The 70,673-nt window shown below is 46.8% G+C and overlaps 4 protein-coding genes, 1 long non-coding RNA gene and 1 pseudogene across 9 annotated transcripts; 3 read left to right on the top strand and 3 right to left on the bottom strand.

The window, feature by feature from the left end:
• Positions 1-8,660: 8,660 nt before the first annotated feature.
• LOC120653350 (uncharacterized mitochondrial protein AtMg00810-like) lies at positions 8,661-9,137 on the bottom strand. The gene has a single exon (XM_039931109.1). It carries the CDS (start codon positions 9,135-9,137, stop codon positions 8,661-8,663), a length of 477 nt encoding a protein of 158 aa, XP_039787043.1.
• Positions 9,138-13,239: 4,102 nt separating this feature from the next.
• LOC120653980 lies at positions 13,240-14,913 on the top strand. Its single transcript, XM_039931621.1, has 3 exons — positions 13,240-13,865; positions 13,959-14,204; positions 14,341-14,913. The coding sequence occupies exons 1-3, from the start codon at positions 13,482-13,484 to the stop codon at positions 14,629-14,631; spliced, it is 921 nt and encodes a 306-aa protein (XP_039787555.1). The 5' UTR covers positions 13,240-13,481; the 3' UTR covers positions 14,632-14,913.
• A 2,266-nt stretch (positions 14,914-17,179) lies between these two features.
• On the top strand, positions 17,180-18,791 carry LOC120653349. Its single transcript, XM_039931108.1, has 2 exons — positions 17,180-17,299; positions 18,057-18,791. The coding sequence occupies exons 1-2, from the start codon at positions 17,180-17,182 to the stop codon at positions 18,789-18,791; spliced, it is 855 nt and encodes a 284-aa protein (XP_039787042.1).
• Positions 18,792-39,372: 20,581 nt separating this feature from the next.
• On the bottom strand, positions 39,373-42,873 carry LOC120655293. Of its 3 annotated transcripts, XR_005667409.1 has the most exons (8): positions 42,097-42,873; positions 41,617-41,704; positions 41,308-41,477; positions 40,935-40,976; positions 40,556-40,828; positions 40,370-40,443; positions 39,689-39,744; positions 39,395-39,603 (listed from the first exon to the last, which is right to left on the bottom strand). It is a non-coding gene; the product is annotated as an uncharacterized LOC120655293 (long non-coding RNA). The 3 variants fall into 3 exon arrangements; XR_005667408.1 differs by having other exon boundaries at positions 39,373-39,603; positions 40,935-41,477; positions 41,617-41,978; XR_005667407.1 differs by having other exon boundaries at positions 40,935-41,477.
• A 168-nt stretch (positions 42,874-43,041) lies between these two features.
• LOC120655291 lies at positions 43,042-46,029 on the bottom strand. Of its 3 annotated transcripts, none has more exons than XM_039933047.1 (5): positions 45,300-46,029; positions 43,825-43,928; positions 43,588-43,734; positions 43,356-43,427; positions 43,042-43,267 (listed from the first exon to the last, which is right to left on the bottom strand). In XM_039933047.1, the coding sequence occupies exons 2-5, from the start codon at positions 43,880-43,882 to the stop codon at positions 43,197-43,199; spliced, it is 348 nt and encodes a 115-aa protein (XP_039788981.1). In that variant the 5' UTR covers positions 43,883-43,928; positions 45,300-46,029; the 3' UTR covers positions 43,042-43,196. The 3 variants fall into 3 exon arrangements, with proteins under 3 accessions (XP_039788981.1, XP_039788980.1, XP_039788982.1); XM_039933046.1 differs by having other exon boundaries at positions 43,825-43,904; XM_039933048.1 differs by having other exon boundaries at positions 43,825-43,899.
• Positions 46,030-60,898: 14,869 nt separating this feature from the next.
• Positions 60,899-62,665, top strand: LOC120653348 (annotated as a pseudogene).
• Positions 62,666-70,673: the final 8,008 nt, after the last annotated feature.

Genomic DNA, 70,673 nt, shown 5'->3' with positions numbered 1-70,673 from the left:
AGCGTAGTAGGACTGCACTTTGGCCGGACCTAAAGAGTAGGTGGTGCATGAGGCATATGGGGGCAAACTTTCATACCCAGTTCAAGAACAAAATCCTTATGAAGCTATTCAAGCGGTTATGCAGCCAGAATCAGGAAAGGAAATTCAACTTCCTATGGAAAAAATTGGATGAGCTAACAAAAAAGCAAACGGCGGAGCTAGCGAAGAGATCTGTCAATACAGAGGACGACGACCAGGTCTCGCTTGAAGATGTGGGCTTGGACGGTCCGAATGTCAGGCGCAAAAGGAGAAAGGCAATTAAGACATTCTCTGAGTGGATTGAGCACGAACCAAAAGAGAAATGGGCTTTACTGTTTGATGAAGGAGGTGCTAGGTACGGTTTAATGACTACGAACCTAGCCGAGGTATACAATTGGGTGCTGCGTGGTGTAAGATAATTGCCACTTGTTGGGATCATGGAGTTCTTCTTGTATCGCACTTGCGAGTACTTCAGGGACCGTTACGCTGTGGCACAGAAAGATATGCTCGATAATCGCAAAGTTTACGGATACAAGATTACGGAGCATATGGAGGAAGCTTTCAAAAAGGCCCGTTTACATCGGGTGACTCCAGTTGGCTCTATGGAACGTCGGTATGAGGTGATGTGTAGGGACAAAGGCCGAATGGGGGGCCGGCGTGAGAAGCATGTGCAGGAGTGTGTTCTCCGTCCTGATGCTTGTATTTGCTCATGTCATAAGCTAAAGCTGCTGCACCTGCCGTGCACACATGTCATTGCTGCCTGTTTTGAAGCTGGTGGACTACAGGCTCGTATGTATGTCTCAAAATACTTCATGAAGGAAACTATTTGGATGACTTGGAGGCACGAGATATATGGGTTTCACATCCTTGGAGACTTCATAACTGATCCTGGACACAATGCAACTTACATTCCAGATCCAGATCCAGAAATGTTTCAAGGGGTGGGCCGACGCAAGAAGAAACGCATTAGAAATAACATGGATCGCTCGGAGGCTGGTCGAGATGTCCGCCTCTGCTCGAAGTGCCATGAGACGGGTCATACGTACAAGTATTGTACGGCATTCAGTTATGGTGGCCGCACAGATGGAGCGGGCCCATCTGAAGCTGCTCCAAATCCGGCACCGCAGGCAACGGGTCGTCGTGGCCGCCGTCCTAACAACGATGGCCTTATTTGATCGAGTCGCTATTCAATCATGTTCGATGTTAAATTATGTAATATTAAGAACTAATATGTCGTAAACTGATTTCGTCTTGGCGTACGAATATTTGTTGTAATATGTGCCCCAAATATATGTTCAACTTTATTGCTGTAATTGGAATTTGAAGTTATATAATATGTAATTTGTTGTGCATCATTTATAAGTTCAGTGTGAGTACATAAATGTTGATTCTTTCCGTACTTATATTGATACGTATTTGCATTGACGACTCGTACCATTTTGAAGGCGGACTACATGAGGGCAGACGCAGATGACTTTACGGTTGCCAGGCACTTCGAGGCGTACTTACTGTGGCTGTTCGGCTGGGTCATGTTCTGCAGCTCGCAGGGTGACTCGTGCCCCCAAATAGCTCATTCCTTTGGCGAGGTCGATAGCTGACGCTCCACTTCACGAGATGCCACAGTTCAGCTGGGGTTCTGCTGTTTTGGCTGCGAGTTACAGGGGGCAAGCGCGGATGCATCTAGTTTACAGGTTGTAGCTTGTTAATTAATTTGTTCCGACATACTATCTTATGTATGCATGTGCAGACTATGATTCGATGTGTCCATTGCGTACCATTATGATGAGTAGGCCGGTGCAATGATTCGGGCGATGGTATATGTCCGTGGAGTGAAATTATAACGATTAGGCCGGTGCCGTGCAGTGTTTCGGGCGATTGGAAATGTCGGGGCAGTGCAATAATCACGAGTGAGCGCTGTGGAACGTGAAAGTGCTGAAGTCATGAGCAGTGAGACGTCGTGTCATTGTTTAAAGTGGGAGCAGTGAGCGGTGTTGAGCGTGCGAGGGTACAAATCAAGAGCAATGAGATGTCGTGTCCATGTTTAAAGTGGTACGAGTGAGCGCTGTGGAGCGTGCGAATATAGTAGGTTTTTCATGTGCATTTACACTCCACACTCCGGGTATCAGACCTTTTTGCGCCTATAAATACTCACAAGGTTGTGAGCTCCCAGCAGCACTCAAACACCAAAGCTCATTGTATACCCGATGTCTGGAGGTGGGTCTAGCGGGAAGAATTACTACGGTTTTGGTAAAGGAAAAGGGAGAAGAAAGGGAGACCCCATAATATGGGAGGGGCCTCTTGGACCCGATTCCTTTCCAGAACCAGTGTTTGAGTTTCCGCCACAACAGAAGAGTGAATTTACCAATGAAACTCCTCTTCGACAATACGATAACCGTAGATAAACGTGGCCAAAATGCAGACATGGTGAGGACTGCTTAGTGCAGATGTGCACCGACGGGATGGATGGCGGTCGGCGTTTCTTCAAATGCCCTCACGCATGGGTAATGCTCGGTTGTTTTATTTCTTTATTCATTGAGACATCTTACATGAAATTTGTTTTGCAGTCTTCAGATGCTCCAAAAAACTGTGGGTTTACCAGGTGGGTCGATCCTACACCAATTGATTCTGTTCAGGAGTTCATCGAGTACCTCCAGATTAAGATATTTGATCTGGAGTGCAAGGTGAACCATTACGAGGAAGTAAGCGAGGGTAACAAAGACGGCAAAGATGATGATAACAGCAATGCTGCCGCTTCACAAGATGAACCATGCACTAATCCTTACTGCAACTGCCCTTGTCACAAGAACAAGGGCCCTGGCCCTCTGGCACCACCGCCTGCGCAACCTGCAATGGGTGGATACTGCGGAGAAGGCTCAACGCAGTTTGCTACGTGGGGGTACGGCTATTAGGACTACCTAGTCCAAGTGACATGTTGCATCGTTGTATTTGTTGTGTTTTTTTAAATTACCTAAGGCATGTTAGCTTAGATCAAAATCTGTTTACCGTAGTTACAACGGGTTCTGCCATGCCACTGCATTTCTGCTGTGTGTTTCATTAACGTTGTATTATGATGTAATTCCTATGGTTAACATTGTGATGATTACGCCGGTACCGTGTAGTGTTCCGGGCGATGGGATGTGTCAGGGCAGTGCAATAATCACGAGTAAGTCGATGCAGTGACAGTACGACGAGTTTAAAGTGGGCGATGCGATGAGTAGGTCGATGCAATAATCCGTGTTTAAAGTGGTAGCAGTGAACGCTGTGGAGCGTGCGAGTGCTGATGGTACGAGCAGTGAGAGGTCATGTTGTTGTTTTTAGTGGAATGAGTGCGCACTGTGGAGCGTGTGAGTGCAGAATCGTGGACGACTATGGAGCAGTGAGAGATAATATCTGTGTTCAAAGTGCTTGGACATGTAAGCAGCCCTGCGTCTATAAAAGAGCACCTTGTGGTTCCTGAGAGCACAGACTTGCAATTCAGTTCCCACTTTTTTAGTTAGCCCAACCAAACAGCTATGAGCTCCTCATTCTCCCGGGCAGCTTTCCGTCGGGAAATGGAGGCTAATTTAGGACCCTCTCCTAACGATCCCAATAGATGTATTACAGATTGCAAGGTATGGCCGAAAGGTGTAGAGCCACCAGATTGCTATTGCCAAATGCGTTGTGTTCCGAACATATCTCGTGATTACGAGACTTTTGGCCAGAGATATTGGTGTTGCAAGAATATCGAGGAAGTCCAAAAAAGAGGTGCAACATCACAGGTATAGATTAATTTGTAAATATGCTTTTATTATTTTTATTAATTTTGAATCGTTTCTTGTTTGCAAAAGTACGCTGGTGAAGACACGCATACTCATTGGTGTCATTTCCATGAGTGGATTGACACGTGGATCACCCATCGTGATCAGCGATATATGGAGTGGTTAAAGAAGGTGAATGAAGATTTACGCAAAGGCGAGCGTGCAAAACCAGACATCGCGGGACGTGATAAGGGTACTGCCCGTGAATGATTGATGTTGTACTGCTATGTCTGAATAAATAATGTAACATTTGTTCGAATTACCTAAGGCATGTTAGGTTTAGTATTGGACCTCGTTACCGTAGTTTGCAACAGGTCCGGACATGCCATGTCATGTGTTCTGTGCGTTGAATTGTGTGGACCACTATTTAATTTGTGTTCAATGTTTGAACGGTGATTGTTTTTATTGTTTTTATTGTCTGTACTGGCCGATATATGCCAACGGAGTTGTTATCGCGTCGGTCTGAAAAGTTTATTTGTAGGGCAATGCTTCTGAATAATTTAGTTGCAGCTAGTACAAATTACACAATGCCGATTAATTCAAGATTGAAATTACAATAACAATTGCACTGGCATGTACATGGAACACGGTAACGTCGTGTTCCATCTAGACCTAACATGCCTTAGGGAATATGAAATTCGAACATTACATGATAGTCATCTACTGAGTGCACCGAAGATACTTCCCCTTCCTAATAGCCTCGGGTCCCGCCTCCTTCGCACGGCGGGCCCTCTCTCGCTTCCTCTCCCTATCAGCTTCACGCTCCTCCGCCTGCCAATGTTCAACTTCTGCGAACCTCTTTTCGATCTCTTCTTTATCTTTCTTGCGCTTCTCCTCCATTTTTTCCTCTTGCAGCATTCGCTGCCACCTTTCCGCAGCCCACCTTGCTTGGCGCTCAACGTGTTCCTTAGCTTCGGTCGATTGCTCCGTGTCCAGCCACTCTATGAAATCACAAAGAGGTGGTGGACTCTATTTCGAAGCCGAGTTAGAATTAACATACTGAACTCCGAAGGCGCAAACTAGATAGTGCGAGGTGATACCTTCGCTTTGTCCTTGCCGTAGCGCTTTGGCGGATCGAACTCGTAGTTCTCACACATGAAGAACCTCCTGCCGAAGTCATCGCCCAAAACTTTGGACTCCATCAGCTTGCACAACGAACCGCAGAAGCACATTGGAACCTGCACTCCTTCAGGCACAGGTTCTCTAATTTTGTTCCACGGAATGTAGGTAGAACCAGAGGAAGACATGGTGGCCGTGCGTGGATGGCTAAAGACTCCGTATGAGATGGCTACTGACTTCATATGAGATGGGGTGATGTTTTATTTATAGATGGAGCTATTTGGTCTATAGGCATGGTTCACGCATGTCTATCGCCGTTTGAAACGGCGGTAAGTACTCCCATATTTTTAATTATAGTGGGGGTGCAGAAGAATCTGATGCAAGATGACAAGACATCGAAATAGTAATTGAAACTCATGAATATCTCATGAAAATATATTTTCACAGATTATTAGAGTTAAATCTAATTTGTATAAATTTTTAAAAAATATTTCCCTAACCTCCGCTATCTCTATTATTTTCTGAAATATCTATAAATGTAAAGATAATAATTACAGTTCAGATAGTCTTTAAAATAATTATACAAATATTTAAAAATAAAAAAAATATGGGACACCTACCGCCGTTTCAAACGGCGGTAGGGCGCTGCCAGCTACAGCTGGCTGTAGCAGCCGGCTATAGCCGGGCTACAGCGCGGCGGTAGTACTTACCGCCGGATCAATTGACGGTAAGGAGCTACCGCCGTTTGATCCGGCGGTATCTTCCCTGGGCCGTGGGCCCAGGGAAGATACCGCCGGATCAAACGGCGGTAGCTCCTTACCGCCAATTGATCCGGCGGCAGGGTGACATTTTTGAAAAAAAATTATACCCACATATATTTTTGATAAATCGATGAAAAAAATAAAAATAAAAAAACTCCAGCCTCAACAGATCTCACATTGTCCTCATTCCCAAAAAACAGGGTGCGTGCTGCGCCAACGACTACCGACCAATCTCGCTGCAAAACACAACCATTGAAATCTCCTCCAAGATTCTTACTACTAGGATAAAGCCTTTTATCCCCTCGCTCATTCACCCTGACCAATCTGGTTTCATCAAAGGCCGCAATATCTCGGAAAATTTTGTCTATGCAGCAGACATTATTCAAACCTGCCACAAAAGAAAAGCCCCAACTGTTGTCCTCAAGCTAGACTTCCGCAAGGCTTATGATTCGGTTAGTTGGCTGGCTTTGGACCGTGTCCTCGAGGCCAAGGGTTTCCCCACCCTATGGCGACACTGGATTAGTGATCTCTCTTCCACCAGTAACTCGGTGGTCCTTCTTAATGGCAAGCCGGGGAGATGGATCCAGTGCCGTAGAGGCCTCCGCCAAGGGGATCCACTCTCCCCCTACCTCTTCATCTTGCTAGCTGACACTCTTCAAAGGTTGATCCTTAGGGCCTCTCTTACAGGTGACATTCGCCACCCCCTCGACCCCTCCCTCCCCTGCCCCATTCTCCAATATGCTGATGACACCCTCATTATCCTTCAGGGATGCCCCCAACAACTTTCACGCCAGAAATCAATCCTCTCTGAGTTCTCTTCCTTCTCCGGCCTCCACATCAACTTCGACAAAAGCACCTTCCTCCCCATGAACCTTCCCCACACTACTGCGGCTGAGATGGCGGACATCCTCGGCTGCTCCATCTCCAGCTTCCCTCAGCCGTACCTGGGTCTCCCCCTCACTCAAACCAAGGTCAAGCTATCGGATCTCCAGCCTCTCCTTGATCGCTTCGACAGATACTTTGCTGGCTGGAGAGGCCACCTTCTCAACCTTAGCGGCTGAGCGGTCCTTGTGCAGGCTGTCCTCTCAAACTTCCCTATTTACGCCATGTGCTCCATCCTTCTTCCTCAAGGGGTCATTGATCTGATAGATAAGAAGTGTCACTCCTTCCTTTGGGCATGCGAACAGACTTGGTCCGGCTACCAATGCAAGGACCCTTGGGAGCTGGTTTGCCTTCCCAAAGATAAGGGCGGTTTAGGCTTAAAAGACCTCTCACTCCAGAATAGCTGCCTTTTAGCAAATTCCTCTTTCGACTTCACGAGCCGCCTACCCTGCCCTGGCAGGTTTGGTTCTCCTCTAAGTACGGCTGGAATTCCATCTCCAACCTCGGCGACTCTCAGCGCTCCGACACTGCCGTGTGGCGTGGTATCCTGGCCGTCCTTCCGGGCATTTGTCTATCCACTTCTGTAACCGTGGGCAACGGCCGGCGCACCGCCTTCTGGCTTGATACCTGGCTTGGTGACCAACCTTTGGCCGAACTCTGCCCGGACCTCTTTTCACACTCTCTCAACCAGAACATCCCGGTCTCTTCTGCTCTAATTGGTGGCAATTTCCGCAACCACCTCCGCACACGTCTCACCATAGCCGCTGAAGCTGAACTTCTCAACCTGCTTGACCGATTAACAACTGTAACCCTTGATCCCTCGCTGGAGGATGCGTGCTACATCCGAAGCTTCCCCTCCACCCATCCCTCCTCGTCTGTCTACTACCGCAGATCTATCTCACACCTACCAGATGACCTTTTCGCCCCTTGCATCTGGCGGAATGATGCCCCCCCAAAGTGCTGCCTCTTCCTCTGGGAAACTCATCAAAAAAAGCTTAACACCAACTTCCGCCTAAGCCTGCGTGGCGCAGACAACGATGGGCTGTGTCCCTTTTGTGACGCCCCTGAAGACGTCGTACACCTCTTTCTTCTTTGCCCCGCTCACAAAATTTTTGGCGCTGCATTGGCGTCGACTCGGTAAACTTCCAATCGGTAGAGAACCTTTGGAGCTCGCTGCTCCCTGGCCCCCCAATGCAAACCCAAAGGATCCGCTTGACCATCTTGACCGCACTACTTTGGAACATTTGGAAATGCAAGAACACCAAAACCTTCAGGGATGAAACAGAGTCCAATGCCACTATTCTTCGTCGGTGCTCAGATGACCTGTAGAGTGGAACTGGATCAACCGTGGTTTCCATTGATCACCGGCATAGCCTATATATACATCCAACACAATGAAGGGATCAAAACTACCCTAGATTACAGGACGCGCTGGCGTTCCAGGAAGAACGGAGCCGTGGGTGTGTGCGTCCGAGTCTTGGGTGATCCGTAGAGCGCGCCGAGGCGAGGACGTGGCGACCGCGTCGGGAACGTGATCCGCAGAGCGCGCCGTGGCGAGGACATCGTGACCGCGTCGGGAACGTGCGCCGAGTCTGCATGCGGCACGGGATAGTCGCGTAGATAGTTAGGCTTCAACACCCCCCCCCCCCGCAGTTGTCGATCCGACACAGAGACTGGAACGGAAGTCCTCGAAGAGTGTCGTCGGCAGACCCTTTGTAAAGATGTCCGCAAACTGTCTGGCGCTAGGAATCTGGAGAACGCGAAGCTCACCGATCGCCACCTTCTCCCGAATGAAGTGGATGTCAATTTCGATGTGTTTCGTGTCCCGGTGATGTACTGGATTGCGCGACATGTACATGCTGGAGACGTTGTCGCAGTAGGCTATGGTAGCCTGTGTCACGTCGCAGTAGAGCTCCCGTAGTAGTTGCCGAAGCCATGTGCACTCGGACACAGCGTTCACCACCTCGCGATACTCCGCCTCCACGCTCGAACGGGACATAGACGTCTGGCGTTTTGAGGACCACGAGACCAATGAGTCGCCGAGGAAGACAGCGAAGCCCGACGTGGAACATCGCGTGTCTGGGCAGCCGGCCCAGTCCGCGTCGGTGTACGCAATGATTGTTGGCGAAGATGATGCCAGGAGCTAGAGGCCGAGCGACGAAGTCCCCTTGATGTAGCGGGGGATGCGCTTGAGAAGTGCGGAGTGCGCCACGGTGGGAGCATGCATATGCAAGCAAGCTTGCTGCACAGCATAGGCAATGTCCGACCGCGTCAGAGTGAGGTACTGGAGCGCCCCTGCCATGCTGCGGTACCAGGACACGTCGGTCTTGCTTAGCGGCACACCATCAGAGCTTGAGGCCTTGGAGGAAGTCTTGGCCGGCATCGCGACGGGCTTGCAGTTGGACATCCCGGCCCGATCGAGGACGTCGAGGGCGTAGGAGGACTGTGAGAGCAAGAAGCCCTCGCAATTGCGCTGAACGTCGATGCCGAGGAAGTAGCTCACAGGCCTCATGTCCTTGACAGCAAATGCAGACTGCAAGGTACGCACGATGTGCTGAAGGAGTTCTTGTGATGACGCCGATAGGATCATGTCGTCGACGTTGAGGAGAAGATACGCCATGGTGTTCCCGCGTTTGTAGACGAACAAGGAGCTGTCAGTGCGTGTTTGCCTGAAGCCGATGGACAGCGCGTGCTTGACGAAGCATTGGAACCATGCTCGAGGTGCTTGGCGAAGGCCGTAGAGCGAGCGGGAGAGCAGGCAGACATCGTTAGGGCGCGCTGGATCGGCGAAGCCAGGCGGCTGCTAGCAGTAGACGCGCTCTTGAATGTTGCCGTGGAGGAACGCATTTGATACGTCGAGTTGGTACGCTGGCCAGTTCTTGGAGGCGATGATGGTGAGGACGGTGCGAATGATGGCTGGTTTCACAATTGGGGAGAAAGTTTCGCCGAAGTCGATCCCCGGTTGCTGACGATCACCATGCACGACCCAACGAGCTTTACAACGCTCGAACGTGCCGTCGGACCCCGTCTTGATCTTCCACACCCACTTACCAAAGAGGACGCGGAACAAGTGTCCACGTCTTGTTGCGTAGAAGAGCGTCAAACTCCTGTTGCATGGCATTGCGCCAGTGCGGGTCACGAAGAGCCGCACGAACCGACTGAGGGACAGCAGATACTGGCGACGTGCCGGTGAGCGCGTACTTGGGGTTGGGCTTGAAGATGCCGTCGCGCACGCATGTCACCATGGTGTGCTGGCGAGGAGGTTGAGGAGCGGACGTGACAGGCGTGAGCGTTGCAGAAGAGCTTGGTGCAGTAGCAGGCGACGGCGGCAGCAGTGGCGTGGACGGCTGGTGGCGTGACGCGACGCGGGCAGGCGCGGCATGCACTGGTAGTAGTGTGTCGTCGTCGGCAGAGGTCGGAGAGGGCGAGGGCGATCGTGGCCGCGCAGGCGAGTCACGGAACGGGAAGGCGTGTTCCACGAACATGACGTGCCGAGACGTGTAGACGTGACCGGTGACAACATCGTAGCAGCGATAGCCGCGGTGATCGCTGGGGTAGCCGAGGAAGACGCAAGCCACCGAGTGGGGACTGAGCTTGTGAGTCGACGTGGCCGTGGTGTTGGGGTAGTAGAGACAGCCGAAAACGCAGAGTTCATCATAGCGCGGGGGAACACCAAGAAGCAGATGGTGCGGCGTGATCTACCCGGTGGCGCGACAGGGACGCCGATTGATGAGGTACGTCACCGTGTTCAGAGATTCAGCCCAAAAGGAGAGGGGAGCTGCACTGTGAAGAAGCAAAGTACGTATACAGTTGTTAATGGTGCACAAAATCCTCTCTGCCTTGCCATTTTGCTGGGAAGTGTATGGACAGGAGAGGCGGAACGCCGTGCCCTGAGCTGAGAAGGAGCGCAAGGCAACGTTGTCATATTCAGTGCCATTGTCGGACTGAAAAGCGATGATGGGAAGCCAGAATTGTGTGGTTACATACGCAAAGAAGGCACAGATGACATGAGGAACATCAGACTTTTGTCGAACCGGGTAAGTCCAAATATAATGAGTGTAAGCATCAATGAACACAACATAGTATTTGTAACCGGAATGACTGTAAACAGGCGATGTCCACACATCAGAATGCACAAGTTGAAAAGGGAAATATGCAGGTGTGTCTGAATGCTGGAAAGGAAGGCGAGCATGCTTGCCAACACTGCAATAGTGATAAGAATGTACTGCCGATTTATTACAGTGGAAATCCAAACTATGAAGGACCTGATGCAAAGTGGTTGAGACAGGGTGCCCAAGACGGTTGTGTCAAAGCTCGATCGACGCCGAAGAAGACGCAGAGAGAGCTTGGTGGAGAGGCAGCCGTAGAGGGTAGAGATAGCCTGGGCTGTCACATCGGAGCGTCACCATTTGGGTTGGCAGATCCTTGATTGAAAAACCGGTAGGGTCAAATTCAATAGAAATGTTGTTGTCACGAGTTAGTTGACGAACGGAAACAAGATTCTTAACTAGAGAGGGAGTGACAAGAACATTATGCAGATGAAGAGGGGTAGAGGAGGTAGGGATAGTGCCGGCAGCCGTATGGGTAACGGGAAGCTGACCACCGTTCCCAACAGTAACGAAGGATTGAAAGGGAGTTAGAGACGAAGGAGAGATACTGGAACCACTGGACATGTGGGAGGAGGAGCTGGTGTCAAAGTACCAATCGGCAGAGCTGGGTGGCTGAGTGGCGACGGCGGCAGTGTTCAGGGCAGCGTAGAGGGCGCTGTTGTCCCAAGAAGACGTCCCATAGTGTGCAGCATTGGGCATTGGAGGAGCCGGATGCTGTGCCACCATGGCCTGTTGAGCCGGAGGACGAGGACCCAGAAGACCGGATCCAGGCGCACAGAATGGCATGGGCCAGGCTTGAACAAGCCCGGTCCACGGGTTGTAGTTGGCCGTCCACGGCACCTGTGGCCGCTGGGGTGCGCCGCTCGTGTTGCCGGAGGAGGACGAGCCGGCGCTCGATGCACGACCGCGGCGCTTGTTCTTGGGCTTGGAGTCGCGGTTGCCACCGGCGTCGGGGTTGGAGGAGCCGGACGCACCAGAAGAAGAGCCGCTAGAGCCGAAGGACCCGCCGTGAGCGGCGGGGGCGGCAGATCCTGCGGAGCCACCGTGGTTGGCGAGGAGGCGGCCGTGTTGTCGTCGTGCTGAAGTTGGATCTCCTCGAGGAGCAGGTAGGAGCGGGCACCCATGAAGATGTGAGGCTTGGAGGTGAGCACCGGCTTGACGTAGCGGTACTTGGGGTTCAGTCCGCGGAGGAGGTTCAACACCTGGCTGGGCTCGGAGATGGGATGACCAATGTCGCGCAGTTTGTCGGAGAGCTTCTTCAGCTTGGTGCAGTAGGTGTCGATGCTGAGATCGCCTTGGACAACGCTGCGGAAGTCAGCCTCATGGATGACAGCACGGTGCATCTCGTTGTCGCGGAAGAGACCTTCGATGTCCGACCAGATGGTGAATGCAGAGGCATCGGGCTTGTAGATGAGGTCGAAGACGCCCTGGTTGACGGTTGTGTAGAGCCAGTTGACAATGGAGTAGTCGACCTGACGCCATTTGGCGTCGCGATCGGCAAGGGGCGGCAGAGAACGAACGTGGCTGAGGGACTGAACTTGCCAAGAACAGACTCCAGGAGGCAACGCCATTGACTATAGTTGGAGTCAAGGAGATCGAGGAGAACAGGGACGTGGTTGCAGATGTCACCGTCTGAACCACGGCGAGGGAGGTTGGTTGGGGAACGTTGAGGAGGTCGGAAGCATCAGAGGAGGAGGAGGAGGAGCGCGCCGGCGAGTGTGCCATGGCGGCGCTGGAGGAAGGCGGAAGCGGGTAAATAGGATCAAGCGCTAACTGATACCATGTAGAGTGGAACTGGATCAACCGTGATTTCCATTGATCACCGGCATAGCCTATATATACATCCAACTCAATGAAGGGATCAAAACTACCCTAGATTACAGGACGCGCTGGCGTTCTAGGAAGAACGGAGCCGTGGGCGTGTGCGTCCGAGTCTTGGGTGATCCGCAGAGCGCGCCGAGGCGAGGACGTGGCGACCGCGTCGGGAACGCGATCCGCAGAGCGTGCCGTGGCGAGGACATCGTGACCGCGTCGGGAACGTGCGCCGAGTCCGCATGCGGCACAGGATAGTCGCGTAGACAGTTGGGCTTCAACATGACCTAAAGCTGTGGTCGCATCGCTGCAAATCCCCGGATGCTCGCATGTGTCTATTGTAACCTGTTGTAACCTCACCTCTTTCATGGCGGCCCTCGGGCCATAGCTGTCAGACTTAGGGCTGGCTTTTCTGTTTTTCTTTCTTTGTTTCTGTTTCTGGTTCCCTCATTGTAAACTTTTCTTCAATTAATATATGGTTCAGGCTAACCCTCGGGGTTCGCCGTAGTTGCGGTAAAAAAAAGTCACATGGTGGTGGGACCCATCTGTCAGCCCTCCTGTTATTTTCAATTCAAGGTTGTTTTTATAAGAAGTTTCCGTTTAAGGTTGGAGTTCAAAACTAGTTTTAAACTTTATTTTTATTTTAAAGTACAATAGCACACAAGTTAGGCGTTGAAAAAGCAGCAGCAGGCCCAGCCAGCAGCCAAGCGGATGTGGCTTAGCAGACGCTCGTCGTGTCGTCCTGCTGTACCCCTATCTCGAAGACTCCAGTCCAACTCTCATATTTTACTCAGCAGAACAGCCATGCGTGTCCTTCACCTGGCGCTGCATGCATGCTGCCACGTATCCGCCATGGCCGCCTCCTCGAGCCAGCTTAGCACGGCGACTCTGCGACCAAGGCCGCCTTCGTTCTCCTTGTATCCTCGCCGTCCCAGGGACTCCGCCTACCACCATCTCACCCCCCACTCCACTGTCATTTGCTTACTAGCCAGCTAGTGCGCGAACGAACAACCTCCATCAGGGCGGGCGCGGCGGCGGCGGCCATGGTGAAGTTGGCGACGGTGCGCGAGTGCCGCGCGTACAGCCTCGGCGGGGGGTCCGGCGCGGCGTCGCGCAACCGGTGGGAGTACATCAACGCCGGCGTGTACGTGTTCGCGGCGGTCCTCCTGGTGGCCGGGTTCCTGGCGCAGATCCTCCTCGCGCCGTGGGGCGCCCGGGCGGGCCTCGTGGCGGCCGCGATCGGGCTCGCCGCCGTGCTGGCCGTCAACGCGCACGACCTCCTGGCGCACGCCGCCGGCGTCGACTACCGCCTCGGGACGGCGGCCGGGCTCGACGCGCAGCTCGCGCTCGTCGAGGTCGCCGTCCCCGCCGTGCAGATCGCCGGCACCCTGCTCATGCTCCTCGCCGTTGTCTTCTTCGAGATCCAGGTTATTTGTTCGATCGATTTCGGGTCGGATCCTCTCAAGGAAGGTCTTGTTACGAAGATTTGATTTGATTATTCGCTTGCCATCATGATGCAGATGGAGAGAGGGTACCGCCACGGCCTGGCGAGGCACGGCCTGAACCTGCTGATAGCCGGGCCGGCGCTCTGGTGCCTGGGCTCCGTGCACAACATCTGCCAGGTGTACGAACGCGCCAGCGGCCACGTCCAGCTCCTGCAGAAGGGCGTCCAGGTCCCGCTCCTGCTGGGGAGCACCCTCTTCCTCGTCGCCGGCATCGTCAACCGCCACTACCGCCGCAGCCGCACCGCCGCCTTCTCGCTACTGGTAGCAACATACATAATTAATTATTCAGCTTCAGTTTCAGTAGTAGTAGGAAGTGAAATGTCAAGCGCGGAGCTGCTGACGCATGAGACGGCGGCCGGCGGCTCTGATTCTGATCTGGTCTGGACTCTGGATGCAGGGGCGGAGCTGGGCGTGGTTCTGCCTGTCTGGGAGCCTCCTGTTCCTGGCCGGCGGCGTGCTGAACCTGCTCAAGGTGTTCAAGACGCAGCAGATGGGCGGGCGCGGCATGGAGAAGCTGCGCGGCGGCGCGCAGGAGCGGCTGGCCATGGAGAGGGAGGGCAAGGTGCCGCTCATCCTGGAGCACGGCGGCGGACGGCGGGGGGCCCACGACGTCCCGGGCGCCGTGGCCGTGCCGCCGCCACCGCCGCACGGGTCGTACAAGGACGCGCTCGTCAGCAGCGCCAGCTAGGAACGAACGAACGAACGGGAGATGCCAATGGCAACGCGCGCCATGGGTGAGTGACGGGAATAAACAGGAAGAGAAGATGCCGGCCGGATGACGATTTTCTGGATTTCGCCATGTAAATTCTCTGGATTTACGACGTTGAGCTCTGATAGAACTTGCCAATTGTGATGGATCGTCACGGAATATGGTTGAACGAACAAGCTTTACTACTGCTGTGGAATGTGGATACGTACGTGTTTATGCGAATAAAAACCGGCATCTGCATCTGACATGCATGTTCCGACAGATTTACCTGAGTTTTAGTGAAGTACCCGCTGTTTAATTTTTTCTTGTCGCTTCACCAGACGTGAAGAGAACTTCAACAGTTCATTCATGAATGTTTTCCCCCTGTTTTTCGTATGTCTAATTTGGATGGATGGACGGGACAGAATTGGCACTTCACTTGCAACTAAGTCTTGAGAGTGCTTCGATGTCTAGCAACAACATTTCACACTGGAGACGACATTTGATATTCACTCTTTTCTGCTGGCTGCTCCAACTGTTTTTCTCTCATAAAATATTATTCAATCAACCGAAATCATCAACCGAAATCAGCCGGCTTTTCAACCAGCAGAATAGAGTGATTTTTGACAGCAGGGTCACAAACATATGATAAACTCTGCATCGGCTTGGCTACATCAGCCAGCTGCGCTGATTCCTGCTGCTAACTGCCTGCAGCCACCAGCATTCTGGCAGCGCAGCCACCATAAAAGTAGCCATTCCTCAACGAAAAGATTACTACCTTTAAATTACTGATGCGGAGTGGTACAACTGCTCATAAATCCCAAAGAAAAGTTTTAATTCATGCAAGAACATTAATAATTTGATTGGTATTAAGATAACCATATAGGGAACGTATCTGGTGCAAACCAAGGATTTTGTGCAAACCCGTGCAAACCTACTAAAAAAAGTTTCAAAAAATTCTGAAAAAAATCATGAATGTGCTTTTCAGCTTACCTCATCTATATACAAAATTTTATGGTCAAATTCATCTTACTCTAAAAGTTACAAAAAAGACAAATTTTCTGACAACAATAATGGTTCAAATGTATCTCAAATTTGTCTTTTTTGTAACTTCTAGAGTAAGACGAATTTGACTATGAAATTATATATATAGATGATGTAATCTGAGAAGCACATTCATGATTTTTTTCAGAATTTTTTGAAACTTTGTTTAGTAGGTTTGCACAGATTTGCACAAAGTCCTTGGTTTGCACTAGATACGTTGCCAACCATATAGGACTAGTCAAAATCTTAAGGAAAAATTTATAGTCCATGGAAAAACATTGATAAGGTGCGAACTGAAGTGGTAAGGTTACTTGCAGTGAAATCTGCCCACCACACCAGGGTTCGAGTTCTCAACTCGGTGCTGGTGCTCGTATTTTTCTAGATTTATTCTAAGATTTAACCGGCACTATTCTTTCAGTGGTAGACGACATGCCCGTCGATAGCAAGGGTCGAGTGGTGACTTCATCATGCTTGTGCTGCTTCTCAGCGTCGTGTGCACGGCGCCGGCGGTCGTCCGCGGCGGCGGCCAGGAGTGGGTCGTCGGCGACAACATGGGCTGGAGCTCTGGCGTCGCCAGCTGGGTGGAGAGCAGGGCATCCACGCCGGCGATGTACTGGGTGAGCTGCTGATATATATGATTATTACGAGCAAGCTGTGAACGATGAACTAATTCCAACTATCTAAAAAAACTCCCCTGTGAAGGGAAAGACCGCCCCCACGGCATTTTCATAAAAGAAAGAAGATTTTTCTCACAAATGTCGAGAAAATTTCTGAACCTCTGCCTCAATTCCTGTAACTTGGGAGAATGGCCGGACAGTCCTGGCACACCTCTTGTGCCAGAGATGACACCGCCCCCCCCCCCCCCCCCCCCCCCCCCCCCCCCCCCCGGCGCGCGAGGGGAGCTCGTTCAGCGGGGAACGTGGGGATGGTGCACCGGCGGTGGCCATGGAGATCGACGACTTTCCTCCTACCCACCCGGCACCCGACCACTAGGCGACCGGCTGCCCCCTGCTTCATCCAGCGCAGCCAGGCCATCAACGAGGAGGAGGTCCGGCTCTGTCTGGCCATCGTGGCGCAGGCTGGTAACGCCGCCTCCGACATCGAGCTGGATGACGCCCATCGGGGAATTCTTGCGGCGGCGGCCGGAGTACAGGCGTCCGATTTCACTATTCATCCGCTCTATCCGGAGAACTTCATTATCATCTGCCGTTTGCAGGCAGCCAGGGACGCGGTATTCACCATCGGACAGGTTCCGGTTGGCAACACCTCACCGGTGCTCCGCCCCTGGACGCGCCTCGCGCATGCCGAGCAATCGGCGTTGTTGTACAAGATCACCCTGGAGTTGGAGGGCATTCCACCCCACGTGTGGAACATGGATACTGTGAGCAAGCTGCTGGCTCCAAAGCTGCTGGATTGAGCAGCTGGACCCGGTCACGAAGGACAAGTCTCATTGTCGACGTTCAAGCTCACCGCCTGGACAAGCGACCTGCGACGCTTCCCGACGATGGTGCCGCTCGGCCTCAAGGTTGCGGAGGTTCCGGTGGTGTACTCAGACCCCGTCATTCAGCTCGTCTTCAGCAACCTACCGCCGTACCTCCGGCAGAAGAATATCCTCACCTACATGGTTTGTTAGATTTATTGTGGGCTTGGCCCATATTTTATTTAACAATTGAATCAAATAAATTCTAAGATCCGTTTTAAATATTATGTGCAATATTTGGGGTGCATGCCGCTGGCCCAAGGCAGACGCGGGCGAATTCTTGTGTCTATTGATCTCATGTGTCCTCTCCATTGCCGCTGGCTGCAATAGAAAAGTCTTCTTCAGCCTTGCATTCTGAGTAACTTCGGTTCAAGAGAAATCCACAGATTCCGCTGCTTGCTAAGTTCTCCCCGTTCTAGTTCTTGCGCGCACCAGCACGGGAAGAGTAGGTCTCCGAAACGCTGCTGTCCGTGAGTTCGCCTGCTCTGGTGAAGGCCGGCAACCACAGTTTTGGGGAGTGTCCGCAAGCGGCACGACTACTCGATTCGTCCTCTCCTTCCTGGTGGCGCTGGTGATCATCTTCTTCCCGACATCTCGTTGTTGATCGGCATGGCAACCTTTCTGCACTGCATCGAGCGGGACGACTACATGAACAGGTACTATGTTGATTAGTGCATCCGGCTCTGCCGCTGGCTATATTTTTCTTATGGTATTTAGTATCATCTATATGCTCATCACATTTAGATCACACATGCACATATCTGATGTTACAAACCTGTTGATTATCTTTTTCTGGATTAAATTGCTACTGAAATTGCCTAAAGTTCTAACAATCCAAAAAAGTGATAGGCATTTTTCGATTACCGGCTTTGCACAAATATTGAAACTGAATATTTTTTAGGGTGCTCATTACAAGAGGTGGCGTCAAAGGTGTGTTCTATGGTTGACTGCTATGCACTACTATTTCGTTGTCGAACCTAGACCACTTGGACCGCATACAGCTAAGGATGAGCAGCGGTTCAAAGATGCGGATACTACGTTCAAGGGGGCAATGATCAGCATGCTAGGAGACTCCATGGTGGATACATATGTGATGATGTCCACTGCTAAAGAGATGTGGAATACACTAGAGGCCAAATATAGAGCTTCTGACGCTGGTAGCGAGTTGTACGTTATGGAGCAGTTTTATGACTATAGAATGCTTGAGGACTGTTCTGTAATAGAACAAGCTCATGATATACAAACACTGGTGAAAGAACTCGAGAATTTCTGTTGTGTGCTGCCGAAAAAGTTTGTGGCAGGCTGCATCATTGCAAAGCTGCCACAAACTTGGACTAATTTTGCTAATTCTCTAAAACATGAGAGACAAGAGTTTGGCATTGCTGATCTTATTGGCTCTTTGGATGTTGAAGAGGAGGCAAGAGCTAAAGATGTTCGCGGCAAGAAAGTTGTTGAGGCAAATTCTAGTGCCCATGTGGTACAGAAAGGACATCGAAATTCCCACAAGAAGAAATTCAAGCAAGAGCTCAAACAAAAGAACACTACTCCTTTTATGAAGAAGAAGAAAAATCAACGGAATAAAGGAAAGGGCAAGTGCTATATTTGTGGTGTCGAGGGACACTATGCCACAGAATGAGAGAAGAGCATGTAGGCCCAAGAAATCTACAAACTTGATTGAGGCTCATGGAGGAACATCAGGGTATGGTAAATTATTATCTATAGTTCTTTCATTTGTCATACACCTAATTCGTGGATTGATACTGGTGCAAATATTCATGTGTGTGCTGATATTTCTTTGTGCTGATATCAGGACGGGAGGACTTCCTCCTTGCTGATGGGGAATAGAGCGCATGCGACTGTTCATGGTGTTGGTACGGTCGATCTGAAACTTACTTCGGGAAAGACCGTGTAACTGAAGAACGTGCAGCATGTTCTCTCAATAAGGAAGAATTTAGTTAGTGGTTCATTGCTATATCGAGATGGCTATAAACTTGTGTTTGAGTCCAATAAGTGTATACTTTCTAAGTACGGGACATTTGTTGGGAAAGGCTATGAGAGCGGAGGCTTGTTCGGCTTGTCTTTATCTGATGCTTGTGTTAATTCTGTGAACAGTGTGAGCTTTGATAATGAGACTAATATTTGGCATTCACGTTTATATCTTTGATAATGAGACGAATATTTGGAATTCACATTTATATCATGTAAATTTTGGTAGTATAACACACTTGGCTAGTATGAATTTAATGACAAAATTTAAATTGGTCAAAGATTCTAAGTGTCATGTATGTGTGCAATCGAAGCAACCTTGCAAGCCTCACAAGGCTGCTGCGGCGAGAAATTTGGCACCACTAGAACTAATTCATTCCGATTTGTGCGAAATGAATAGCGGGTTTGTGGTAGAATCACCCGAATTAATCTGGCTCAAGTGCGCTAACCATCACCATAAAGGTAATCCCGTCTAACACGCACTTCAAACGAAGTAATACGACAGCCCTGTCGGGTAACATCCCGATTTAACCACTGATCTCGGATCGAACAAAGCACAAAACTCACGCGAATGCGAGTCCAGAGATTACAACATTTCACAAATTCTTACATCACAGAGTCTTAACTGAATTTATTACAAACCAAGGTTGAAAATCAACAAAGGTACTTGAAATTCAAACATAAAGTAGTTCATCAGAGTTTTAACTGCAGCAAAAAAATAAATGATAGTTCTAAACGACGATACAAGATGTCACGATGAAGTCCGTACATGACATCACTCGTTATCACCATTGGCCAGGGGCGTATCCCATTCCACCGACCAACCAGGAGGAAGAGTGCATGGCCAAGTCAGACCAGCTACTATGTCCTCAAAAGTCTCACCTGAAAACAAAATTGAGCCACAAGCAAGGCTGAGTATACTAATACTCAGCAAGGCTGACCCGATTATGGGTATACTTAGCCCACTAACTAGACATGTAAGGCTTTTAGCTTGAGGGGTTTATTTTGCCGAAAAGCATCTAAGAGTAGATTCTTATTTTCAGACTTTAGCCTCAAGATTCAAGTACAATTAACTATTCTAAGTGAGCATCTATCTAATATCATACATGGTGGAAAACAATTATCTTTCATCATCCAACAATATTGATCATCATCATGTTCCTCTTCTTACTCTATGTGGCAGAAGTATTAAGCAGTCTCAATAACTGCGAGAAACGGACAATTCGAATCGAATTTCTTAACCTTGCAAGGCAAACCTAATACACATGCATGGGGAACGAAGTCACCCACGCGACATTTCCCCTTTTTCCTCGGGCATGGAATAGGCCCACCGCCCTAGGGTGCCCTAGGCCCGTGCATGAACAAAGACCAGATAGTGGGGAGTATGTTCCACGGCCGGTTCCATCATGTACTTAAGCTTACCGATTACCATATTCTCGACATGTGGCTAGTACGTTCAAATGCTTAACCACCACTACCACACACTGCGGCCTTAACATCTTTCACTAAACAGACGGGACATCACAAGTACATAGCCCGCCCGTGAGCCTTATGGTTGCAGCATGTAGTAAACAGTCAACTTCAATAAGCTCGCGAGTGACAAGAAATCACTCGACTTCTACCGAACCATTAGCTTAGCCAACTAGCGACCTGCACATACTAGTGTTCAAGCATAGGTACCTAGGATCATGCAACTAGGGTTTCAATCAATACCTGTAACTTAAATGCACAAGTAAATAAGAACATTAAGTTGCATAAGTTTAAACGTGGTAGGACATGCTCTGGGGCTTGCCTTCCTGAGCGTAGCTAGCCTTGGGCTCTTCCGAACTTTGGTTCGGGTCTTCAGTAGCTTCAGTTAGATTCACTTGAGCTTCACACTGCTCACTCTCGGACTCGGGCACCAGCTCATACATTCCGTCAATGAGCATAGTCGAATCTATATGAAATGCATATGCATGAGTTGAGTGATGATAACAAGTCATTCTTTATTTCACTAGTTAACCTTGCATAAATCAAAATTCATAGTTTTCTATACTATCTGGTCATGAAATTTTTACAAAGAAGGTAATTCATGATAATAAATCTACCATAAAAATTTCAGTCCATTTCATGCAGCATAAAAATCATGAAAAGTCTTTTACTCTGCCTCTGCTGAAATCAAGATGAATTTGTAAAGGGTAAATAATGCAAGTACTGGTAATGAAACTTTAACTGAAGGTTTTACAACCAAAGATGAGATTGTTGTAAATTTTTCACATTTAATTAAGTGTCACACAGGGAATGAAAAATAGAACAATGTACAACTGCAGTAAACAAAAATAATTTCCACAGGTAGTTAGACTAAGTTTCAGAGGTTCACAATTTTCCAGCAAGATGCAGTACTCAAATAACATCTCTGGTAAAAATATCAGGTTTTTCCATGCAGAGGAACTACTTTCCTTGATTTAGTGTATATATCCATGCTATTAATTAGTTGCACAGGTTCCACTTATCTAAAAATTCTCAAAAGTTTTGTACAATAACTAGACATCAATTTAAAGGTGCTTTAAAAGTTTGAGCTCATGAAACTAAGTTAAACAGCATGCACACCCAAAACTAATTAATCAAGACATAAAGCAAGATTTAAAGAAATCTGAAGCTACGAGTGTCAAATGGACTCTAAATTTTTACACGGACTTACTAATATATCATTTAACACACTGTACAAAAATTAGAGACATGCACTGCCTAGAACTTGAGATCTAATTAAAAGCCTATTTATCTTGCATTTAAAATAGAAACAAATGCAGTGAGAAAATTAAAAAGTACATGTAAGGAAAGTTGTAGGTATACTCCTAAGGAACTCAGATAAATTTAGTTTTCATTTTTATGATTTTTATAAAATTTGATATTGAATTTACAAAGTTGCTGTTGGAAACTAGAAAATGAAAATGCAGAATCGCGAATAGGCCCTTGACTCTTGCGAAAAACCCCCTAGAATCTAAAAACAAATCACGAACAGGCCCTTGGCCGGAGGTAGAAGAAAGGCTGTGGAATCCGGCCGTTTTTCGGTGTCTAGGCTCGCCGGCGGCGAGGGGGAAGAGGTGGGGGATCTAGAGGGATTAGAGCTCTACCGATATGTGGGCTCAATCGAGGTCGGGGGTGGCCGGAGGTGTGCTCTCCGCGGAGGATGGCGGCCGGCGGTGTGGCTAAGCGGCGGCGGCGGCGGCGTTCCGGCGATGGGCGAACGTGGTGACCGGGTGCAGGAGGTTCAGGGCGGCGAGGGGGAGCTAGTTGGGGGGGTCGTTCGGGGCGGAGGGAGGCCGGAGGTGGGGGCGCCGCGTGGAGCTCGAGCTCTCGGCTCTAATGGCGGCGGCGGGAGCTCACTGGGCGCCGTGGGGCTCAGGTTCGGCTCTGGGAAGAGGAGTAGAGTGGAGAGGGGAGTGTGAGGGAGGCTCTGCGACGCAATGAGGGGGAGAGAGGCGCTGCAAGGGCTGGGCGCGCGGGTGAAGCTGCGCTCGGCTCGGGGCTCGCCGCCGTCGATGGCGTGCTGCAGGCGACGTCCTCCGCGTGGCGTCCATGCGGCAGAAGGAGGGCCCTGGCGTGCACTATGGTCGGCACCTGGTCGGGGAGGTCGCCCTGGCACGGCGTCGCCGGCAGAAGTCGAGCGCCGCGTGGCGGTGAAGCTCTGCCGCGCGGGCAGAACAGAGGAGGGAGGGAGAGTAGAGAGAGATTAGAGAGAGAGAAAAAGGCCGGTTTGACTTTAAAATTTCTCCAAAAATTTGAACTGTGCTCGAAATTTTTTTAATACAAAAGTTATTCAAAATTTTATTTCCTACAACTTTTGTTTCAGGCAAAACTTCATTTGAGCTTTAGTTTACAAGTTAATTTCAAACTCACATTGAAAGGATAAAAAGTTTTATTTAAAATTCAAATTTAACTCAAACTTTTGTGTGACAACTTGAAAAACCATGAACACGAAAGTTGTTCATCACTTAGAACTCTACCACTTTTGTTTTAGGCAAAATTTTATTTGAGCGAAGATTTACAAGTTATTTTTCAAAATCTATTCTCTTGAAATTTACTTCGTTCATCATTTCATGTGATCTCATTTAATTTGAATTTGATTATTCTTTCAAATTCATAAAACACCACCTATGACGTGGGTTGATGCATTTTAATTTTCATTTCATATTGGGTTGATTATAAAGTTTTACAAATGTACCCTATATGTGCACACATACACACATACGTTTATGCATTTGTTTTAATTTTTCTTAGTTCATTATGCATGATGCTATGTTTAATTTTGGTTGCTTAATTTTAAACATCTGGGATGTCACAGAGTTGATCAAAGGTGGCAAAAAATATTTCATGATGCTTATAGATGATTGCACTAGATTTTGCTATGTGTACCTGTTGAAAACAAAAGATGAGGCATTACATTATTTTAAGATCTACAAAGCCGAGGTTAAAAATCAACTTGAGAGAAAGATAAAATATGTTAGATCAGATTGAGGTAGAGAGTATTTCTCAAACGAGTTCAATTTTTTTTGTGAGGAACATGGCATTGTTCATGAGAGGACACCACCCTATTCTCCTGAGTCAAATGAAGTGGCTGAAAGGAAGAACCGCACTCTAACTGAGATGGTTAACGCCATGTTAGATACAACGGAAATATCCTGGGAATGGTGGGGTGAGGTTGTTTTGACAACTTGCCATACTCTTAACAGAGTTCCTATAAAAAACAAAGAGAAGACCCCATTCGAGGAATGGGAGAATAAAAAGTTGACACTCTCATATTTGCGTACATTGGACTGTTTAGCAAAGGTAAACATACCAATTGCCAAGAAATGCAAACTCGGATCGAAAACAGTGGATTGCATCTTTCTCAGCTACACTTTGTTGGGTATAGATTCTTAATAATAAAATTTGGAGTACCTGATATGCATGTTGGTACAATTATGGAGTCCAGAGATGCTATATTTTTGAGACTGAGTTTCCTATGAAAAATACACCTAGCACTTCTAGTCAGGAATCTATTTTATTCCTTGAGACACATGAACCGGTAACACACGCTGATATTGAAACCCATGTGAAAAATCCGGAGGAGGATGGCAATGAAGCTCCCAGGAGTAGCAAGAGACAAAAGATTTACAATCTTTTGGTGATGATTTCATTGTGTACCTTGTGGATGACACACCAAGAACTATTAAAGAGGCATACTCCTCTCCTGACACTGACTATTGGAAGGAAGCGGTGCGAACTGAGATGGATTCAATTATGTCTAATGGAACTTGGTAAGTTGTTGAGCGTCCTTTCAGGTGCAAATCTGTTGGATGTAAATGGGTGTTTAAGAAAAAGTTTAGGCCTGATGGTACTATTGAGAAGTACAAGGCAAGACTTGTGGCCAAGGGTTACACACAGAAAGAAGGCGAAGATTATCTTGATACTTATTCACCAGTTGCCCGCATGACGACCATACAAGTGTGACTTTCCTTGGCTGCCTCACACGGTCTTCTCGTTCATCATTGAAGCGTCCCCTCATAAGAGAAGACTTAAATGTGATACAAACATCAGTACCAGGAGGTTGATGACACATTTATTACATCAGATGGTTCATCACCATACAACTCTACGCGATAATGGGCAAAGGAGCGCCACTATTGCGAGGATTACAACCCACACCCACACAACGATATTAATTATAAAAAGAGGGTCATCAGAGTCTTGCGCCATGCGGGATCTCCTGCGGGTGACCCTAATCCATATGCAAGGCTAGGTGCAGGACGGTACCCTACTCGACGTCTTCTGGAACAAAGTCTGTATCTTCCTCTGAAAAATTAAGAAATAGAGTGAGTACAGACGTACTCAGCAAGTCCAACCACACCCATGGAGGGGGTATAAACAAAATATAATGCACAGGGTAAATCAAGGATAATGCTAGGGTTTAATTTGCGGAAAGCAAATTTTTATGCAGGGGTTCATTTGAAAGAAAAATGAATTTTCAAAGCAAGTTCTATTTGTACCGAATAACCCATAATGTTGGCCCACACAGGACCCAAATTTTAAGCTGCTACCAGACTCCTCATCCGCCGTAGCACACGGCACAACTGCCGGACTCGATTCCAAAACAACTCACGCCAACCCATCCCAAAGTAAACACTAGTTATGTGACCACACCGTAACTCGCCCAGTACCGTGGGCACGGCTATTCGAATAGATTCTTAACTCTGCAGAGGTGTGCAACTTTACCCACAAGCGGGGTACTGCAACTCGATCACCTTAGTGTCGGTGCAGATCCCAACAAAGCCATTACCCACCTTAGCTAGACCTGACTAGCCATCACGGGATGCACCAAGGGGTCATTGACCTATCACAGAGGTTCTAACTGGGGCATAAGTCACACAAAGCTAATCCCTTCTCCTTGATCACTCGTTGCTCTCAGCTCTCCTGATGGCTATCAGACTAACTAGTGGGGTTTATGCTAAGCCGTTGCCCATTCAACGGTCGAGTGGTTTGCACGATAGTGGAGTTAGGTGAGATGACACACCAACTCGGTCCTTAGTTGTGGCAAGATGGATATCTCCCTTCCTTGCTCTGCCACACAGGCACAAGCACACCAATCGGCAAATCACACAGAAATGCCATCCATCCCGTCTAAACTTATCTTTCGAAAATTCCACTTTTATCCCTTCCCACACACACACACCTTTTCTTTATAAAACAAGTTGTATTGTGTATAAGATCCTAAGCATTCTAGCAGTGATTAACGTCCAAACAAAACACATTCAGACATTAATCTAGGTGGTCAAGGAAGGGTTATAACAAATCAAGGGGTGGCTATCCAACCGTGTTTTCAGCAAGCAAAACATATGCAATTTTGTAAAACAGGCCAATAGGTGGTGTTTATAAAAACTGGGACAAAACATGCATCAAAGGGCGGGATTGAACTTGCCGTCTTCAAAGCCTTCCGGGAAGTCCTGATCGAGGTGCTGTCCTCCGGGCTCGGGGTCGCAGAACTGATCCTCGTTCGCTTGCTCGCAGTACTGCTCGTCTACGGGCTCTCCTTCATTCACACCGTGATCTACGGCATAAACAAACAAACAGACAATCAAGAAAAAGAAATAAAAGTTTTTATCGTTGAGCTCGAATCGGAAATAATTAAGATATGGTGATAGGGGTAATATTTTAGGGCGGTTTCCTAATGGCATGGCCAACACTATGTTAGTATTGGCATGATAAAGTTTTAGGTCGATCGGGGGTCGTTTGGCGCATGAAATGATAGGTTACAGAGAGGTTTAGGAATTGAGCGGGGGTTCAAGGGCCTTTTTGTAATTGTTTCTAAGTGCAAGGGCTTGGTTGTAATTTAGAAAACATCGGGGTCACTCTGGAAAAGTGCAGGGGCATCTTTGGAGTTAAGTTTATGGTGGAAGGGTTTATTTGCGAATAAGAAAAATAGGAAAGGGTTCTTTTGTAAATGAACTAGAGAGGTGCGAGGACTCTTAAAGAAATAGGAAGAAGGGCGGGGGCCTAAAGGCAAACCTGCCTTTCTTCTCCCTTTCCCTTCGCTGGGAAACAGGGGAGGCGGAGGCGGCTCTGGAGTGAGGGAAAAGAGCGAGGGAGGAGGGAGGGTCCGATCCCCGGCCGCGGCTCGGCTAGAGGCGGCCCGAGGTGGCCTAGCCACAACGGCCGGCGGCAGCGGGCTGCGGGTGGCGCTGGGCCGGCGCCCTGGGCTCGATGGCGCTTCGGGAGGAGGGGGAAAAGAGAGAGGAGGAGGAGGGGGTCCTATTCCCCAACCTAGCTCGGGCTGAGATGGAGCAGGGAGGTGGGGCGATAGGAGCGGGCGGCGGTGGCCACGGCGGTTCTTGGTGGCGGCGCTTGCAGGCAGTGGGAGGGCACTGGTGGTAGCGGCCGGAGTTGTGGGGGCTAGAACGACACCGAGGTCTCCTTTTATAGGCAGGGAGAGGTGGTGGCGAGGCGGGGAAGGGGAGGAGTAGGTGGTGGCGGCCGGCGAGCAGCGCGACGAGCCTTAATGGCGTTCGGCCGCGTTCGGTCATCGCGGAGCGGCGCACGGGCGACGAGGCGGCGCAGGGGTGATGGGACGCGAGCGGCAGCAGTGGCGTGCAGGCCAGCGGTACTGCAGTTGATGGCGGCCAGCGCGGCGAGCAGTGTCGCGCGTGGGCGTGCACAGGGGCGGTGCACGTGGGCGGGGCCGGGAGCACAGGCCGGCGTCGAGCCGCAAGCAGCGAGCGGCACGGCGGGCGGCGCGCGTCGTGTGGCGCGCGCATGTGTGCGCGCGTGGGTAGCCAGGGGCGGCGTGGCGAGCTGGCCGCTCTGCAGCACGCGGGAGGGGGAAGGGGGAGCCAGGCGGGGCTGCGCGTGCGGGGGCGCGGCGTGTGGGCGAGGCGGCGCACGGGCGGCCAAGGCGTGGCCGGCCTGGGGTGGGGTCGGGGCGGCGAGCAGGCCGCGGTGCGCGGAAGGGGAGAGAGGGAAAGAAAGGAGGAGGGGAAGGAAAAAAGAAAAATTGAGAAAAGAAAATGGGAAAAAGGGAAAAAGAAAAAGAAAATAAAAAGGAGAGGGGAGGAAAGAGAGAAAGGGAGAGATGCGTCGGCGCCGACTGCGGTGAGCGATCGCGCGTGGCCGACAGGGAACGGGATGGGACGGCGGCGAGGAAAAAGAGGGAGGGAACGGTTGGCGGAAAAATTCTGGTTACGGTTTAGGGTTACTGAGCTCAACGATGAAAATAATTTTGAAAAATAATTTAGCGAGTAGTTTATCTGGTAAATTTTCCGGGATGTCACAATCATATTTGAACCAGATGGACGTTAAGACAGCTTTCCTAAATGGAAAGCTTGACAAAGAGATCTATATGGATCAGCCTGATGGTTTTGTAGCAAATGGTCAAGAAGGAAAGGTGTGTAAGTTATTAAAATTTTTGTATGGTCTGAAGCAAGCGCCTAAGCAGTGGTATGAAAAGTTTGATAAGACTTTGACATCAGCTAGCTTTGTTGTGAATGAACCTGATAAATGTGTTTATTATCGGTATGGTGGGAGAGAAGGTGTCATCTTGTGTTTATATATGGATGATATACTAATCTTTGGAAATAATATTAATGTGATCAAGCAAGTGAAAGACTTTTTATCTAGTAATTTTGAAATGAAAGATATAGGAGATGCTGATGTTATTCTTAACATAAAGTTATTGAGAGAAGGAAATGGTGAGGTTACTCTTGCGCAATCCAACTATGTGGAAAAGATGCTGAATCGCTTTGGATATAGTTATTGCACATCTGCTCCAACCTCTTATGATCCGAGCATGCTATTGAGGAAAAATCAGAAAATGGAGCAAGATGAATTGAGATATTCATAAATTATTAGCTCTCTTATGTATTTGGCTAGCGCAACAAGGCCTGACATCTCATTTGCAGTGAGCAAACTCAGTCGGTTTGTGTCAAATCCAGGAGATTATCACTGGCATGCTCTTGAGAGGGTATTGCACTATCTGAAAGGGACTATGAGCTATGGCATTCACTCTATCGGGTATCCAAGGGTACTGGAGGGTTACTATGATACAAACTGGATATCTGATGCTGATGAGATTTACACCACAAGTGGATATGTGTTCTTACTTGGAGGTGTGAAAGCATCTAGGCCCCTAATTCGAGTTTTGGTAATTAATGACAACGGTTTGTGGATTAATGATTTCATTTGAGATATTGAGTATAGGTTGATCCACGGATGAAAGGGATTTAGTTGTGAACGTATGGAATTTTGGAGATTATGTGCATAGCTCGGGCTCAAGGCAAAGGTATCAAATAGGGCTTTTGCAATTTTACCGGTCACAAGGTGTTTAGTGGATAGATAGCCGTACTATCAAGAGGGGTCGTGTACTCATGCTTGACGAGTCTTTAGTGCCATTTTGCTCAAAATGTCTAGATGCATGCATGAGGGCTAACGATGTTTTGAAAAGATTTGAAAAAGAACAAGTTTGAGAGCTGACTGCACAAGCACGGACAGTCCGCCCCCTAGGGCGAGGACGGTCCGCCACCGTACCAGAGAGCATGTTGGGCTCTGGTGGTTTTTAAGTTTGGCTGGCGGACAGTACGGCCCAGGTAGGCGGACGATCCGCTTCCCTAATCAATCTTGTCCAGAGACTTGTGGCGTCTCTGTTGGAAAAGAGAGTTGAACGGCGGACGGTCCGCCCATGGGGCGCAGACGGTCCGCTGGTCATTTAGAACTTTGTACCAGAGATGTTGTATCTTTGTTTGAGCTTAATGGTTGAACTACGGACGGTTCGCCCCTGTGGCGCGGACGGTCCGCCGGCTAATTTCAGTTTGTACCAGAGACAATGTCTGTCTCTGGTGGTTCAGAACATTGAACTGCGGACGGTCCGCCCCTGAGGCGCGGATGGTCTGTAAGGACTCCAACGGCTAGTTCTGACATGCATTAAATGCACTATGACTCACTGGCTTATAACGGCGGACAATCCGGTTTTTGAACCACGGACGGTCCGCGATTTCGCAGAAAAGAGTGTAACAGCTAGTTTTTTAGGAGATGTCTATATATACCCAATGCCCGGCCATTGGGAGGGTCTCTTGGCCTTTTGGACTGCATACTTGACACTATAGAGCTAAGGCATCCCTCTCTCACACACACTTACTTAGAGATTGCATTCTTGAGAGTGTGAGAGCATCCTAGTGTATTGCATCAAGAGTTTGAGCTTTGTGGCACTAGGGAAACTTCAAGTAAGCATCATCGACTTGTTACTCTTGGGAGTTGCCGCTCCCTAGACGGCTTGAAGAAGAGGATTTCGTGGAGCACCTCCAAGGAGATTGTTGAGGAGCCCCGATTTCGGTTGTGAAAGGTTTTGTGCTCACCTCACCGGAGTGGTGAAGAGCAACTCTAGTGGAATCGAGGTGTGGAGCGGTTCCTTGATTCAAGCCGGCTCAAGATCAAGAGTGTTCTTGATAGAGGAGCGGTTGACTCTTGGAATCCACCTCAACGTGGATTAGGGGTGACCGGTTAGTCATCGACACCACGGGATAAATTCTTGTGTCTATCTCGGTTACATCTCTTGCTCTTCTTGTTTAGTTCATTTACTTTGAGAAATTTACTTTACTAGAGCTTGATTTGTATTTTGTCACCCTAGGTTGCAAACCCAACGTGAGTTAGTAGTAGCATGACATAGGACTTTCTTTTGTTACTAATTAAATTTATCTAGTGTTGTTTGTTTTAGATTTTAAACCGCCTATTCACCCCCCTCTAGTCGGTGTTCTTGATCCTACAAGGTGGCGCTGTTTCATAGAAGTCTTGCAAGCAGACCATCTTAATGAGGTCAACAATGGAAGCAGAACTCACAGCATTAGATACTGCCATAGTTAAGGCTGAGTGGCTTCGTGAACTCCTTATGGATTTACCGATTATTGAAAAACCGATACCGGCTATTTCCATGAACTCTGATAATAAAACGGTCATAATCAAAGTGAATAGTTTTAAGGATAACATGAAGTCAATGAGGCATGTGAAAAGGCGGTTAAAATCTGTCAGAAAACTGAGAAACTCCGAAGTAAATAGCGTTGGACTATATCCATACATCTAAGAATCTGGCAGATCAGTTCACAAAGGATCTGTCACGCAATGTGATAGAAGGTGCATCGAGGGAAATGGGCTTGAGACCCACTTGAAAAGTCATCCTATAGTAGTGACCTGTTCTATGTGAGCGGAGATCCCGTGAAGTAGAATGGTAAAATAAGATAGTGGTTGACTAATGGAGAGACCCCCGTATGATAAGGTCCAGATTGTTTGAGATGCACGTTTCTTCTATGCTGTATGGCAGGATGGTTAATTCCTTAATGTGATCCAAGTGGCCTGTTTAAGCAGAAATATTGTCCTACAAAACATCCTAGAAGTAACACACCTATATGAGTCCGACTACTAGTCACAGTCTATGAGATGGGGTAATCTCTAGAGACTCATGGAAGGCCTCGAAGTGTGACTCATATGCTTCAACCAGAGGGGATGCTTGTTACAGCCTAGTACCAGAAAAGAACTTCAGTGAAACCCACTTCGCACAAAACTGTCAATTTAAGGCCTAGTCTATTGTTTAGTTGTGAATGAGTGTAACCCCTGTTCTAGACGGATGTTCAACTTAACAGTCTTCGTCAAAAGTCTGGTATATCAAAGAATAGTAAATTCGAAATTATTTAACAAAGATTTTTAGAATTTTGGTGGGGATTGTTAGATTTACTGTGGGCTTGGCCTATATTTTATTTATCAATTAAATCAAATAAATTCTAATGTCCATTTTAAATATTATGTGTAATATTTGGGGTGCATGCCGCTGGCCGCCCAAGGCGGACGCGGGCGTGGTGCATGAATTGGAGTAACGAAGAAGGTGGAATTTAGAGCTGCCGCATTATGAAGGGAGTTTTTATTCCTAATTGCTCGTGGGAGTTTCTATTCTTAAATTCTGGTGTTACGGGAGTTTTCGAGTATGATGATGGAAGTTTCTTCTGTGGACGAATTCTTCTGCTATTGATCTTCTGTGTCCTCTCGGTTGCCGCTGGCGAATATAAAAGCCTTCTTCTGCCTTGCTAAGGACCAATGGTGGTCACCCTTGGATGATGAGTGATTAATAACATTGTGTGTATTTGATGTATCTCTTGGCTCCTGATATGCAGGTGTTGGATGTGGCATGACGGTCGACAGCGCGAGGTGAAGGTCAGGCGAAAGGTTCATGCTGAAGGACCGTGGTGAAGAATGAACGCGAGTAGGCTTGGTGAAGTGAAAGATTCATGTCGAGGGACCAAGACGGTGAAGGATGAATGCGAGTAGGCTCAGACCGAGGGACCCAAAGAGGCCGGACGGAGTCATGGGCAGTCCACATGGTGCACGGAAGAGCAAGAGTACATGGTGATGAAGATATCGTCGGCCAAGTCGGCGAGGACGAATGCGAGACAAGTAGGCGGCCCGTGCGGTGGGCGCGCACGAATGACTCGAAGGCGTCAAGGCTCGGCGGGAGGTCGGACACACGTCGACATCGGCGGTTTGACCGGTTTGGCCTCAAAACCGGGGAGTCAGTCATGTCGTGCGGCGGCGTGCGAGAGGGTTTGACCGGTTTTGTCTCAAAACCGGGGGAGATAGGTTTGGCCTCCAAACCGGGGGCGGACTTGGCGCGGTCAAGATCCAGGCGGAGGACACGTGGCGCCATCGCGAAGCTTGCATCGAGGCAAAGCGAAGTCGTGAAGGCGGTATGTCCATCCATGGCTTCTACAAAAAGATGGACGAATTTGCCCCTGCGTGGGCGGGTATTGTAACTAATAGAGTAGGGGTATTTCTGTCTTTTGAAGGAGGCTTGGGCGATAAGAAGAATGGGATGGGCAGCCATCCAACTTGGACGTGCGCCCCCTCATCCTCTCTCTCGTTCCTCTCTTTTCTCCCCTCCCCTTCTCCACCTAGGGTTAGGGATTTGAGATGGATTTTTGAGAGATTTGTGCTACGGATTCATAGGAAAGGAGGCCCTTCCCTCCTCGTGCCCTCTGGGCTTTTGATTTGAGTTGAATCGTGTGTTCATCCTATCATTTCTGAGCATTTTTCTTTATCGCCATTTTTGGAGTATTTTTTGATGCAATTTTCGATTCGCGAGTTATATTCGATCTTTTCACGAACTTCTTTTTGGATCTGTTAATCCTTGAAGTTACGGACCTATGGCTCGAGTTTCATTTTGATTCGTTGTGATTTGAGTGAGTTATTTAGGTTCGAAATCTCGGTTTTATTCCACCCTTTTCCCTTGTTCTTGCTTTGGTTCTGTGCACGAGACTTTTCAGGGGTGGAACGCACTTGTGGCAGCAGCGGGCGCGCAGCGCGGCGTCCAGACCACGGTGGCGCACCGGCACGGGAATCCAGGCAAGGGTGCACGCGACCCTGTACTATCTCTGTCCTGAAATATAAGTCATTCCAATATTTTTGGAGAGTCAAAATTTTTCAAGTTTGACCAAATTTTTAGAAAAAATCATAAATGTTTACGGCACCAAACAAATATATTATAAAAATATATTTAATAGAAAATCTAATGGTTCATATTTGATATCATAAATGTTATTATTTTATTATATAAATTTTATCAAACTTAAAAAAATTTGACTCTCCAAAAATGTTGGAATGTTTTATATCTCAAGACAGAGGGAGGAGCTCATAGCGCTCACTCGGGTTGCTCTCACGAGCAGAGCAGGCCCGGCGGCGCCCAACGGCCCAGCTGCGAAGTGGAGCTCGCGGCTCGGCCAGGCGTTGGCCTAGGCGGACGCCAGCCCAAGCGCAGGGGCAACGCAGTGGCAGCCCAGCTGCTGCAGTTTCCGCCAGCAAGGGCAGGCGGCCCTGTCAAGCAGCCCACTGCTGGTGGCATGCGGCCCAAGGCAGTACCAAGCCGGACAGCTGCTCACCGCAGCAGCAGCAGCCCAAGAGCAAGCCGACGGGATACAGTACAGTGAGCAAATTTCTTTATTCATCTCACAATTATTTAAGGGAACTCCTGCTCACCTGTTTAAGCAAAATTAATTAGTATTTGCTTTTGCTAATCTTGGTCAGTTGCTTGCTTTGTTCTTTGAGTTAATTAGTACTTGATCTTACTAATTGCTTTTAGATCTTTACATGCTTAGCTAAGATGACTCTTTTATAGTGAGTAGCTTCTCTTTTTAGTGAGACTCTTTAGTGAGACTCTTAATTGGTTTTTTTATTAAGCTTTGCTTCCGCTTGATTTTGAGACATACTAATTGTTGAATCATCATATGCTTGGTCAAGTGAAGTTTTGGTGATAGCTTTGCTCAAGTGAATCGCTATTCTTTGGCTTTCACTTGTGCGTGCTTTTGGCGTTCTATTTAATTATTGCTTCCGCTTTGCGTCGAGCTTTTTCTAACCGTTCCTAGGGTGAGCTCGTCATGAGTTGGCTTGTGTCACCATGGCGATTAGTAGAGAGGCGTGTCGAATTGAATTTGGAACATAGGCCTTGTTCTCATTGAGGAGAATTTTTAAGGGCTCTCATTCACTCCCCCCTCTCTGGTCGCCCGTTTCGGTCCTTCAATTGGTATCAGAGCTTGGTCAACGATTACATCACCTTAATCGGCTTTGTAATATACGGGGCGACAACAGGGAATGCGCTTTTGCTTGTGGATTCAGTTTTCACGATTTGAGTTTGATTTTGACTAATCCTAACCAGTGCTTTGAGCTATGGCACCAAACTCTTCTAGTGGCATGTCTTTGTCCTCAGGTGGAAGGAGATCAGAACCCAAGTTGGAACGAGAAGTGAAGATGGTGATGGATCTTCTTGATGACTACGAGGACGGCGAGCTGACGATAAGCGAGTTCTATCACGAACTAAAAGAGAAAAGTCAAGGTATGCTCACCAAATGCATTTTGACTCTATGCAATCGGTCTAATGATTGTGATAAGAAAAACAAGAGAAACATAGAGGTTTGTGATGCTTTGCGTAGGAAAAATGAGAAGATAAAATGCTCTATTGTTAGCTTGAAATCTGGAATTGCTCATTGGAAATCTCGTGCTTTAAATCCTCGCAATTCTTGTGATGCCATGCTTAGCAAGAATGCTGATTTGAACTCTTCTCTTAATTGTTTGCAATCTGAAAATGACATGTTGAAATTCAATGCCTCTATGCCTTGCAATTCTTGTGCTGCTTTTGCACAATGATCTTGATATGGCTAGAAATGAAATAGCTTTATTAAAGTCAAATGCTTCTTTACCATGTGTTTCATGTGAGTCTTTGCTTGCTGAAATTAATAAACTAAAATTGACTCACACCACATGTGTGGATGAACTTGAGCATGCTAGGGCTAAAATTTGTGAAATGAAGTCTATGCCTTGTAGCATGCGCTCTTTTATTCTTGATGATGATGTTTGCCCAACTTCTTGTGATATTCATGATACTTTGCCTGATGTGAATGATAATGATTGTTCTTGCAGTCTTATTTGCACATCATGCATTGAATTTGAAAATAAAGTTTTGGCTTTGAAGCAAGTGCGCGATGATATAAGCGCCAAGTTGGTTGAGCACAATGATATGAGTGCTCACTTTGAGATAGAAGTTGATCTCTTGCGTACCACATTTGCTAAGTGCATTGAGGAGCAAGTGGAGTGTTTGAGAAATGCTCCATGTGGTACTTGTGATCGTCTCAAGTTTGAGAATGATTTTTTGAGCAAAAGATGCAAGAGTTTGTGCTAAGTCTTTTGACTCTCGCAATCCTTGTCACTCCTATGTTGTTATTTCTGGAGTTGCTTCTTTGCAACCGGAGTTAGCTTCTTCTGTTGAGCGTGAGTCCTCAAATTCTAGCACTCGTGCTATTTCTTTGAATTGCTCTTCTCTATCTCGTGATAAGCTTCTCGACTCTTCTAATGATGCCCAATTGATTTCTAGAGCTAATGGTGCTTCTTCCAAAAATGGTACACATTCTTTGAAAGATAAGTATCATTGCACCTTTTGCTAGAGAGATGTGCACATAATTGAGTTTTGCTTTTGCCGTGTCAAACATGAGCGACGTGTTCGTGCTAAGGCTTTTAGGAACACACATTGTCCCTCCCCTGACATGTGTGTACCTAGTGTTGACTCTAACTTGAGTAAAGTTGGTGCGAGTTCTTACAAGACCCAAGGGACTCCCCACATGAGCAAGAATGGTGATTCGTCCTCTAAGACAATGCCTCATGGTAGGCCTTTGTACCATTGCTCATTTTGTGGGAATGATGGGCATCAATTGAGCTTTTGCTATCGGCGTGTCAAACGCATGCGTCGAACTCGTGCTTCTAACTCGTGCTTCTAAGTATTCTGGTGTTCATAGCCTTTCTCATGGCATGAAGACTAGTGAGACTTGCACGAGACCTCGTTTTATCAATGGATTCTTTGACTCCTTTTCGAATGGGTTTTGTCGTGATCGTGGATATGCTTCTAGTGCTTCTTGTGTTGGTCCACGACATGCTTCTCATGATGCTTTTGTTGGATCTTCTCTTAGACCTTCGAGAGACTGTTGCCTTTTTGCTAGTGGTAGAACCCGTTCTCCTCCTTGACTGGCTCTTTCGAGGCAGGTTTCCAAGGGTGTTTCAAGTTCTTCTCATTCAAACCAGCATTTGCATCATGCTAACCCTCATGTTGCAGGTGAACAATATGGGCAATTTGCTGCTAACCCTTTTCCTGCAGGTAACCAGTTTGCCCATCGTAAGCTGAGTCATGCTCAATATGACTTGGGTCCACGTGTAAGAGGTTTTGAGGGTCAGAGGTACCGTGGCCCACACCTTGTTTGTCGTGGCGCCCGTTACCTTCAGAGGAGAAACAATGGGTATGAAATGCCTTTTGCTGCTAACCCTTGTGATAAGTTGAGTGCCTCTTTTACCCATGTGTCCAAGTCTTGAGTTCCCAAGTCCATGCTTGCTAACCCTTCGGGATCCAAGACTCGGGTTTGCTTGTCCTCTTTTGTGTAGGTACGGGGACGCGGGATGGAGAACATGTGCTTGATGATTCTTGGTCTTTTCCATGATCAAGGCTAGATGGTTCTCCATACCTTTTGGATAGCCCTCGAGAGGCCTTGTACACTTTGTATTGTGAGTTTTACCTCTATACACTCCTATGCTCACTTGTATACCTTTTGCATGTTTTTTTTCTTGTATCTTGCTTTTATGGCTTGTCTAGCATGTGGTGTCTTTGCTTATCCTGTATCATGCTAGCTGTCAATATGCCATGATAGGCTAGCCACCTTTTCATGTTAGCATGTGTGATCTTCATGTTTTATCTTGTCATGCTAGCTTTGTAAGATATCTTGGTGGACTAGTCACCTTTTGATGATAGTGCGTGATCCTCATGAACCTCATGCCATGATCTATTATTCGCTTCATTTTCATAAAATGACATGGTGTTCATTTGGTATCTTTTTGTCGGTCTTTCTGTATAGACTTCTTTGTAGCTAGTTGACATGTTTGAAAGCCCATGCTTTTATTCATTTAATTGGCATCATGCTGCAATGCTTTAATCCCTCTCATTTGATATCTTCATTGCATTGTGTAGCATGATTTGAGCTTTAACTTGTTTTTGGACTTGTCATGTCTTCAAGTTGCATTTTGCTCTTTCCTTAAATTTTTCCCTTCTTTGTAATTGGTTTTGGAGTCTTTCATTTGGTATTTGTGTGAATCTTTTTTCCTAGTTTTGCTTTTCCTAGGTGTCTTTGGTTGAGGGGGAGTTCGGCTTAATTTGAGGGGGAGTTTGGGCTAAGGACTTGTGCTGGATTTGATATCCATTTTCAATCACTTAATTGGTATCCTTTTTGGTCTTTCAATTGGTATCTTTCTCCTGGTACTTAATTGGGTCCTTGTATGTTCTGCATTTTCTTTAGAGCTTTTTTAGGTTTGGTCCAAGGTTTTGTTCAACTCCTCATGAGCTTTCTTGTTCTTGAGCTGTGCACCCGCCTCTTCTAACTTTGCAATTGCATGTGTGTCATGTTGTTTACTTGACCTTTTTCTTTGGTTCTTGATCATATTCATGCATTAACTTCATACTGAGCTTCTCATATATGCCTTATTTTATCTATGCTCCTGTGAACTAATGCTTGTGATTGTGGTGTTGGTGCAATGCATTGCTTATGGTCTTGAAGGTATGAGATAGAAATCTTGTGAGCTGAGCTTTTAAACTAAATCTGAATCATAACTGTCAATCACCCATGAGTAGTTTCTTGCAAAGTTTTGCTCTTGTGTAGGTTGCTAGTCTCATGATAGTTTATGTTTGGATGCTTTTTTCTTTACACATGGCTTCTCATTGTGCATGGTTTACTTTTCTAGAGGTAGTTTTGATGTTGAGCTACACTTGTGCCAAGGGGCACCTCATAAACCTTGGTTGCTTTCATGTTTTATCTTAAAAATGGTCAAAGATATGAGTTTACAAAAGAACTGCATGTTTACATGCTTTTTCAATTGCTTTTTGAAAAACCTTCACCAGGTTGCTCTGCTGTTACATGTGCTTGCCATAGAAGTAGGCCCATGGTTTCAATGAGTTTGGAAATGAGTAGAAATGCCTTGCATGTGTTAGCAATGATCTTATGTTGAGAACTTGTCATCTTTGTATGAGCTCTTATGAACTAGTTGATCTTTGCCAGAGTCATCTTTTAGCTAGTTGCTCGCACATGTGGTGATATATATCTTAAACATGCTTAATACTCATAACCATACTTTTGCCTCCTGATTATATCATAATATCCTAATGATGGCTTTGAATGCTTGATTTTAACCCACTTCTCATGTTTTAGTTCACTTGTAGCATGTTTCAATGCTTTTGGTCTATCTGAGAATCTTTGTAGGTTGCACCCTTTCTTTCATGTTCTCATGTGTTTCTTGATGGTTGCATTGTCATCAAGGGGAGAGTTTTCATGACATGTTTTAGTCTCATGTTGCTTTTAAGGGGGAGCATTCATTTCTTTGCTCTTGTGCATGCATTTCCTTGTAGCATGCTTTCGGAGGGAGTGCTTGTGTTCAGGGGGAGCGTGTTGCTTAGTTGCATATGCTTAGGAGAGCTTGTGAGTTCTGTGCTCTCTTTTACTGTTTTGACGACTAGCCGAATGCCCATGCGTTGCTACGGAAGGTAAAAATTCAAGTGTAAAAAGATGTAAATCTGTCAACAAATAACAGTATTCATCGTATATAATATTCTACAATGGTAGACTGATAATCGATCTGATAGAAAAATGTTGCTAAACTAAATGCTACAATGATAACACACGACCTATTCAATCATGCCACTTCTAGATGATAAAAAAAGCATGTACCATTCAGGTCGAACCCTTCAGGACGGCAACTCTAAACTACTCCTATTTATAAAAGCTATGCAAATTGTGAAATGTGCCATAATGTAGTGAGCACTATTTTTAGGGGGATATGCACAATTCTGTAACACACGACCTATTCAATCATCCCACTTCTAGATGATAAAGAAAAAGCATGTACCCAGTCAGGTAGAACCCTTCCGTAGTGCAACTCTGAACTACTATTTATAGAAGTTATGCACATTGTGAAATGTGCCATAATGTAGTGAGCACTATTTTTAGGGGATATGCATAATTCTGTTCTCAATAGCAAGCTTTTGGAGTATCAAACTCTAAACTATTTTTAAAAACGATTGAACGTACTTATATTTTTCCATGGAAAAAAGAAACTAACTCCCAATTTATTTCAGGATCTCATAACTCCTTATGTCACCCTGCTCCTAATTCTGATTTCACAAAGAACTCTGCATTTTGAATCAAACGAATTAATTATTCTTCAAAAATAAGTGAATCAGATAAAAGAATCGTAGAGTTGAGATACTTTATGCTACTAAAATAAACTAAAAATAAATGTCTATCAGTACAAAATGAACAGTTTGATTTCTGAAAAGAAAGAAAAAAAATAAGCCTCGCATGCTCCTCAGGCATTATCTCAGTCTATGCCAAAGACCCCTTTGCCTGAAAAAAACAACATCAATATAGGAAATCAAGATTCACTTCATAATAGTTAACTGCCTTCAGAAGTGTTTCAACAAGTACTGACCTTTAAAAGCAGATGAAGAGGAACACAACACAGATATGACTTCTCCAGATTTGGTACTGTTTCATCAAAGAAAGTCAACAATGAGTGTAACATTGTGAATAATAAAAAAATGGAAGAAGACAAAGATATACATCACATCATCAAAGAAAATTAACAATAAAAGTAACACTGTGAATAACAAAATATATCAAGAGCCCATGTCCCGCAAATGTGCACCTGCAATAAGCATACTCATGGAGGTTGCCAGTAAACTACTCCCTTAATTCAATGATAACACAAGTTAAGAATAAGAAACATTTTCAGGAATCTCTACTCCTAAATTCCAATTTAGATTGGGAATTAACTCTGCACATAACCTCTGAACTCTTTAGTACAATGCATTTCAATTAAAACCATATTGATATGCTAGACTGGTACCACTGGAATTTTGGTTTATTCCTCACCAAACAAAGGAATTTTATCAATTGCACATAAAATAAGTTCTCAACTGATGTTGTCTGTACAATTGTACTACACGGAACTCAAGGGCAAGCTGCTGTTGAACAGCTCTTAGAAATTCTACAATAGCCACCTTAACGGACCTGGCATCATAGTAGGCTATGTTATAATTGTATTCTCCAAACTTTAATGTTCACAAGCCGAGACATAGAAGCAACAGTCCAGTAACGGTTAGAAATTAACCTGGATAACTCTCCTGTGCTCAGTGACCCAGTCCCATCCCAATAACTGTCAATTTGTAACTGAGAGATGTTCATCTGAAACGTGACATAAAATGGTTAATCGTATATATAGGAAGAAAAAATATAAAAAATATAAGTTATAGTAGATTGATGAAAGGTGCATATTGCTATCAGAATGTGGCAACACTTTTGATCAATTCCTGCTCATTCAACCTGCTTCTTTAGTCATCTCATTCTGCTTGTTCCTCTGCCTCTGTCTATCAAAGTTCATAGTCTCGCTAAAGCATCATTCTTAGTGAACAACTTGCAAGTCAAATAAATTGGAAATGAAGAATTAATCAACACTCCTAAGTGCTTCTCATAATCATAAACTAACAGAAATATCTGTCTGACAGAAAAACTGTTTCCATAGTTGGCTCCATTCCAAGTTTGACAGGACCATTTTTCCTTTGAGTTTGATCTGTATAGAACAACAAAATTTATGTTTGTATTAGATTCAGATTAATTCTTTAATTCTTGGGTAAATTAAAAAATGAAATAAATCATTGAAGTTTGTAATTGCAAACCTGGGTGCATTAAGTAACGCTGACTGCTGCAGCTGCATTTATCTGGTACAATATGTCTTTTAGAGCAATTCAGTTTATATCTTTCATATAGAAAACATTAACATAAAACTGACACAGATCGTTTGATCACCAAGCTCTCAAAAAAAATCTTTTGATCACCAAATGAAGGATAACAGTGACACCTAAGGTATTGTAATATAGAAATCAATTGACACTGCAAAAATAGTTAATTAATCACAGGTCATACGTGAAGCAAAACCAGCTGCCATGATCTATGGATGATGACCAAAAAAGGACATGACATGAAGAAAGTGCTGAGTTCTAAATTTTTTGCAGTTCTTAGGAGCAGGCTTCCAGAAGCCTAGATGCCTACCTGGCCACAAACTAAACCTAAATCCCTACGCTTGGCAGGGCTGTTTCTAGTACCCTGACCGCTTCTACTATTCCTTGTGTGCTACCCTTTTCTTCTTCATCACACGCTCCCTCTCTTCTTCCTGGATCAGGACGAGTTGCTCCTGATCCTCTTTCCTTGCAAGCGCTGCACTGAATGACCAATAAAAAATATCAACTATTAAGCAAATTTAAATTGACCTAAGATACTGTTGCGACATTACATTCTAAGTTTTGACTTATGCAACTGAAGCGAAAACAAGTTTCTCATATGTGAACAATAACCAAGTACCTTCTTGTCTCTTTTCTCTTTGCTAGAAAAATCAGCTTCCATGCTATGATCATCTTCATCTCTGCCTTAAAACTTTTTAGGATCTTAGCTGCATATGAAGCCGAGCACTAAATCAGAGCTAGTACCACATATTATGAATTATGGAATGCCTAGCTGTAATGATGTACTGTTTTTGTGACCAGGAGGCTTATATACCATAATACTATAATAGTAATAACCCTAACCCAGGTAGGCCACCAAATAAAAGAGCACAGTAATACCAAGAAACCATAATTAAACATTTTCAGATCATCAATGAATAATTTCTCATTCCATCGTCAAAATTTTCTTTTCACAGCATGCTTATCAATTGGACGAGACGCCTGCAAACGTAGAACAGTGTTGAAGTGCTCAATGAGTGTTTTGTACTAATAGGAAAAACGTGCTTTTGCATAGAATGAATACAGTACTGACCTATGTTAATGGAAAATGGTTTGTTACCTTGAGTTTCGAGCAAGAATCGAGCCGCTTTTGTTCTGATTTCAACCTCCCATGGAGCTGAGCCGATCCATTTTCCCAATACGCTGTGCAGATCCATCAGGCATTCGACCTGGCAAGCAAAGATGACGGCCATTGCCTTGCGGCCTCGGACTCTGCAACTGCTGCTGCGTCCTCTAGCCTTGGGCAGATCGGCAGCAGGCCTGGCGTTCCCGCTGGGGAAAGGGAGGCGGGAAGAGACACGGTTGGCGAGAGCTTGCTGTCATGAATGTGTTCTAGAGGTGGGGAGGTGGAAATTGACTGCGAGCGTGAGGAGGCCGGTGAGCGTAGGGGGAGGAGGCGGTTCCTCTCGTGCTACCACACCTAGCGCCAACACCGCCTGCATCCACGCCTGGCGGAGGGAGAGAGACGGAAGGAGTGAAGCGGGATGGCGGCAGAGGCACTGGAAGCAGAGGAAGCGGCGCGATGGTGAGTTCACGCATGTCCGCGAGCGTCGGTTTGCGAGGCGTCCAAGGGCAGCGCGCGGCGGCGGAGCAGATCCACGTGCGGCGGCACGGCGGAGAGGTGGAGTACGTGGGGGAGATTCTTATAAAACATAGATTCAACGCACGGGCTGGCGGAGAGAGGCGCGCGGGTCGGCGGCACCAAGCTGGCGGAGGAGGGGCGCACGGGTCGGCGGAGCGCGGGCAGGCGTGAGTCGTGACGGCGTCGGCGAGCGCGGTGTCGGCAGCGCCGAGTTGGCGGAGAGAGTGGGGCCGACGGGGACGGGAAGGAGGGGCGTGCGTGTGAGGAGGAAGAACCGTCGAGAGGCGTGGGGCGGACGGGGAAGGAGGCGGCGGCGTGCGTGAGGGAAACGAAGAAACTGCTATCGCGGGAGAGGGAGAAGGAGACGTGGGCAGAGGCACAGCCGAGCGGAGGCAGATCCACGGCGAGGCAGACCCACGCGAGTGGTAAACAGAACTTGGTGCTTTTTAGATAGTAGTAGATATTTGTAACACCACAAATATGTAACGCATCTAGCACCTTTCTTTTTTTGACGCACTTCACGCTGCCTCAAACATATTGCATTCTTCTCTTCTCGAGACATTGCTGCATACCTTGCTCTACCCCCTTTCCCGCTTACGGTGCTTAGCATTATTGTCTGCTGACTGTGAATTGGATGCACTGTCACCTCCTGCAGTGTAAATAGCAGAACATATATAGTCAGTGCATTTATTTTTCTAATTCAAGTAATCCCTCCCATCAAGCTTATTCATAGTTACCTCCATTAGTGTAATTTGTCAAATTGCCAGATGGAGCACGAGAACAGTTTGTTTCCATGGGATTCTGACATTCTAAAACCGCACACCATCAAAATCCAAAGTTAGCCGCATTCTATAGTATAGTAAATACAAGTAGAAATACATTAGTTCATGACACAAAGCAGATAGGAGTACTAAAATATGCAACTATATATATGCAGAGCTGAGAAACAAATATGGAATTCACAATCACCTTTTTTTTGACGTGCTTCACGCTGCCTCAGATTTCTTGCATTCTTCTGTTCTTGAGACATTGCTGCATACCTTGCTCTCTTCCTTTCCCGCTTACGTTGTTTTTTATCATTGTTTGCTGACTGTGAATAGGGTGCGCTCTCAGCCCCTACATTATAAATAGCATAACATATATAGTCAGTGCTTTCTATTTTTCTAATGCAAGTAATCCCTACTGTCATGTTTATTCATTAGTTACCTTCATTAGTGCAGTTAGTCAAATCGCCGAATGGAGCACGAGAACAGTTTGTCTCCATAGAATACTTTTATCAGGCTTCACTGGAAACACAAGGTTCTTAGTGTCTGTTAATATCAAATGCAAGGAACCGAAAAGGAACTCAGGTATGAATCAAAGAACTCAGCATAAACAGCATGCGAATGGAGAATAAATCACATGGAGAATAAAATAAACTGCGCAACATGAACAATGCATACTCAGAAACACTTAACTGTATAAGGTTTAGTCCAATATTGGATAGTGATGTCAACTCCAATGCTATGAGGACTCAATAGTTATTACAGAATGGAACAAAACACCGAAAGATGTGCTACCCCTTGGTGTTAAGCCTGGGCATGATAGTGTGGTCACTGTGGATTGGCAGCAACGATACTGGGAAAAACATTTACAAGAGCATGTTTATGATGAGTTGAGATTGGGTTATTTAGCCCCTTCATCACATACGAGCTTTCGTTTTCTTAGCTTTTACAGGTGCCTGGATGAAGCTGCAGAAAGTGCCTTGCTTTCTTCATGTTAGTATCCACTTTTCCTTTCTGACATGAATGACATGATTTCATTTTTTACTTCTTGGCTAACTGAATAATTGTTATCTGCCATGTAGTTTAGTTTTAGGAACAAACCTGAACAATATAAAAAATATTTTTGTTTACAGTGTGATACCTATTTCATCTCGAAGTGACAATGCTATTTTTGTTGATTGGATTGGAGAACTAAAATATCTTTACCTACTAAAATATTGATAACCCATCATATTTTTTTTTCATGATTTAGCATTGTGAGGACATTTCTCAACAGCATTCAAGATTAACATATCCATTAAGCAGATGCGATTGCCATGCAAGGTGCCAGCTTATGCAATTATTGTTCATATTCATTTTTTTAGCTCTACTGTTTTCCACTAATATGCTACTGAAACGGTACCAAACTTGATGACAAGTGAATAAGTCTTACACGACTTCTGGTATTCAGAGTTATTTTTTAGAGAGAAAAAAAGCAATACAAAGTTCCCATGGCAAACTGGCAATCGATTAAAACTGCTGATGTGCCACTTGCCATGTACAATTGCTTTCTGGATCATGACATCTGACCTGGGTTATTGCTTCATAACCAACAAAACTTTTACCTCAACTGAAAACCTGAAATGCTATCAGGCCCCAATATACCCACCCATACTATTGAAGGACCATCAGGATGCAGGATAGAAGGAGATCAATTTTTAATTTCATATAGCTCGTTTTCGTAATACATATGCTAAACCAAACAATTGGAATTGGAGGCGGCTGCAGATCAGCATCAGAATGTGGAATTAGCTTAACTACGGAATTCGTCTATACAGGCTCCAGATCGAGCAACGCGAAATTCCCATACAGATTAGAGGGCAAACCAGACAATCGGAACCAGTGTCAAATACGCACACCCATCTTGCGGACACGTACCTCACGGATGCCGTTGCAGAGGTCCTTGACGGCGAGCACGAGCTGGAAGCCGCCGAGCCCGACTATCCAAACTTCTTCTCCGCCGGTCGCGGTGGAGGAGCTTGGAGGCGCCGCGGTCTCGGAGCCAGCGCGCCGTGGGGTCTTGCGGCGTCGAGTGGCGGGAGGGAGGCGCGAAGGGACCGAGCTTCAGGTGGGGGAGGGAGGCGCGACGAGCCTGCGTTGGGTGGGGGGAAGGTGATGCGAGGGGGCGGCCTTCCTCTCCGCCGGCGTGGAGGGCGGCACCAGGTTTGAAGAGAGGAGGGGCGCCCCGGCCGCAGAGGAAGGGGCCGACGCGTGCGCGGCGCACGGCGACGAGCGGGCTTCGTGGGCGGCGGCGCGGCGCTCTCCCTCGGTTCCTCCTCGCTTCCGCCGAGCGTAGCAGCTGCGGCGGCGAGGGAGGCGGGTGACCGGCGGCGCGGCGCCCTCCCTGGCGGAGTAGCGGCGTCAACGAGCGGCACGTCAGGGAGCGCGTGGCGGAGCGTCGCCCTCCCTCGGGTCCTCCTCGCTTCCGCCGAGCGTCGCGGCGGGCGGGTGACCGGCGGCGCGTGCGGTGCGAGGGGACGGCGGGCGGGCGGGGCGTGGAGGGGCGATCGGGCCGCCGGCGCGAAGAGCCGGGCGGCGGAGTGCGCCGAGCGGGGCGGAGGATGGTCGCGAGTGCGGGCGGAGAAACCGTCCAAAGGAGGTGGGGTGGTGGGGCGCAGGGAATTCGACCGAAATTTCGTGTTTTTTTTCGTTTTCGTTAGTTATCGGAAGAAATTTCGGTATTTTTCACTATTTTTCGTTTTCAAATTTAAAAATTCAAAAATATTTATAAAAATTCGAAAAAAATATGATAAAAAACTAGGTGTTCTTCTGAGCAAATAGGACTAGAACACACTCAAATCTAAGATCATTTGCTAGGCTAAAATTAACATTTGAAACTGTAATTTGAATGACTCGTCATTTCATGTGCAAAAATTTGTTTTCTCCCCTCGACTTCAACTAGACTTTGGTTTATCATGATGTTGGTGAGGTACCTATTCAATTTCATACGCACATAAACGCTTCTTCTTTATTTGTCAGGAATTTGCTTGTGGTTTGGACATGACATGGGCAGGTGTGCAATACACACGCACGTTTACTCTTTAATTATATCGCTTCTGCTAGCTATACGCAGAAACCATGAGAAGTTGTAGTAATGTAGAATTAACTCTGACGATGAATCCGTACGTATCATGCATGTGAATTGTTTTTTCCTGTAATAATATCTATATGCATGCTTTTCCTTAAAGTTAGCGACAAAATTTGTGAGAGACCGTAATTATTTTAGGATGGCAAGTAGTAGGAGTAAAACAGATTGGAGTATTTGAGAACTTGAAAATTTTAACCAGCTATTAATATGTTTTTCATGACCGAACTCACACTTTAAAATAAAAATTTGTCTGGAGATTTGACTGCTAGGCTTGTACTATATAGGTTGCTTGCCTTGTACGCACGAATAAAGTATCTTTGTCATATCAAGGATGGTAAACTACCGAGACAGATTAGATTCGTTTTCTTATTTTATAATGTATGCGCAGTCAACAGAATAATTTCTAACATTGTTAAACAAATTAAGCTTCCTCATCAGATGATGAATATATATAACAATTGGTGTACTCTGTTGTATTTAAATGCAGAGAATATGCTACATGGACTTAGTATGGACTATGCCTTTGCCTCTGTTGTATCTTTGGATTGTAATAATTCTAATATACTTTGGATGTATTATGTTGTAATAATTTATAGGCATATCCGCAATAACAAGAATAATAAAAGTTCAGTTGAGGCCTAAGAGAGAAAATGGAAGTTGTCACATGAAATAAAAGACTTTTAATTGGTAGTTTTTGAAATAATTAAATAACTTTCAAACCATTGCTCAAATGAAAAAGTTCGTAAAACAAAAGTTGTAGATCTCAAAAAACTGAACAAAGTTGGTATTCAAAAGTTTTTCATTTGACCTCGGGAACAGTAGGAAAAACACAAATTACATAATTTTCCGGTCGAAAATCACCGAATTTCGGTCGAAATCACCGAAATTTCGGTCGGAATTCATCGAAATTTCGTTTTTTGAATTTGAGGTCCCTTTCCGTTCGGAATTAGCGAATTTCGGCGAAATTTCGACCGAAATTTCGTTTCCGGCAAACGGCGGGATTCGAAAAAAAACGAAAAGGTAAACCCTGGAGAGGGGTGGGGGGAGCAGGATGGGGAAGCGAACGCAAGCTGCGAAAGGAAGGGAAGGGTAGGGTGAAGAGAGAGAGAGAGATGAGAGAAGGCAGTAGAAAATCCTACGACTCGGGTGCGTGTGTGCGCGTGTCCTCGGGGCCCGTCCTTGCGGACGTCAAAAATCTCCACAAACCGCATTGGATTCCGCCAGGGTCCGCGACCCCCGCCGCCACCCCCTCACCTCGCGCTCGCTGCCGCGCGGGCCCTGCAAGCGCGGGGCCCGCGCGCAGTGACTGTGCGGAGCTAATGGGCCCCGCGGGTGGGTTCCGCTGCCGCGCGGGCCCTGCAAGCGCGGGGCCCGCGCGCAGTGACTGTGCGGAGCTAATGGGCCCCGCGGGTGGGTTCCGTTTCGTGTCGCCCTCGCTTTTCCGGCGCTGCGGCGGCCTGCGGGGGGGCGTTCGTGTTTGTGTGTGCGGGGTTTGTTTTTTTCCTTCTCTTCTCTTCCCTTTCCGCCGCTGCGTTGCGCGAGCGAGCGAGCGAAGGGGAGAAGCTCCGTCGCGAGGGGGGAAGTCAAAAGGGTCGCGTGCCGCATCGGACGCAGCGCGGCGCCGGTAGCGACGCCGGCGCGTGGGGTCCGCGGGGATGTGGGCCGCGCGTGGGGAGCTGCTGTCAGTGGCGTGGGGTACGCGGCGGAGGATAATTGGTGGGTGAGCGCACCAGAGCGGGGACGGACGGGGCGGCACGGCGCGCCGTGTGAACGCCCACAGCTCAAGATGGCAATGGCTACCCGAAACCCGAGTACCCGACGGGTTTTACCCGATAAGAAGACGGGTATGGAATGAGTTTTCTACCCGTGGGTATATTATTGGGCAAAATCTTGTACCCGTCGGGTATGGCGGGTACGGGTGCGGATGTATAAATTACCCGCCGGGTACGGGTATGGAAACATTTTTCTACCTGTGTACGGGTACGGGTAACCCGACGGGTAAAACTTAGTTCTAGCGGGTACAGGTATGGGTGGCCAATACCCGACGGGTATGTACCCGTTGCCATCTCTACCCACAACTAGTCCAGTCGGGCGCGCCGTGTGAACGCGCCGCGGCGGTCGCTCACTCGCTCTCGCTCCTGCTCTACCACTGGTAGCACGAGCAGCCTAGCACACCATGCGGGCGGCGGGCCGGCTCCAAGGATGCCCGCCGCGCCGTGCAAATAGAATTTGAGGACAGAGCAACTTCAGTGCACATTTTTGCGCGACTTTCGATCTTTTGTTCAGAAACGGAAAGCGAACTTTTGAGTTTCGGGTTAAATTTAGGATCTAGAAAACTATAGCCTTGTTTAGATTTAAAATTCAAACTTCCAAAAGTGTCTCATTGGATATTGCGGCACCTACATGTAAAATTAAATATATACCAAATAAAGAACTAATTACACAGTTTGCTTGTAAATTACGATATCTTACTATTACTAATTGGAGGCTCCTTTCGAGCCTTCACATGAAGCCATCTAGGATCCTATGTGGACACTCTAAAAAAATAGAGAATTCCCATAAATTCTCACAAAAATCAGAAACATCCGGTCATCAATCCAACAAATCTAATTATAATAATCATTAGATCTGTTATCTTTTATAATAAATTACCCACCTCTGATATTATAAAAATAGACTAAAGTAACCCCCTAAACATGTATCTAAATTACTCACCTCTGCCATTATAAAAAAAATCTAAAGTAATCACTAATCTTTGGGTAAATTACCCACCTATGCCATTATAGAATAATAATACAAATACACCCTAAATTTGTATATAAATTATCAAATTATATCATTAATTTGAATTTAAATTATACATTTATAATAAAATATTAAAGTGCATCAGTATAAAATTCTAAATTACTCTTTCTATCATTATCATTATATTATTTATATCATTGAAGTGCACCAATATAAAATTCTAAATTACTATTTCTATCATTATCAATATATTATTTATATTATTATTTATATAAAAATATTACACATAATATATGTCACCATATATTCATGTATTATGAAAGAGATAAGAGTACTTTTTCACAAACAAATAGTTCAAATAGATATATATCGAATACATATGGAGGTGTGATGCAAAATGAAATCTATTGAAACTAGATAATAATAAAAATATATTTTAGAGTATGTATTAAAATATTTAGTAGATGAAAAAAACGTGAGATAGATAATTATAATTATTCATCTCATTCCTATATTAGTTCTTATTAGCCCGTGCGGGAGCACGGGTGAATCTAATGAACCTAATTAGACCGTAATTAGGCACTAAATTGCTACAGTAACACATGTTCTAATGACGTGTTAATTAGACTTAATTAATTCATTTCATAGTTTACAAACGGATTATGTAATTTATTTTGTAATTAGTCCATGTTTAATACTTTCCACCATCTGTACAAGACCTATGAATTATATTTATACTTCATGGTTCATACGATTGATTGATGCCCCGTTTAAAATATTGGCTCGGCTGCTTTATTTGTCGACCCACGCCACGAGCCATACAAAAGAATTTGGGCCCAAGCTAAAATTTAGCACTTCCTAAATTTAGCCCAGTACATGATTTGGGTGGGGGTTTTTTCTCCCTTTATTGTAACGATGTTCATTTAATCATTTTATGCTAAGAACGACATGAATGAAATATACTTTTCATGAGCGCACGGATCACAGTGCAACTAGAGTGGTGGTTTTGTTTAGTTCCAACTTCAAAGGGCAGGAAGGCCCCATTTAGTTCAAGTTCTAGGAGGACTCCTAGAACGGGTATTCTAATGCACCTAATGGGCTAAATAAAATTTATTTGCAAAACTTTTTTAAGGATTAGTGTAATTTTTCGTGACGAGTCTAATAATGATAATTAATTGATGATTAGCTATAGTGGTGCTACAGTAACCATCCTCTAATCGTGCGGTCAAGGTCTCATTAGATTCTTCAAGGTTCCTAGCGAGGAGTTTCTGGAGTTGGTTTTATAATCCGGCTTTGTTTGACACTATAATTAGCGGTCTAATTTCGTTCTAGGAACTTCTAGAGATAACCAAACGGGGCTGAAGTTTGTGAAATCGTACAAAGGCTCCACTCCGTTTACTTTTGGTGCAATCTTGTTTCCATTCTTTCCTGAGAATGAAGATAATAAACTGCAATATTTGCAGAAGTAAAAATCACTCTGGCATTATCTAAATATCTGTCAAAGTGCTCGAAAGTGGGATTAGCACTAAATTACTTATTTGACCAAGTGTAAGCAGCAGGACCATCATAATCCATACAAGAAGGGGGGAAACACGTTCTATAATAAGATGCATGGCAGAAGGTAGAGGTTCTTGCAATATTAGTATCTCTAGGTCCTCGTTCATACACATAATACTATTTAGATCACCCATACAGAAAAGCAAGATCATTTAAGTTATTTTACAACAAGATAGGTAAGACATCCTGCCAAGTAGACATGGTTCTTCCGTGATACCGTAGGGATCATCACTAACCAAAGCAGGATAGTATAGCTAGCTGCGCATGCATGCGAGTACACCAATATCCAAACAGGATCATCGGGTTATTTTACAACAAAATACTAGGTAAGACATCCTGCCAAGAAGACATGGTTCTTACTGTAGGGATCATCACAGAATCACTAACCAAAGCAGCGGGGCAGTAGGGCTCCGCATGCATGCATAGTACACCAATGCCCAGACTAGTAAGCCTGAGACGAGATTGGTCTAGTCAAGGTTTTAAATCTCCTGCTATAGCTTCTGCTATAGCCTGCTATAGCTATTTGAGGTATGATACCGTTATTTGAACTCATGTGTAATTTAGCCGCTATATCCCGCTATAGCTTCATTTAGCCCGCTATAGCTTCATTTAACCCGCTATTAGCTGTTTTTAATCCAACCACTAAATCCTTTAGCCCACTATTTAAAATTATGATGTAGATGTTCAACCCCAACTTGAAAAGAACAACACAGCTCTTCCCATGGTCCTCCTGGTCGGTGTTGGTGTTGGATGGCGGTGGAATATATAGAGGTCATCCAAAGGGCAAGGCATCCCGGCTGGTTCTGGGCGCGAATTCGAAGCCAGTGGATGAGGAGCTCGCAAATCCTCCTCCAGAGGCCGGCCGCTACAGAGGCCGGCCGCTACAGAGGCCAGCAGCGTCGAGAAGAGGAAAGGGACAGGCCTGGTGATGAGGTCCCCCAGGAGGGGAAGTTGTAGCGCCTCAGCAACGAGCCGGGCCCAGGCTCTAGCGAGAAGCCCGGTCCGGACAACTTGCTGCTCTTGAGTTTGCAATGCCGTCGATGGAGAGGTCGCCGGAGAGTTCCTGAAGCGTGCGCCCGGTACAAGGAGCTCGTGGGATTCTGGGCTTGTTGGCTGCCCTCCCAGAATCGACGGAGATGGTGAGACGGCCAGGGCCAGGGAGGAGGAGGCGCGGCGCCAAGTGGGGGCCGGCATGGCAGCTAGAGGAGGAGGAGGAAGGGACTTGAGGGGAGGTGCGGTGCTTACGCTGGTCTCCAGCTCTTTTTTCGGATGCTGTATCCATAGAAGGGAAATCTGCAGCAGGAAGAAGAGGAACAAGAGGCTGATGATGAGGAACTTCTTCATGGCGATCGACATCGGCTGCTAGCTGCTGACTGCTGCTAGGAGGACGAAGGGAGGGAAGAGGGGAGGTGGAGGGAGTAGAGAGGGCAGCTCAGCTCGGGTGTGCCGTGCGCGCGTCCCCGGCTGGGGTAAAAAAGCGACCGCGTTGGATTCCGACGTTGTGCGTGCAGCGTGCGAGCGGGCCCCCGAGGGTGCGAGCGAGGGAGGGAGGAAGCCGCACCGCGTCGTACGAGGCTCTGCTGTGTCAGTCGGAGCTGGAGACGGAAGGGAAGGGAGCGATCGATCAGCGATAGGAGGGAGCCGTGTGAACGCGGCGCGGCGGTCGCTAGTCCAGGGTTCAACTTTTCGGTCGAATTTCACCGAAATTTCGGTGTTTTTTTCGTTTTCGCTAGTTACCGGGAAGAGAAATTTCGGTATTTTTCGCTATTTTTCGTTTTCAAATTTAAAAATTCAAAAATATTTATAAAAAATTCGAAAAAAATATGATAAAAAACTAGGTGTTCTTCTGAGCAAATAGGACTAGAACACACTCAAATCTAAGATCATTTGCTAGGCTAAAATTAACATTTGAAACCGTAATTTGAATGACTCGTCATTTCATGTGCAAAAATTTGTTTTCTCCCCTCGACTTCAACTAGACTTTGGTTTATCATGATGTTGGTGAGGTACCTATTCAATTTCATACGCACATAAACGCTTCTTCTTTATTTGTCAGGAATTTGCTTGTGGTTTGGACATGACATGGGCAGGTGTGCAATACACACGCACGTTTACTCTTTAATTATGTCGCTTCTGCTAGCTATACGCAGAAACCATGAGAAGTTGTAGTAATGTAGAATTAACTCTGACGATGAATCCGTACGTATCATGCATGTGAATTGTTTTTTTCCTGTAATAATATCTATATGCATGCTTTTCCTTAAAGTTAGCGACAAAATTTGTGAGAGACCGTAATTATTTTAGGATGGCAAGTAGTAGGAGTAAAACAGATTGGAGTATTTGAGAACTTGAAAATTTTAACCAGCTATTAATATGTTTTTCATGACCGAACTCACACTTTAAAATAAAAATTTGTCTGGAGATTTGACTGCTAGGCTTGTACTATATAGGTTGCTTGCCTTGTACGCACGAATAAAGTATCTTTGTCCTATCAAGGATGGTAAACTACCGAGACAGATTAGATTCGTTTTCTTATTTTACAATGTATGCGCAGTCAACAGAATAATTTCTAACATTGTTACACAAATTAAGCTTCCTCATCAGATGATGAATATATATAACAATTGGTGTACTCTGTTGTATTTAAATGCAGAGAATATGCTACATGGACTTAGTATGGACTATGCCTTTGCCTCTGTTGTATCTTTGGATTGTAATAATTCTAATATACTTTGGATGTATTTTGTTGTAATAATTTATAGGCATATCCGCAATAACAAGAATAATAAAAGTCCAGTTGAGGCCTAAGAGAGAAAATGGAAGTTGTCACATGAAATGAAAGACTTTTAATTGGTAGTTTTTGAAATAATTAAATAACTTTCAAACCATTGCTCAAATGAAAAAGTTCGTAAAACAAAAGTTGTAGATCTCGAAAAACTGAACAAAGTTGGTATTCAAAAGTTTTTCATTTGACCTCGGGAACAGTAGGAAAAACACAAATTACATAATTTTCCGGTCGAAAATCACCGAATTTCGGTCGAAATCACCGAAATTTCGGTCGGAATTCATCGAAATTTCGTTTTTTGAATTTGAGGTCCCTTTCCGTTCGGAATTAGCGAATTTCGGCGAAATTTCGGCCGAATTTTCGTTTCCGGCAAACGGCGGGATTCGGAAAAAAACGAAAAGGTAAACCCTGGTGGGGCGTGGCAGAAGGCAGGAAGGGAGACGGGGATCCAGTTTTTTTTAGCGTGGGCAAACTCATGCGGGGAGCGAAATCAGTCCAGAGGTAAACAACACTTCGTTCTTTTCAGGTAGTAATAGATTATGTGTTCTCGTTTTGGTTGTGTTGAGTCATTGCATATATCTTTGGGGATCGAGACTCTTCCAAGTCGATTTGGCATTTGTGATGCCTCTCATGCAAGTAACTTTGATATTGACTTTTATGCGGCATTTGTTCACTTGAATATGAGGTTTTGCTTGTCTTTCGATCCCTTGGATGAGTTTTTTAGCTTTTGGCTCTCAAACCATTTCATGTGCTTTAATATTGTCAACACACCCATCAAGGGAGAATAATGTAGAAATCAAGATGATATGAGCCTTGATTTGATAGTGATGAGTGTTTGGCAAAATGGTTGATATGAGTTTGATGGCATTTTGGGAGTTCATGAGATTTTGCATGTCTCTTTTGTTTTGCGAGTTTGTGAGCTTTATGAGACTCTGTGCGACATTTTTGTTCTTGTGCGAGTTTGTGAGTTTTAGGAGATATCGTGCCTCACTTTTGCTCCGTGCGAGTTGACGAGCGTTATGTGATTTTGTATGTCTCATTTGCTCTCATACCGGTTATGTTGAGCTTTTACCTCTTCTTGAGGGATCAGGTGTTTTGTCTCAGTTGTGCCGAGCTTCTGCCCTTGTTTTTTGGAACTGAGACTTCTCATTTCGAGAGATCTTGTGCTTGCCTTTTCACTTGGCTTTTGGATCTCTTGAATGAACACTATTTTCATTCTTCTTCTTTTAATCTTTTTCATATGATGAAATTGTGTTGGGTGTTGTCAATGCACTCATCAATGGGGAGATTAAGGACCAATGGTGGTCACACTTAGATGATGAGTGATTGACAACGTTGTATGTATTTGATGTATCTCTTGGCTCCTGATGTGCAGGTGTAGGATGCGGCATGGCGGTCGACGGCGCGAGGTGAAGATCAGGCGAAAGGTTCATGCTGAAGAACTATGGTGAAGGATGAACGCGAGTAGGTTTGGTGAAACGAAAGATTCATGCCGAGGGACCAAGACGGTGAAGGATGAATGCGAGTAGGCTTGGACCGAGAGACTCGAAAAAGCCGGGCGGAGTCATGGGTGGTCCACATGGTGCTCGGAAGAGCAAGAATACATGGCGATGAAGATGGCATCGGCCAAGTCGGCGAGGATGATGGCTAGTCAAGTAGGCGGCCCGTGCGGCGGGCGAGCTCGTACGACTCGAAGGCGTCAAGGACCGGCGGGAGGTCGGACACGCGTCGACATCGGCGGTTTGATCAGTTTGGCCTCAAAACCGGGGAGTCAGTCATGTCGTGCGGCGGCGTGCGAGAGGATTTGACCGGTTTGTCCTCAAAACCGGGGGAGACAGATTTGACTGGTTTGGGCTTCAAAACAGGGGGCGGACTTGGCGCGGTCAAGGTTCAGGCGGAGGACATGTGGCGCCATCGCGAAGCTTGTGTCGAGGCGAAGCGAAGTTGTGAAGGCGGCGTGTCCATCCGTGGCTTCTACAAAAAAGATGGACGAATTTGCCTCTGCGTGGGCAGGTATTGTAACTAATAGAGTAGGAGTATTTCTGTCTTTTGGAGGAGCCTTGGAGGATAAGAAGAAGGAGATGGGCAGCCATCCAACTTGGACGTGCGCCCCCTCCTCCTCTCTTTCGTTCCTTTCTTTTCTCCCCTCCCTTTTTCCACCGAGAGTTAGGGATTTGAGATGGATTTTTGAGAGATTTGTGCTACGGATTCATGGGAAAGGAGGCTCTTCCCTCCTCGTGCCCTCTGGGCTTTTGATTTGAGTTGAATCGTGTGTTCATTCTATCATTCCCAAGCATTTTTCTTTTTTATTTGCCATTTTCGGAGTATTTTTTGATGCGATTTTCGATTAGCGAGTTATACTTGATCTTTTCATAAACTTCTTTTTTATCTGTTAATTCTTAAAGTTACGGATCTATGGCTCAAGTTTTATTTCGATTCGTTGTGATTTGAGTGAGTAATTTAGGTTCAAAATCTTGGTTTTGTTCCACCCTGGCCAGCTCCTGCGGCGGTGCACCGGCGCGGGGATCCAAGCGAGGGTGCACGCGACGCCTACAGCTCGGCGCTTTTTTCTTTTTTATATTTTAAAAAAATAAAAATTTCAAAAATATATGTCTGTTTTGAAATATTTCAAAAATACCCCCGATCGCCCTATGTGGGGGGGGGCGACAGGGGTCTTGTCGCCCAAGCCACAGGCGACAGGACCCTAATGTATTTTTTTCGAATTTGCAAAGAGGTCCCTGGCCCGGGGAGGTGGCCTGTCGCCCCCCCAACGGGCGACAGGGGCCTGTCGCCCCCCAGGGCCTGTCGCCCCCCACGGGCGACAGGGTTCTCCCCCCCTATATAAGCCCTGGCCGTCATTTCCTTCTCATTTGAGCCTAAAAATTCAGGAAAAAAGAGAGGGGTGAGGTGAAGAAAAGCGGCGAAGCTCTGCCGAATTCCGCACTTGTGATCTTCCGGTAACTTCCGTATGAATCCGTTGATATTGTATAACAATTTAATTTAATTAGCGGATTAGCTGAATTAGATTTGGTGCTTTAGAACACTCATTTAGTATTACAATTTGAGTACTATTACCGACTTGTTTTTAAATTAATTAAGAATTAGAATAGAATTATGACAGTACCTTATTGATATTGCAGCATAAGATAATAAAATTATAACAGTACCTATATTTTCACGCATGGATTTGGTATGCGATATGTGCATTATTGAAATCATTGTTCGTCATTTGGCGCAGCACACTATAGCGCCAATGTCTTCGTCAGGATCAACCTACAATCCGTGGAGCAAGTGTGAAGCCACCGTACCTGAAGGAATTGATGTGTCAATGTGCTTCTGCGGTTCGTTATGCAAGTTCATGCAATCTGAGGTTTTAGGAGATGACTACGGCATGGGGTTCTTTATGTGTGAGAACTACGAATATGATCCACCTAAGCGATACGGCAAAGACCGGGCCAAGGTAGCAGAACAACAGACGCTATTTTTCTTTGTGATCTAACATTGAGTTATGATTCTAATTTTTGTTGGACAAAGTCTCCTCCGCCTCTTTGTGATTTTATGTAGTGGTTCGACACCGTGCAGTCGCAGCAGGCAAATGACTTTGTGGAATAACAAGTAAGGTGGGCTGCAGAACGTTGGCGCCGAATGAAGCACGAGGAACATCAAGAGGAGAAGCGCGAGAAAGAGCAAGAAGAGATCCGCAAGATAATGGAGGAGCTGGATCGTAAGGAGGCGGCCGAACGTGAACCTGACAGGGAGAGAAAGCGAGAGAGGGCACGCCGTGCGAAGGAAGCCGGGCCCGAAGTAATTAGAAAGGGCAAATATCATCGGTGCACTCAGTAGTGTAGTACCTTATAATCTCGGCATTTTACATTCCATAAAACATGGTAGGTTTAGATGCAACAAAAAATTATCTTGTCGCACGCACACGGCTCCGGTCGGCGGCGGCGCGCCGCGCAACTCCGGCGACGACCGCGTCGGGGTCCGCGCCGGCAAGAGCTTCTTCGTCTGCAGCCTGCCGGGGCACTGCGCCAACGGCATGAAGATCGCCGTCACCGCCGCCTGATTGATCGATTGATGGGACTGGACAATGGCACTCAGATCAGTTCCGCTCTCTCTCATGTGTATGGATGCCATCTTGGCTATGATGTGGCGAGCAAAGTATGTGCTGTGTTTCTGTCTTTCTGACGTGTAGTAGCCATACATGATATATATAAAAAATAAAAGATCTCGAATGCAATGTCGATGTTGTGATTTGTGAATGCTAGATTCATGTGTATGGATGCTAGATTCATGTGTTTGGTCCAGCCAGGCCCACCAACACATGCACGGCATTACATGGGCTTCATCCGCTCCGGCCCTGCCTTTGCTTGCAGCCTACGCAGCGGCCAATCATAAGAGCAAGTATTGTAACCGGCGGGGAGTCGACGAAATCCGAGGTGGCGGTGAGAGAAACGAAGAGAGAGAAGAGATCGGGCGTCTCGCGGCGCGCCGACTGACAGCCGGCGGTTGCGCGCAGCGCGCGCTCTCATTTGCTGCGCTTCTGCTGCACCGCGCTGGCCGCTTGCCGCAGCTGCCGCTGCCGCAGTAAATGCAGGCCACGCTGGCATTCATTTCGCTCGCAGCCGGCGCATCTATAAAACATGCTCTAAGTGGTAGCGCTGGCAGGCAGTCACTGCCTTGCTTCGCCCCGCCTTGCTTGCAGCCCATCATCAATGTCTAGAGTCTTGCTCTGACTCTTTTCCTTCTTTCCTCTCGCGAGAAAGGAGCCGAGGGGCGACGCCGCCGCCGCCGCCACCGTTTGCGGCCCCGTTCCTTCGCCTCCGGCCTCGCTGCCGGTGGTGAAAGGAGCGGGGATCCATCTCTTCAACAAATTGCCTGTTTTCGTAGGGTCTTAGTCGAGTCCACCTAGATTTAGGGTTTGCTCGCCGTCGATGTTCGTCGGTGGAGTTAGGTTTTGCCGGAGAAGTGTGGCTCCTCTGCGGCTTACTTTTCCTGGCGACGCCAGCGATGCGGAAGCGACGGCGGCGCAGCGGAAAAATTTCTCCCAGCCTCTTCCGTTCTCCGATGGCGATCTACTCCGACGTCAACGGAGAGGCTAGGGAGACCTGTCCAGGAGTCGAGGGCCGACACATCGTTGTCTTCTTCAGGTGATGATGTTGTTAACCCTGTTAATCTCGAGGAAGATGATCTTTGGTGAAAATCTGAGCTTTGCTCGGGTTGCCGGCAGTGGAATCGATGGATGCGTCGTGGGTACGGGAGTTGGCCGATGCGCCTGGGAGGCAGTGTACTCGGCTGATTCGCCTAGAAGTAAGCCCTCCTCTGCGGCCTCCACCTTGTGGAGTTTGGCTCTGGTGCACGACGACGATTGGGAAGCGGTTTCGGCGGTGGTGACAAACGGATCTCTGAAGGCTTCGAGGAAGATGAACATGAGTTTTGGACTTTTTTGTAATTTTTCTTTTCTTTGGAGTCCTGTTTACGAAAGAGCCGGTGTAATGCGCTAAGATAAATACATTCTCTTCTAAAAAAATGTCTAGAGTCTTGCTCTTGCGGCCTTTTGTGTCGCCCGGGTAGGTGCCCAGGGTGCCCGGGCCCGTAATAAATACATAATACGATAAGTTAACCATTGCCAAGGATTAATTAATTGAATCAGTTTTTCGTATGTATAGTAAATAACGTATGGTGAAAATATTTTTTTGTATGTATCACATATGCAACCTATTGGGACGAACGACTAACAAATCGAGGCATTAGCAATGCTGATAACATTTTTAATTTACTATACATTTTTGTTCAAAATGTATAGTAAATACAACAAGCTAATTAAGCAACGCCTAGCCTAACATGCGCGCGTGCATGCTCGCTCGATCGGCGCCATCGTGTTTCTTTTTTTTTCCTGTTTTTTCTTGCCATCCATGCGAAGACCAAGCTTGATTTAGTTTATACTCGGATCAAGGCTATCATCAAAGCAAACGAACAGGACCATCACAAATATATAATATTAATTCGCCTGCTATCTCTTGCATAACAAGGGTCTTTCGGGGAAAAAAATAGTTACATGACAGCAATTTTCTTTTTCTTTTTTTTTGAGGGACTACATGACAGCAATTAAGCAAGCAAGCATACTTGATACTTCTTTTCTACTGTATATATAATCAAGTTCTAGTGGAAAGGACCGTGGCGGAACGAGAAAATGCGAGTTGGTTTGGGCTCCATTTCGGCTGCCAGCTAGAGCCGGCCCAAAAGAACTCTATTATCGGGCCGCCTGGGTTTTCAGCCTGCCGAAACCCAAAAATCCAAAATCACACGGCCGGGTCCGGTGGTTGAATTGCGTATGCAGTGACGTCAACACCGAATCATTCTTCTAATCTTCCTACTACTAATTGCGTACTAGTAAGGTGCCCGTGCTAACACCCCGGATAAATTTTAGACGTTATTATGTTTCACAGAAAAGGCAGAGTTATTATGTTGATTACAAACACATCCACATGAGCTCTCACCAAGTCAATTGGTTCTCTAGATTCTCTAAGAATTTGTCTTGAATGATGCTTTCTCCAGAAATTGGGAGGGCAAGACTTAGCATGACCTATTGCAGCACCCTTTGATTTTTCACCAAGGTTACATTTTGTCAAAGCTTTGATCAAGGCAAAACAATCTCCTCTCCATAACGTAACATGGCAAGGAAATACATATGAGTGTAAATGGTATATCAGAACTGCAGAGGACCGAATGATGAAACTCTATTTGGTTTCAGTAAATAGTGCTGGCAACACATACTAGATAGAGTCAAGAAATCATGAAAAGAAAAAACAAAGAAAAAGATATGGCTCTAAATATTTTACTGTCAAACTCTTAGGCAATTGAAAACATGCATTATACATCAGTTGGTCAGATAAGCTATAAGCAATGTCAGGTACTCACTTGGGCATCACTTTCTCATCAATTGGAAACAGTGTGTCGCATTATTTCCTCCCTTTCCAGCCGCCGGCCAACACACGCACTCCACCACGCAAAGGACGCCGTTCCCGCCGCCTGATGTAGCAAAGTGATTGAAACTAAAACCTTAAAGGAAATAAGACTCACTACTGCTACTGCTATGGAAATCACTACACAAAAGCTAGGAGGACTGAAGTTAACAAAGAAAAAATGGGCTGAAAAGTACAACAGTTAGAGGTAAATCAACAAATCACACATAAATACAAGTAATCAAGTGATAGAAATATCACTTACCAGAATTATCTTCCTCAATGATCTTTAGCCTGCAAAGAGCAAGTATTGCAGAAGCTTGTAACACTAGGAACTATGGCAATAAAGAAGAAATTAGTATATGAGATGCATGTAGAAAGCCAATGGAAACAAGAAAATTGTCAGGAAAACAATTGCAAGGCCGTGTTTGTGTGTGACCTTCGTAGGCAGTTGCAGGCCGGCGGGTGCGTGATCTTCTGGGTGTGAGCTTCCGCGAACACAGTCGCAGGTCAGCGAGTCGTAGGGCCTCGGGTGTGCGACGGCAGCTGCGGCGGGGGTTGTGCCATAATCTAGAACTATATCAAACATTAAAAAGCCCTGATAAGATAAGAAGGTTGATTTAAATCCAAAATATCAATCACATCTGATAGGTAATGATGTATTGATAACAACTAAATTAGTTTGTATATATCGTTATTCTGCGGGGTCTCCTCCCCCCCAGCCCGGCGTGGGACGCCGCCGGCGGCGGCGGCGGCAACGGGACGGCCAGGAGCGCGCTCGCCGCCAAGAAGCTCGCGCTGCTCCGCTCCCTCGTCGCCGCGCGCGCGCCGTGCAGGCTGCTGGTGTTCGGCCTCTCCCCGCAGCTCCTCGCGCTCGCCAGGCTCAACTCCGGCGCCGGCTCCGGGGCCGCCACGGCCTTCGTCACCGACAGCGCCGACGACGCGGACGCCGCGCGCCACGTGCTCAGCTCCGGGCGCCAGGCCGGCGGCGCCCCGGCCGGCTCCGTGGCCGTCCACCGGGCGAGGTACCGCGACGCGGCGGCGGAGGCGTGGCCGCTGCTGCGGCGCGCGCGGGGGAGCCCCGCGTGCCGGCGACCCACGGGGACGGTGCGCAAGTCCGGGTGCCCGCTGGCGCTCACGTCGCTGCCCCGAGAGGTGCTCGACGCGCGGTGGGACGTGGTGGTCGTCCAGCGGCGCGGCGCCGGGGGAGCCCGGCCGGATGGGAACCATCTACACCGCCGCGGCGCTGGCGCGCGCATCCGCGGCGGCGGGGGGCGACGACAAGGTGGACGTGGCGGTGCACGACGTGGACCGGACCGTCGAGCGGTGGTACGCATGGGAGTTCCTCTGCGAGGACAACCTCGTCGCCGCCAAGGGCCGCCTCTGGCACTTCCGCGTCGGCGCCGGCGGCCTGCCGGACGGGTTCTGCAACACCGGCCCCGTCCAGATCTTGTAGAGCCGCCGGACGAACCGGACCGGACCAAGAACCCAAGGTCACCGGAGTTGAGCTTCGGACCCAGCAGGGGCAATGCCGCCACCGTGTTACCGAGATCTTGCGGCGGCATCACCGGAGGCGACGAGCAGATCCTGTGCAAGTCCAATGCTAGGAGATAGGCCGGCGACGAGCAGCTGGCCGGTGAGGAGGGTGGCCGGCGAAGATGGCAGCATGCGCTCCCGCGCCCTGCGACTACGGCGGCGGCGGACGGGCGGAGCCTCCATGCTGTGCGGGAGGACTCGGGTGGAGTCACGAGTACTCGCCGTCACCCAGCCCCATCAAAACCCGCACTCAATAAAGGCCCAACCCGTCCCAACCCAATAGATCCTAAAACTCATTTCCATCCATACCAATTAGATCCACATCAATACCCGATCCAAAAAAACCCAAAACAACCCGACCCACTAGCAGGGCTAAGCTGGTCTATCAGTCCCTCGGCGCCCTCGTGCTGCTGCACTGCAGTGCAGCTAGTATTTTGTCGATTCCTCTTCGATCGATCTCCTCGCGGGTGTCCTATACTACTGTGTTTGTTATCTACCGTGTGTCTAAGTACTTGTGTTTGCGTGTGCCTGCCTTGAATTTCATTGTGACTTGTTGGTGTAGCATCTATCTCTCGATCGTCTGACTTGATCCTAAATGGTGCAAACTCGCTCTGACATCGCCCTGCAGGACAAGCGCATGGAACATCGAGAACCCAGGCCCTTGTTCTTACTCTTGCGTTTCTATGTAGCCGCGCATACTTACTATCAAGAGTACGTGCAACACAGTGGGGTCAGATTTGATCTTGTGCCCACAAGTGACGATCATATATATATGGTCGATTACAATACACTTTCTTCGTTCCAAATTGTAGGGTGGTTTTTGTTTTTCTAGGATCATCAATTTTTCTATGCATTACGTCTAGATATATAGCAAGATTGTTGAACTTAGTAAAGCTAAAACAACCTATATTTTGGAACAGATGAAGTATACATTACTCATTTAGTCAAAAAGTAGATTGATCACTGACTGAAGCTGGACACACTGACTGACCAACATGGAGCACTGAGCATGCACACATGCCATAATCCATGGATGTCTATCGGTACAACGCTCCAACTTTGGTGTGTGGTGGTGATGTAGATTTCTTATATGTTGCTTTTGTGTTTGTGGCACTTGCCACCATGTGTGGACTCTTTGCGACTCTTGATTGTAACTTTGCGTTTCGAGCGAGAGCTATCTCGAAGTTGCATCATTGTACTTCTCTTTTTCTTAATAAAATATGTGCTTAGACATGTTCTCAGAAAAAAATCGATCGGCACAATGCTGCTCCCTCAAATAAGTTAGGATCGATGGTGGGAAACCGTCACAAACGGTGCGCGAGGGACGGGGATCACGACATGTTGGCTGAAACTGAAATAGTTTTTATTTGTATTTTACTTTTTTTTTATTTGTGTTTGGCGCCAGATTGACTCTCAACCTAGCGCGTATCATGACCTTGATTTGCACACTAGTGTAGTTTTGACGCGCCCATGATCAGTGCATCCGCGTATGTATCTACGGCCTACGTCACTGCATGCGCAATTTGAGATCGACAAACCAACCACCGCACCGCTCCAGAGCTTATAGGCAGCTTATGCCGTTCAATTTATCTGACTGATCGATGATGATGATGATGAGTCTATGATACTTCATCACTAAGATGTTTGAATTCGAACTAAACATGGAGGCAGTTGATATATAACGCCCCCAAAATTTATCATACATAGGATTTTTAATCAGTCTCAACCAGTAAACAAATCCAATCGAATCTAACTAATAAAGCATTCAAATTTACCCAAGTTAGGTTTGAAATTCGTCATTGATCGGACGTTCATGATCTCGACCTCACTCCATCCATATATATTCTCCTCGCGGGCTTTCATTAACTCCATTTTCTCCTCGTTGCGGCCCACTCCAGCAACACTGTGTCTCCCGGGCCCACACCCCACCGTAAGAAACCTTCAAGTTTGCTGGGCCAAATTATAAGGGCTCAGGAAAGGTAGCCCAAACTCAAACCTGTCCTTTCGCCGGCCTGCGTTTTCCGGCGGTTTTTTCTTTTTTATATTTAAAAAAAATTAAAATTTCAAAAATATATGTCCGTTTTGGAAAATTTCAAAAATATACCCCGGTCGCCCTATGGGGGGGGGGGCGACAGGGCTCAAATGTAATTTTTTTCTTCTTCAAATTTGCAACAAAGTCCCTGGAGAAAAAAAAAGAGGGGGCCTGTCGCCCGTTGGGGGGGCGACAGGGGCCTTCCCTTCTATTTAAGCCCTGGCCGCCATTCGCCGCCATTCCCTTTGTGATTTGAGCCTAAAAATTCAGGAAAAAAGAGAGGGGTGAGGAGAAGAAAAGCGGCGAAGCTCTGCCGAATTGCGTACTCCTGATCTACAGGTAACTTCCGTATGAATCCATTGATATTGTATAACAATTTAATTTAATTAGTGGATTAGCTGAATTAGATTTGGTGCTTTACAACACTGGTTTAGTATTACAATTTGAGTACTATTACAGACTTTTTCAAATAAAATAATTATACATTAGAATATAATTATGACAGTACCTTATTGATATTGCAGCATAAGGCAATGGCTGCCTCAAATTGTGGAGGATTTTCATGGACCGAAGAAAAATCTAGTATAATACTTGATATCATGACCCATCTTGTTATCAGTAAGAAGTTGGATCCGTTAGCGGATGGTACGATAGAGATGGTGTTGTCCAAAGTAGTAGAGTTTAAAGATTTCACATTATTTCGAGGTATTCCGACGCAAGATATAAAGGGACACCTGCTAGAACGTCGGAAGATATACATGAGAGTATGTGAACTAGCAAATCATCCTAATATCATTGGATTCTTACAAAGTTCTTGTAAGATATGGATGCGGCCAGAGGTGTATGAGATGCACATTAAGGTAACTCTCATTCAGTTCTAATCCCGTCCATCATTTCGAATCCATATTTATGAAACAGTAACATTGTTTTTTAATTATATGCTAGGATTACCCCGAGGACACGGAGTTGATTAACAAAACGATACCAAATTTCCGTAAATTGGTATGTATCTTCGGTGGTGGACTTATGCCGCAAACTAGATGAAGGAGGCGGATAAGATCTTCGGATGATAGTACTTGGCCTGCGCAAGAACAGATGCCCGGAGGTTCGTCGAGTCATGCTTCAGCACCTCAACCACCAACTTGTGTTAACTGGGATGACGACATGGATGACTTCATGCCCCCCAAACCATGGCCTCCAACACATGATGTTCCTCCCCCTGTACATGAACCTAGAATCAAAAAGGAGACAAAGGCAAAGGCAAGAGGTTCGTCAAGTCATATTGCACCACCTGCAGCACAAACTTGTGTTAACTGGGATGACGACATGGATGACTTAATGCCCCTCAAACCATGGCCTCCAACACATGATGTTCCTCCCCCTGTACATGAACGTAGATCCAGAAAAGAGAGAAAGGGAAAGCCAAGAGGTTCGTCGAGCCATACTACACCACCTGCAGCACCACTATCTGTCAACTGGGATGACGACCTAGATGATTTCATGCCATGATCTATAACATATGATGTTCATCGGTTTAAGATGTATTCGCATTTAGTATTGTTAATGTTGTATTATGTTTGTTTGTATGTCTCGTACCTAACTTGCATTCACTGGACATGTACATAATGTCGAGTTTGAATCGTACTTAGTCGTAATGGAGCATCGAAGTATAAACATACCATCTATTGTATGTAATGAAAAATACGAGAGTGATCAGTGACGAACGTTGAAGTGTATAAATAAGTGGTCCACAGCTATCTCATTACAAATAAACATCACACAAATAAGAAATAAGAACTAAGAAATACATTACGTAATGTGAACCACCAAATTTTACATCATAATACAACGATAATGAAAAACACATCACACATGCAGTGGCATGTCAGAACCCATTACAAACTACGGTAAACAGATTCTGGACTAACCTAACATGCCTTAGGTAATTTAAAAAAAAACAGAACAAACACAGCGATGCAGCATGTCACTAGCACTAGGGAAGTCCTAGTAGCCGTACCCCCATGTAGCAAACTGCGTTGAGCCTTCTCCGCAGTATCCACCCATTGCAGGTGGTGCAGGCGGTGGTGCCGTAGGCGCAGGGCCCTTCTTCTTGTGACAAGGGCAGTTGCAGTAAGGAATAGTGCATGGTTCATCCTGTGAACCGGCTGCATTGCTGGTATCATCAACTTCGTCGTCTTTGTTACCCTCGCTCACTTCCTCATAATGGTTCACCTTGCATTCCAGATCAAAGATCTTTATCTGGAGGTACTCGATGAACTCCTGAACAGAATCAATTGGTGCAGGATCTACCCACCTAGTAAAACCACAGTTTTCTGGAGCATCGGAAGACTGCAAAATAAATTTCATGTAAGGTGTCTCATTGAAGATAAAGAAATGAAACAACCGAGTATTACCCATGCGTGTGGACATTTAAAGAAACGCCGACCGCCATCCATCCCGTCGGTGCACATTTGCACTAAGCAGTCCGCACCATGTCTGCATTTTGGCCACGGTTCTCTACGATTATCGTATTGTCGAAGAGGAGTTTCATTGGTAAATTCACTCTTGTGCTGTGGCGGAAACTCAAACACTGGTTCCGGAAAGGAATCAGGTCCAAGAGGCCCCTCCCAAATTATGGGGTCTCCCTTTCTTCCCCATTTTCCTTTCTCAAAACCATAGTAATTCTTCCCACTAGACCCACCTCCAGGCATTGGGTATACAATGAGGTTTGGTGTTTGAGTTGTGCTGGGAGTTCACAAACTTGGGAGTATTTATAGGCGCACAAAGGTCTGATACCCGGAGTGTGGAGTGTAAATGCACCTAAAAAACCTACATGACAACACAGTGAAGAGGCTAGCTGACCTAACACTGAAAAGGCTAGATTCGATGCTCGAAATGACTACTCGATGCATCTCTGTGCATGCAGACTCACAGCACTGCATTGCTGCCGCTCGGTCGATCGCGCCTAGATGCCGCCTTCCCCACTACACGCCACAGACCTTCGCTGTAGAATGACAGGTCCGTCGTCCTCGCCAGAGAGATTGCTTTGAAGGTGAGCTGGTGTGGTTGCCGTCTTGTCACATCTATTTGAAATGGTGGAAGAGCACTGCTATTTGAAATCCGTGATCGCCGTGCTGAGCAGTGGCAACCTATGATCTCGTACTCGCAGCTAGATACACTATGGTTCCTATTTTGAGCTATTCGAGCGTGTAGTCGTCATCATCGTCGGCGGATGAGGTCTCCGGATGCTTTTTAGTATTCTAGTGACATCAAAATGTGTGCTTTTTAGCAGCAGACCCCGATGTATTTCTTAGTTCTTAATTCTTATCGTTATATTAATAAAATGTGTGTTTTTTAGTATTCTAGTGACATGAAAAGCTCCTAAAATATTAAGGACAAGTGAAAAAGATTTCATAGACTCCCGGCTACAACTACAAATTAATGGTAAAGGCTACAACACACAAAGTTAAGCTCTCAACTTAAAACATAAACAACTAATTGCAGTGGCATGTGCACGCGACAAGATAATTTCTTGTTGCATCTAAACCTACCATGCCTTATGGAATGTAAAATGCCGGGATTACATGGTACTACTCTACTGAGTGCACCTAGGATATTTGCCCTTCCTAATTGCTTCGGCCCCGGCTTCCTTCGCACGGCGTGCCCTCTCTCGCTTTCTCTCCCTGTCAGCTTCACGTTCGGCCGCCGCCTTATGATCCACCTCCTCAATCCTCTTGCGGATCTCTTCTTGCTCTTTCTTGCGCTTCTCCTCTTGCTGTTCCTCGTGCTTCATTCGGCGCCAACGTTCTGCAGCCCACCTTGCTTTTTGTTCCACAATGTCCTTTGCCTGCTGCGACTGCACGGTGTCGAACCATTGCATAAAATCACAAAGAGGCGGAGGAGACTTTGTCCAACACAAGTTAGAATCATAACTCAATGTTAGGTCACAGAGAAAAATAGCGTATGTTCTCCTGCTACCTTGGCCCGGTCTTTGCTGTATCGCTTAGGTGGATCATATTCGTAGTTCTCACACATAAAGAACCTCATGCCGTAGTCATCTCCTAAAACCTCAGATTGCATGAACTTGCATAACGAACCGCAGAAGCACATTGGCACATCAATTCCTTCGGGTACGGTGGCTTTACACTTGCTCCACGGAATGTAGGTTGATCCTGACAAAGACATTGGCGCTATTGTGTGGTGCGCCAAATAAAAAAAACAATGATTTAAGCAATGCACATATCGTATACCAAATCGATGCGTGAAAATATAGGTACTGTCATAATTCTATTGTCTTATACTGCAATATCAATAAGGTACTATCATAATTCTATTCTAATGTATAATTATTTTATTTGAAAAAGTCTGTAATAGTACTCAAATTGTAATACTAAACCAGTGTTCTAAAGCACCAAATCTAATTTAGCTAATCCACTAATTAAATTAAATTGTTATACAATATCAACGAATTTATACGGAAGTTACCGGTAGATCACAAGTGCGGAATTCGGCAGAGCTTTGCCGCTTCCCTTCTCCTTACCCCTCTCTTTTTTCTGGATTTTTGGTGGATTTTTTGAGGTCAAATGAGGAGGGAATGAGGGGGGGGGAGGCCTTATATAGGGAGGGCTGACCCGGTCGCCCTCGGGGGGGGGGGGGGGGGGGGGGGCGACAGGCCCCCCAGTCGCCCACGGGAGGGGCGACCGGCCCCCTGGCGCCTGTAGGCTGGGCCCACTGGTCGGTCGCCCCTGGGGTGGGCGACAGGGACCTGTCGCCCGTTGGGGGGGGGGCGACAGGCCCCCTCTTTTTTTCTCCAGGGACTTTGTTGCAAATTTGAAGAAGAAAAAAATTACATTTGAGCCCTGTCGCCCCCCATAGGGCGACCGGGGTATATTTTTGAAATTTTCCAAAACGGACATATATTTTTGAAATTTTATTTTTTTTAAATATAAAAAAGAAAAAACCGCCGTTTTCCGCAAGTGCAGTTGATAGAGTTTTTCGTGCAAGAAGTATCTTTAGGATTTGGAAAGCTATTACAGATCCAAATTACTAGCCCTAATTCAGTGTCTAATAGGCGGTCTCATGCTTTGACGTATCATCTTGAGACAATATAACAGGTAATACATACATGCAATGTGTTGTTTATAAGATGTCTCATAGTAAATACATAATTTCATAATTTAATTTGTGTATAGAAAAAATAAATATTGTGAGTTGCATGGCAACAACAACTCGTACAATAATGAGAAAATAGTCTCAAAGTCCTGAATTTCTCACGAAACAATTATTTTGTTCTCTCTCCTCTCTCTCTATGCCACCTAATAAAAAAAACCTACATGGAATCGTATGAGACGACCTAAGAGACCATTGATGTGTACCAATGTACTTGCCTAAAATTGCATAGGTGGTGTTGATCGAAGGCTAAAATAGCTCATCTATTTTGGCCTTTTTAGAGCATCTCCAAGAGTCTGCTAAACTGGTTTGGCATCTTTAGTTTTTTGCAAAAATGAAGAAAACTTGTTTCCAACAGTTTTGCATTTGACTTGGCATCTTTTGACAAGTTGCCAAATACCAGCCTTGAGGCTGTCCGCAGTGGGTGCGGTAACCCATCCGCAACGCGACACTGCAGTACCAATATACCGGAAAAACGACTGCAGCAGGTATGCCACACCGGGACGCTACAGCAGTGGACGGCCTCCGCAACGCCAAATACCGTGCGGTACGGATGAGATGCAATCCGACGCCGTGCGGGCCCCTCTTTGTCCTTCCCGCGCCCGTCCTCAACCGCCGCCGCCATCGCGCCCAGGTGAGGGAGGGGAAGGGAGGACAAGGGAGGAGGCCGCCGCTGCGAGCACGCCGCCGCGCGCAGGCTCGCCGCCACGAGCACGCCGCCTCGCGCGCTCGCCGCCCTCCCGCCGGAGTGGGAGAGGAAGGGGAGCCGAGCTCCCACTGGCCGCGCTTGAGCTCCGCCGGCCAGTGCCATGGCCCGAGAGAGGGGGGAGGGGAGGCGACGCCGCCAGGCCACCGCATGCCGCCCTCCACGACGCCGTGCGCCGCCCGCTGCCAGGCCACCGTGTGCCGCCCTCCGCGACGCCGCGCGCCGCCCGCTGCCAGGCCACCGTGTGCCGCCCTCCGCGACGCCACGCCACGCAGGCAGGCGGGGCAGGCCGCCGCGCCTCCTCTGTGCCGCAGCACCCGCCGTGGCCGCCACAGCTCGCGGGCGCCGTGGCCGCTCCGCGCGCCCGCCGCCGCCGCGTCGAGCAGGGGCAGCGTGGATCGGCCCACCATCTCAGGCGGAGGGAGCAGGGGCGGCACGCGCGTGGTGTGGCCGCGGCCGTCCAGGGAGGGAGGAGGGCCTCCACCGGAGAGGGAGTAAGGAGGGGCTACCGCCGCGTCGTGCCGCGCGGGCCGCCGCCATGCTCCTGCGTGCGCCGGCGGTTCCGCCTGTAACGAACATGGCACCATTTATGCCATTTCGAGTGATTTTGGTGATCGAATGACAACACAACACTTGGACTAATATGATTGTTAAGATGATCATTCTCAG

This window comes from Panicum virgatum, chromosome 1N (assembly GCF_016808335.1).
Source record: "Panicum virgatum strain AP13 chromosome 1N, P.virgatum_v5, whole genome shotgun sequence".
NCBI classification, from domain to species: domain Eukaryota; kingdom Viridiplantae; phylum Streptophyta; class Magnoliopsida; order Poales; family Poaceae; genus Panicum; species Panicum virgatum.
Note: the sequence above shows the minus strand (reverse complement) of the source record. Positions and strands in the feature narration are given on the sequence as shown.

Coding starts and splice junctions, on each gene's coding strand:
- LOC120653350 (XM_039931109.1), bottom strand. CDS start 9,137: ATGGCGTATCTTCTCCTCAACGTCGACGACATGATCCTATCGGCGTCA.
- LOC120653980 (XM_039931621.1), top strand. CDS start 13,482: ATGGTGAAGTTGGCGACGGTGCGCGAGTGCCGCGCGTACAGCCTCGGC. Junction 13,866..13,958: donor TTGTCTTCTTCGAGATCCAG/GTTATTTGTTCG, acceptor ATCATGATGCAG/ATGGAGAGAGGGTACCGCCA. Junction 14,205..14,340: donor CCGCCGCCTTCTCGCTACTG/GTAGCAACATAC, acceptor CTCTGGATGCAG/GGGCGGAGCTGGGCGTGGTT.
- LOC120653349 (XM_039931108.1), top strand. CDS start 17,180: ATGGTGCCGCTCGGCCTCAAGGTTGCGGAGGTTCCGGTGGTGTACTCA. Junction 17,300..18,056: donor AGAATATCCTCACCTACATG/GTTTGTTAGATT, acceptor AATATTTTTTAG/GGTGCTCATTACAAGAGGTG.
- LOC120655291 (XM_039933047.1), bottom strand. CDS start 43,882: ATGGAGACAAACTGTTCTCGTGCTCCATTCGGCGATTTGACTAACTGC. Junction 43,735..43,824: donor GACTAACTGCACTAATGAAG/GTAACTAATGAA, acceptor TTTATAATGTAG/GGGCTGAGAGCGCACCCTAT. Junction 43,268..43,355: donor GACAAATTACACTAATGGAG/GTAACTATGAAT, acceptor TTTACACTGCAG/GAGGTGACAGTGCATCCAAT.